The 72,089-nt window shown below is 37.1% G+C and overlaps 3 protein-coding genes across 6 annotated transcripts in view; 2 read left to right on the forward strand and 1 right to left on the reverse strand.

Moving 5' to 3' along the window:
- The window catches only part of LOC132631442 (protein FAR1-RELATED SEQUENCE 5-like), a 15,123-nt gene extending 1,821 nt beyond the window's left edge, over positions 1-13,302 (reverse strand). Inside the window, exons 1-3 of one of the 4 annotated variants that reach the window (XM_060347018.1) lie at positions 13,004-13,302; positions 11,873-11,989; positions 11,177-11,637 (exon numbers count right to left, since the gene is read on the reverse strand). In XM_060347018.1, the coding sequence (XP_060203001.1) occupies positions 11,177-11,637; positions 11,873-11,989; position 13,004 (579 nt within the window). In that variant the 5' untranslated portion in view covers positions 13,005-13,302. Of the gene's footprint in view, positions 1-11,176; positions 11,721-11,872; positions 11,990-12,837; positions 12,963-13,003 lie in introns of those variants that run through there. The other 3 variants (XM_060347016.1, XM_060347019.1, XM_060347020.1) reach the window with 3 other exon arrangements.
- A 29,445-nt stretch (positions 13,303-42,747) lies between these two features.
- LOC132631445 (uncharacterized) lies at positions 42,748-57,646 on the forward strand. Its single transcript, XM_060347022.1, has 5 exons — positions 42,748-42,947; positions 43,057-43,187; positions 43,690-44,114; positions 56,583-56,796; positions 57,112-57,646. The coding sequence occupies exons 1-4, from the start codon at positions 42,763-42,765 to the stop codon at positions 56,784-56,786; spliced, it is 945 nt and encodes a 314-aa protein (XP_060203005.1). The 5' UTR covers positions 42,748-42,762; the 3' UTR covers positions 56,787-56,796; positions 57,112-57,646.
- A 12,112-nt stretch (positions 57,647-69,758) lies between these two features.
- On the forward strand, positions 69,759-71,494 carry LOC132633894 (uncharacterized). Its single transcript, XM_060350289.1, has 2 exons — positions 69,759-70,310; positions 70,688-71,494. The coding sequence occupies exons 1-2, from the start codon at positions 69,972-69,974 to the stop codon at positions 70,946-70,948; spliced, it is 600 nt and encodes a 199-aa protein (XP_060206272.1). The 5' UTR covers positions 69,759-69,971; the 3' UTR covers positions 70,949-71,494.
- The last annotated feature ends 595 nt before the right edge of the window (positions 71,495-72,089 follow it).

Here is a 72,089-nt window from a genome sequence, read left to right on the forward strand (position 1 = left end):
GTAAGCCAGAAACTCCTTCAAATAGCACCAGGATTAATCTCAATATCTTTAGATGATCTTCATCAGCATCACAAAAAATTAAGGTATCATCTGCATATTGGAGATTTGTGACTTCCATGTTGGCAACTGAATTTGAATTTGTGGCCACCTCAAAACCTCTGATCCATTCATTGTTTCTTGCCACGTTAATCATATTGTTCAGGCCCTCCATGACTAGAATGAACAGGAAAGGAGACAAAGGATTACCCTGTCTCAATCCTCTTTGAGCTGAGAAAAAACCTTCAGGTGAGCCATTGATTAGGATGGAAAACTTGACAGTTGAGATGCAAAATCTTATCCACTTTTTCCATTTTTCTCCAAAGCCCATACATGACAGTATCTTCAATAGAAAACCCCAATTGACATGATCATATGCTTTTTCAATGTCTAATTTGCAAAGAATTCCTGGCTTTCCTTGTTTGATTCTAGAATCCACAGCTTCATTAGCAATTAAAATAGCATCCATTATTTGTCTCGCTTTAATGAAAGCCATCTGTTGGACATCCACCACCAGCTTGCTTATTACGCTTTTCAACCTCTCTGTTAACACCTTTGAGATCAACTTGTAGACACGGCCTATAAGGCTAATGGGTCTAAAGTCTTCCAACTCCTTGGCTCCATTCTTTTTTGGTATCAAGGCTGAAGAAAGTTTACAAAGGATAAACCAGAGTTATTGTTCTCTGTTTCTTGTCTTTTGTACGTTCACTATGGGGTGAATATATACATTGTAGGAATAGCTAAGAGTCCTACTCATAATGTTATTCTAATGCATAATCCCTTTCTAATCCTTACTCTTACACATATAGTATACGATAGTTTAGGAGTCCTAGAGTCCTAAGTATATTGTCTAACATCCCCCCTCAAGCTTGGAGGTGGGGAGCTCCACAACTCCAAGCTCCCCACCTCCAAGCTTGGACCGCAGGAACCGAAACTGGGACTTGACGAGAGCCTTGGTGAAGATGTCAGCAACTTGGTGGAGCGACGAAACAAACTTGGTGAGCATGGCACCCTGAACTACCTTCTCGCGCACAAAGTGATAGTCGAGTTCAACATGTTTGGTACGAGCATGGAGGACGGGATTAGATGTGAGATGAAGTGCACTAATATTGTCAGTAAAGAGGACGGGCGGAGAGTGTAGAGGAACAGCAGTATCTCTCAAAATGTATGTAACCCAAGTGATTTCAGCTGCCAAAGAAGCTAAGGCTCGGTATTCTGCTTCGGCACTCGACTTTGCAACTGTATGTTGCTTCTTTGACGACCAAGAAATGCAATTTGATCCGAGAAAGACACAAACACCTGTAGTGGATCGACGAGTGATGGGGCAGCCTCCCCAGTCAGCATCGGAGAAGCCGACAAGGCGAAGAGAAGACCTGGCGGTGATGCGAAGTCCAAATGACATAGTACCAGCAATACAGCGTAAAATCCTTTTAACAACAAGCCAATGGTGTTCCATAGGATGCTGCATAAATTGGCAAAGAAGATTGACAGCATGTGCTATTTCAGGACGTGTGAGTGTCAAGTACTGGAGAGCTCCAACAACACTTCGATATTCGGAGGGATCAACTGATGTGGAAGAGGCTGGAACGTCATGCAGGCCATGCTTTTGAGGGAGCGGTGTAGGAACAACACGCGAACTGAGCATGTTGGTTCGGTCCAGAACCTCACGAGCATATTTTTGCTGATTGAGAACTAATCCATCTTTGTCTTGTGTAACCTCGACACCTAAGAAGTAGTGAAGATTTCCGAGATCTTTCATGGCAAAGGTCGACTTCAGCTTGTGAATGAGATCATAGAGCAGTTGTGGATTGCTTCCAGTAAGTATAATATCATCCACGTAAAGCAGTAGCAAAATGGAGCCTTTAGAGGAGTGTCAAACAAATAACGAAGGGTCGGCTGTGCTACAGAAAAAACCAAGATGCATTAGATAAGTGCTGAACTTATGGAACCAAGCTTTAGAGGCTTGCTTTAAGCTGTATAGAGCTTTCTAAAGAAGACAAACATGGTTGGGAAACATCGGATCCGAGAATCCAGGAGGTTGCTCCATGAACACAGTTTCCTTCAAGTCACTATGAAGAAATGCATTCTTTACATCCAATTGTTTAATCTGCCAGTGGCGAGTCGTGGCAACAGAGAGTACAATGCGTATAGTTGTTGCTTTGACAACAGGACTGAATGTGTCGTCAAAATCGACTCCTTCAATTTGATTGAACCCTTTCCCCACTAGACGAGCTTTGAAGCGATCAACAGTTCCATCAGCTTTCAACTTGGTCTTAAAGACCCAACGGGAACCAACAATATTCATGTATGATTGACGAGGGACTAACCTCCATGTTTTGTTCGAATTCAGAGCTTGTAACTCGTCATGCATCGCAGCGACCCAATGAGGTTTAGCAAGTGCTTCCTTAATATTCCGAGGTTCAGCGTTGTGATGAACAGCAAGATGAAGGGAATGAAAGGTGGGTTGGTCGATGGATCGAGTCTTGGTTCGGGTTAATATGTGATGAGTGTTGAGGGAATCATCAGATTGGATGGGTGGAAGATCGACAAAGAGATTGATGCCCTCGAAGGATGACGGGTTGATGGATGGAGAAACTAAACCAGCAACTGTAGAAGAGGTGCTCGGTGTAGTTAGAGTATTTGTGAAGCTCGGTTCAGGCAAGGAGCTTTGTATGATACATTGTGGTGATACATTCTTTTTGTCTTGGCAGTTGGTTTCTCATGAGCAATGGGATGGTTTGATTGTATCGGATCAATATGCCGGTTTGGTTGAATATTATCAAGAGAGGCAGTAGGCATGTCATCTTGAATATGATCAAGAGAGGCAGTAGGCAAGTCATCTAGATACGGTAAAGGCACTGATCGTTCATCAGGTGTATTAGCAGCTTCCGCTTCTCGTGTATGTTGTGCCAAAAACTCCTCATACGTAGTGAGATTGTAAGAGTTCGATTCTGCATTCAAAGTAGAACTAGAAGAGACATATGGTAAGTTGTGTTCATCAAAAACAACATGTCTCGAAATGTACACCTTTCTAGATTGAGGGTGGTAACATTTGTATCCTTTGTGAAGAAGGCTATAGCCAATAAAAATACATGGAAATGTCTTGGGCTGAAATTTATCCCTATTGTAGCCTTTCAAATAGGGAAAACATCTACACCCAAAAACTTTCATAGTGTTGTAGTTGGGTTCTTGTCCATATAGCTTAGCGAAAGGAGATGTCATATGCAAATTCGAAGTAGGCATTCGATTGATCAAGAAAACGGCAGTAATAAAAGCTTCAACCCAAAGGAACATAGGTAAATTAGCATTGAAAAGTAGTGTAAGACCAGTCTCAACAACATGTCTATGTTTTCTCTCTGCTACTCCGTTTTGTTCAGGTGTATGAGGACAAGAGACTTGTCTTCGAATACCATTCCGATTTAGATAGGTGATAAACTCCAAGCTATTAAACTCTCCTCCACCATCACTTTGAAACACTTTTAGTTTCTGGGAAAATTGAGTTTCTACTAATTTGTGAAAGTTCACAAAATTAGGGAAAAAATCAGATTTCTTCTTTAACGGATAAATCCATGTAAATCGGGTGCAATCATCAACGAAAATCACATAATATTTTATTCCTTGTGAAGATATAATTGGGGCTGGCCCCCATAAATCACTATGTATTTTTGCCAAAGGAATAACTTCTCTTTTATTTGATACTTGGAAAGGTAACTTACAACTTTTTCCCATTTGACAACTAGTACACACTGAGATACTTTTATTCCAAGAACTAACATCAATAAACTTATTCTTGTGCAAATAATTAAGAGTCCTCGAGTGTGGGTGTCCTAGACGTTGATGCCAAATTGTGTCTGAATTCTTGTCTGCCTTCGAAACTGCTAATGCTTCATGGGGGTTCCCTTCCAAAGTATACAACTTATCTCTTCTATTTCCTTTGGCCAAGATGGCCCTTGTTTTCTTGTCCTTAACAATAAAACCCATGTCAGTAAACTTCAAAGAACATTCATTATCGTCAACAAGTTTACTCACAGAGACAAGATTTTTCTTAAGATCAGGCACGACAAAGACACCTTTTAATTCCAAGTTCTTTCCAATATGCCTATCTCCTATGTGTGTGATGGGAAGTTTATCACCGTTTCCTATCATAACAGAATCAGTTCCTTTAAAAGGAGATGGATTTTCAAGAATACCTGCTGATTGCACCATATGATTAGTAGCTCTTGAATCCAGGTAGAGGCTGTTGTCACTTTGGTCATTAAAGGACATTGCTGCTAAGGCCTTTGGAACCTCTTGTTGTGTTTGGTACGAATAGTCCCATCTGTAGAAGCAAGTCAAAGCTGTGTGGTTATTCCTTCCACATATTTGGCAAGGGTTAGACCGTGTGCTCTCCTTTGGTTGGTTAATCGGGTTGGTTAGACCTTCAAGTTGCCTCTGAGAGTTGTTTCGTCCAAACCCTCTTCCTCGCTGTTGTTGTCGTCCTCTATTATAGTAACCACGACCCCTACTTTGAGTCTTTTGTGCCACAAAAGCCATGCTAGAGTCAAGGTGAATTTGTTCAACTTGCTCATCAGTATCTTCTCTCATGTCGACCCCTCTAAGAGAGTTCACAAATTGTGTGAATGTAGGGTATGGTGGTTTCCCTAACATCACAGTACGGAGAGTTTTGTACTTGCTTCCAAGACCTCTAGCAAAATTGATGACCTTGTCATCTTCATCCAATGGTTTGTGTATAGCCATAAGACTATCACAAATTCCTTTGAATTCCTTGATATATTCATCTATTGACTTGGAGCCCAATTTTATAGTTTGAAGTTGTTGCTTCAACTGGAATTCCTTGTCTTTGCTTGCTTGTAGGTATGTATCCTCAAGACAGGACCACATCTGCTTAGCCGTCGAACAACCTATGATAAGGAACATTGACTCTTCTGACATAGTTCCTGATAGCCAACTCCTAACAAGAACATCACGTTCTTCCCATTCAGTGAACTTCGGGTTAGGAATAGCCTCGTCTTTCTCTCCTTCAATTGTATCGGCTGGAGCCTCATCTTTGATAATAGTCGTGACTTTCAGTGTTTGCATTAGTTGGAGAATTTGTGTTCTCCAAACTAGGTAATTGGTAGGTTTCAGTTTGATGGGACAAATAGCCACAAGTTGGTGAAGGGAGGAAGGCAAAAGATTGAGTCCGGTGTTAGAGTTTGACGTCATGGTGGTGAGCATGAACTTCAGAATCGATTATTAATTTGAACAGATTGGCTATGATACCATGAAGAAAGTTTACAAAGGATAAACCAGAGTTATTGTTCTCTGTTTCTTGTCTTCTGTACGTTCACTATGGTGTGAATATATACATTGTAGGAATAGCTAAGAGTCCTACTCATAATGTTATTCTAATGCACACTACAGATACAATTATAATCCCTTTCTAATCTTACTCTTAGACATATAGTATACGATAGTTTAGGAGTCCTAGAGTCCTAAGTATATTGTCTAACAAAGGCTATATAGGTTGCATTATAGCTTTTCTCAAAAACTCCATGAGTGTGAAAGTTTTTGAAAGTTTCCATGATATCATGCTTCAAAACATCCCAACATTTGATGAGGAAGCCCATTGTGTAGCCATCTGGGCCAGGGGCTTTGTCCATGGCACACATCTTTAGACATGACAACACCTCTTCACTAAATTCACCTTGCAAAGTAGCATTTTCCTCTCCTGTGATGACAGGACAATTGATCAAATTAAATGATGGCCTCCATTCATAAGTCTCAGAGTATAGTTTCCGATAGAAATCAACAAATTCCCCCTTGATTCTTACTGGACCTCTCACAACTTCATCTTGGATCACAACCTGGTCAATATTGTTACTTCTCTTATGTGCATTGGCCACTTTGTGGAAGAAACTGGTATTCTTGTCCCCCTCTTTGAGCCATAAAGCCCTAGATCGTTGTATCCATGAGATTTCTTCATTTTTAATGTGTTCATCATGTTCCATCAAAAGAGAAGCTGTCAAAACTGATTCCTCTTCTGATAACACTCTATTCTCCTATATTGCATCAAAGGTAGCCAACTGACTCAAAAGTTGAGCCTTTTGCATTCCCAGATTTCCTTGACAAGTTTTACTCCATTCTTTTAGCTTGACTTTTAATGCTTTGACTTTGCAAGCTAAAATATAGTCAGGTTTGCCTGTGAAAATAAAAGAATTCCACCCGTATCTGATTCTTTCCACAAATCCTTCTGTATTCAGCCACCAAGTTCAAATTTAAAATATGACCTGTTATGTTCCCAGATTCCGCATTGTAGTGAGATAGGGAAATGATCAGACTCCAGTCTCTGCAATACAGACTGCTTAATATTCCTAAACCTATCATCCCACTCTTGAGAGATTAGAATCCTGTCAATTCTAGAAGCAATTCTACTATTATCTCCCTTTAGCAAAGTAAAACATCCTCCTTCTAGTTGAAGATCCAAAAGTTCCATGTCTTCTATAAGATCTGAGAATTCCTCCATTGCAGGGTTCTTCTTCTGCAATTCCTTTTCTCAGATGGAAATCTTGTGACATTGAAGTCACCACAGACAGCCCATGGAACATCAAACATACCCCCAACAGCTCCTACTTCCTCCCATACATGCTCCCTCTCAAATCTGCAATTTGGAGCATATACTCCAGTTATGTGGCGCTCAAAATCTTGAAGAAGTGCCACAAACTTGCAGGTTAGAGTATATGATCCAATTTCCAAAATATCCCCTCTCCAAGCTCTACTATCCCACAACATCAGAATTCCCCCTCTAGTGCCACTGGCTTGTAAACATGCAAATTTCGCCCATCACCCTCCCTATAATTCTTTGATAATCTCTTATACATCCCCCTCCAATTTAGCCTCCTGAAGACATATGATATCAGCATTCCAATTGTACATAAGACTCTTCACAATTCTTCTTTTATCCCTGTTGTTTAATCCCCTTACGTTCCATGATACGAGTTTGATATTCATTTTAAAAGATTTCCATCTTTTCCCCTGACTCTCTTCCCATCACTTCTGAACTTGACATCAAAAGAGGTGAGCACCTTGAGTTCTTGTATCCCTTTGTATCTAAGTCTCTTGATAGATGTCTCTGTCTCCATTAGCCTTGCTTGTCTGCAACTATCTATTTGCATTAGTAATTCCAGTGCTTCCTCCTCATGCCCCTGGAAGTCGGCCCCTAAAAAATTTCCCATTTTTAGTCATGTTTTGTCGCACCTATGTTGATGTAACCCTCTCTTTTTGAAGAATTAAACTCTGATCATGTTGGATTGGTTCTGCATCTTCCCCCACCCATTCTTCAATTCCTACTACATCTTGATCAATCACCGTGATGTGCTGCTCCTCAGAATTTTGTGCCCCTTCTGCTGAATTCTCTTCAGTCAAGGATGTAGACATGTTATTTTGCATTTTTCGCCTTCGACTGTGATGCTCTTTCCCAATAATTATTGATTCCTGCATGTGTCAAGTCCCTCGTCTCTGTCATCGTCACTGGAAAAACCTCCTGTATATTGAGCTTTTGCGGTTCTACTGCCATAGGATCAAAAAAACCTTCTATACATGTAGCAGTTAAGTCATTAAAAATGACTTGGGCTGCTCTATCTATTCCAGACCATTTTTTAATCACATTAGGCCTATTGTCATGGCCCAATAGTCAAATTAAACCCTTAATAACCTCCATCTCCTTTGCACGTGCCTTTAAATCCCAATTAAAATTAAAATTTTGAACAGCTGTCTCTGAGCATCCCACGTGCTCTTTAGGTACTTCATCTGATAAAGACCTGCTCCCCTGTCCTTTTTCTTCATCATGTAAAGCTTTTACCCTAAGGTCTGAAGAATTCTCAAGTCCAGCAGTTTCTTCAATAAGGTTCACCATCTCCGGCGCCACTGTTTCAAAACGAACCTTCTTTTCAGCCCAAATAGAGATGTAGAACTTGACCCCTTCTCTTTCTATTGTCACCTCATTGAGGCAATTCCGACCATCACCGGAAACTTGAATTCTTGCCCACTTTAGATGGTTTTTCAGCTCTGTTTCTTCCTCGGTGGAGACCCATCCACTACAAAGATTCCCAATTTCAATGAAAATCTTCTGTGACCAAAGCTGAAGAGGGATACCCTATGCTCGAATAAGTGGTGGTCGTGTTCAGCGATAATGGTGCACATCCGACAATGGGGTTCCACCATCGAAGATGAAACTTGCACATCAGCTTACTGCATCTGTTCAACGACAGTACCTATTTTTATGTTTTGAGCTGAGAAAGGAGACAGATAACTCATATTATACAGTACAGGACTTGTTATAGAGATTTGAGCTATGTAAAGTGAAAGTTTTGAAAGTCATTTTAATGATATCATTATAATAAATAAAACAAACACGGCACTGCCGTGAAACATAATGAAATTTGGCGCTGCAAGATATTGACCGTGAATCTATGAGGAATAACTAAACTTAAAAACATGCGTCCTGCCAGCTTGACTAGATCGCTAACGAAGACTAATGATATATGACGCTGGTTTGGCAAAGTTGGAATGCTGACTTGACGAGTGAGTTGATGAGAACTACTGACTGGACAAAAATTGATTGTTGACTTTGACTTTTCGACTACCATATATTGCTAAGTTGATAGGTAGCATATCTAAATCAAAAAAGGGCAGCCCGGTGCACAAACATCCTGCGTTAGCAGGGTCCGGGAAGGGCAGCACCTCAAGGGGTGTGATGTAGACAGCCTACCCTAATGCAAGCATTAGTGGCTGCTTCCATGGGTCGAACCTGTGACCTATAGGTCACATGGAGACAACTCTACTGTTGTTCCAAGGCTCCCCTTCAGCATATGTAAATCAATGATAGACAAATGCAGAATTTTGACTTGAACTGTCAGCTGACAGTTGATGGTGTGTGGGACAGACAGATCATTGGAGCAGAGACTTCAAGCCTGATGTACAAACAACTTCGACAGGGGATCTTCACTGTTGTGCTCGTCTTGAGGACTTATAATCAGAATTGGGTGGAACGAGGAAAGAGAACAAAGATAGACACTAAAGAGATGCAAAGCCGCTCTAAGTCACCAAAAACAGACAAGAATAGTAAGACTATTTGAAATACGGAAAAGGGCCAAATATACCCCTGCACTACTGGAAAAGGGCCAAATATACCCCTCGTTATACTTTGGGTCTAAATATACCCCTGCCATTATACTATCAGTTCAAATATACCCCTCCTCCGTTAAGTTTGTCCAAAATGGACATCCAATCCTATTTGGCACTAACATTTGATGACGTGGCATGCCACCTCACCATCCTAACCTATTTTACCTCTCCCCTCTATTTATTCTTTCACCACTAAAATTTCCTTCCCCTCCACAACAATTGCCACCATTGCTTCAAACTTCAAAGCAACAACAACAAAACAACTGTGGATTCCAATTTGTTGTTTCAAATGGAGATTACTTCTTCTTTTTTTCCTTTCCAATTGTCCTATTTCCTAAAGCTACCAAGTACTACTAGCAGATATATACTCCAGTTTAATTCAAAGTCTAATTTATGCCTGATATATAGGATCAACAGCTTTTTCAAATGATCGCCAAAAAATGAAATAGGATTTAAATTTTTAGAAGAAGGGAGCGTACTTAATTTCAGAGAGAATTACATAATTTCGATATATCCCAACTAGCCTCCATCAAAATAAAAAGTGAACTAGTTAGTTGGAATGACAATTGTCATCACTACTGAATGTTGTAAAAAAAAAAATTCATCCATATTCGACCTGCATTTTAACAAATCAGATGGGCACGTTAGTCAAATACGTTAAAACTTTTATCCAGTTTGCGGGCAGGAGTTCTAGTCCACCATATGCGAGTAGAGAAAATTTTAGTGGTGGTAATGGTGGCAATGGTGGTGGAGGGGAAGAAAATTTTAACGGTGGAAGAACAAATAGAGGGGAGGGGTAAAATGGGTTAGGGGTGGTGAGGTGGCATGCCACGTCATCAAATGTTAGTGTCACGTAGGATTGGATGTCCACCTTGGACAAACTTAACGGAGGAGGGGTATAATTAGACCCAAAGTATAACGAGGGGCATATTTGGCCCCGGTGATTAACACAACATAATAGGACTCCTTGTACAATAGATTTGAAGAAAGTTTCCTAATTTTTTGTGAATCTCTAGAAGTATGGAGAGAAATGTGATCTGACCTTTTGAGCCATGAATCCATAGCCAAAGGAAGAAATATCGAAGTTCATGTTCACCTAAAAATTTTCTGACAAAATTCGTGAAGTTTGTGTTTGCCACCTCAAGATCAATGCAGATTCCCCAGTCTAAACAGTCAATCGATCCTAAGAATTGAGTCTCATACATTCTTCATCTCTTGCCTCTGGTTCTTGATTCAGAAGCCTTAGATCACATGCCCAGTAACAGACATCTATTCTGTTTGACTCTAAAGTCTAAACAATAACGAATTTCTGGTTCTCCTGTAGTTTAGTCTTTTCCTATGATAAGAGAAAAGACTCCACAATGTCATTGCAATTGAGCAATATCTCCTTCACTGACAAGCACTTCATGCTCCATTACAAGGAAGCCACTAGCAGGACATACATTTTGGACTAGAAGTTTCTTTAAATTCCTAAAGCTAGAAATATTTATTGACAAAGAAAATCCCACAAATCGTTCTTTGAATAGCTTTACTAAATTGGTGCAAATATGAATATCTAGTAAGGAAAGGCTAACAATGGATGCATTTCAAGAACGAGCTTATTTCCATGTAGAAGGTCATGCCACACTACCAGGCATCCCTAAATTGCAGTGAAGTTGAACTAATATTTGTAGATGAGGACCATTAGCGGCATCAGCTAAGAACTCAAAGACGAAAGACTTGGAGGGGGTTATTATCGTTTTAGCAACAAAGCAAACAAGAAAATAGAAGTTGTCAACCTCAACCAGTAGAGCAAACTGTCGGCTTCTGCTCTTATAAATGTAAGAAAAAATGAAGGAATGGTGACAATAAAGAGAAATGCATTTGATACAACACACAGTCTAGTAAACTTGAGAAATAGCTGTGAAGAGAGAAATTTCTTTATATATGTCAGCAATCTGATTTCAAATTTCATCAATTAGTTTGAAGTACTTACCGGTGTTTGACAAAAGATTGCACCTTTACAGGTATTAACAGGTTTGACAACCAGTGGATGATTGTGTTCCTTCACTAATTTAGCAACAACCCATTTTCCAGATTGTTCTTTCTTCACAATTATCATCGCCTTACATCCTTCCCTAATTGCTCTGCACTTCCTATTTCCATTCTGACTTTGTCTAGTTTTACTGAAACCCTCTTTATTACACACAAGCCGACGCCACACCAACTCTCCATTACGCATAGATCGTCGAAATGCATCTACTCGCATGATAAACCCGATATGCGTTGCATATGTGCTATAGTATGCTTTAGCAGCTTCTTCTGATTCAAATTCCATACCCACATAAGGTTCCATATTCGAACGCCCTTCAGCTTCAACACCATTTGTGGTGAACTCCTTTCTACTTGAACTCTCTACCATCCCCACATCATCTGTTGCATTATTGATTTCATCCACTGCCATGACACCAGGGCAAAATACAGAGAACAGAATAAGTTTGTGAAACAAATATGAGATGATATCCGTACTCCGTAGCTACCTACAATATCACAACTTTAATAAAAATTAACTCATTTATTGATCTGCATTTGCAACATAGTAAAGAAAGCGGCACAAGGAAGAAAAGGGGAAAACACTTCTTTTTTCTGTTTCTGTAAATTTGGTTAAGGGGTTCTGATTCAAATTCCTTACCCACACAAGGTTCCACATTCAACCGCCCTTCAGCTCCAACACCATTTGTGGCCAACTCCTTTCCACTTGAACTCTCTACCATCTCCCCATCATCTATTGCATTACTATTTTCATCCACTGCCATGGGGAAAGAACATAGAGCAGAATAAGTTTGTGAAACAAATATGAGACACTATACTCAGCTACCTACAATAGCACAACTTTAAAGGGGTCATTTGGTGGGATGTATCAGAGAAAATAATACATGTATCAGCTTTGATATTATTAATCTCTTGTTTGGTAGTGTTTTTCAACCTATGTATAACTAATAGCTGTATTAATTATACACCCCAGCTATGTATAACTAATACTCCCTCCGTCCCAATTTATGTGATTTAGTTTGACTAGGCACGGAGTTTAAGAAAGAAATGAAGACTTGAAATTTGTGGTCTAAAACAAGCCATAGATATTTGTGTGGTTGTAAATCATTTCATTAAGGATAAAAGAGGAAGTTTTAATTTAAATTATTTCTAAATATAGAAATGTATCATTATTTTGGGACAGACTAAAAAGGAAAGTGTATCACATAAATTGGGACAGAGGGAGTTCAGTATTATTCCTATTCTAATACACCCTATTTAGTACTATTCCTATTCTAATACACCCTATTCATTCAATACGACAAACCAATCAGTCGAATAAAAATAATGTCAACACAATCCCAGCATTTCTAATACACCCTATTCCGTACTATGCTTATAAACCGTACCAAAAGAACCCCCGTTAACTCGTTTTATGATCAGTATTTGCAAAAAGAAAAGGGAAAAAACTTATTTCCTTTCCTTTACAGTAAACTTGATCAAGGGGTTCTGAAACTGAAACTTTAATCCCTAAATCTGCGAGCCCATTTCAACAAATTCCTAACAGTAACTTAATATCTGTGCCAATTGAGTTACTTAAATCCAATCTCCAGATTATGTACGAACCACATAACACAAAAGCCCACCAATGACCACAATTTTACCGCTGCAGCTACATAAACAATCCTTACAACTAGCGAAACGCTATTAAGTACTATTAGCTCCTTCCGGTGAAATTAGTTATTTGTATGAAATTACTAAAATTATTACGGAGAGAAATGCGGCTACTTACTGCTATATGTGTGCCTGGCTGAAAGGGGACGTGTCTTGTCCAAATTTTTGCCGACACCACTCCAAGCTACAAACTTATTTTAAAGGGTTTTCCTTTCTGCTACTCTATCTATTACATTGGTTGGGGGAAGAAAAAGGGAAAGGCAGAATCAAACATGACATACCCCCATCTGAGAATATTTTAATCATCTTGATTAATACTTGACCTTTATCAAATAGGATTCATTCTGAAAATCCAAAACTTAATTTCGAAATTTTAGTATTTCATTGCACTCTTTGATATTACTTGGAAACTACTGATAGGCTGTAACTATTGATAAAGAAAAAAATTCTTATTATAATTTTTTATATTAGTAATAAATAGGTTGAAATAATTATTACAAATAGATAAAAATAAGGGACCTAAGAATAAATTGTAAATCACGAGAGAATGTAGAGTTTTGAAGGTAAATCCAAGAAGAAATCTCTGAGATTATCTTTATATATTACTACTATTATTATTATAGGGGTTCTATTAATATTTTGAAACTAGTACAACAATAACAACATACCCGTTGTGATCTCATAAATAGGGTTCGGAGAGGATAGAGTGTAGCAGACCTTACTTTTACCTCGTGAGTAGAGAGGTTGTTTCCGAGAAATACTCAGCTCAAGTGCAGCAAATCAAAACAGTTATGAAAAAAGAAAATATGACAGTGAAGAAAACTTGGCAATTAACAAGGAAAGCATTACAAAACATACAGAAAAAGAACGATAACACAACGAAATAATGTGATAGCAAAAATAAAATAAACAAATATCAAATGGCAACAAACTATCGGAGTACGGCTAATACTACGACAGACATGGTGCGCTAGACTACCACTACGCCTATCCCTCATAAAAGCAATACAACGCTTAACTACCTACTAACTTTCTACCCTAATCTGCAATCTCTATACCACCTATCTAAGATCATCTCCTCGGTAAGCTGAAATTGCGCCATGTCCTGTCTAATTACTTTTTCGGCCTGCCCCTACCTCTCCTCATACCCACCATATCCAACCTCTCGTAACTCCTCACTAGTGTAGCTACGCTTCTCATTTTCACATGTTCAAACCACCTCAGTCTCGTTTCCCGCATCTTGTCCACCACAGAGGCCACTCCTACTTTGTCCCGAATATGCTCATTTCTAATCCTATCCCTCATAGTATGTCCACACATCCACCTCAGCATCCTCAGTTCCACAACTTGCATCTTCTAAACATGAGAGTTCTTGAGTGGCCAACTCTTCACCTCATACAACAAGGTCGATCTAACCATCACTCTGTAAAGCTTAACTTTAAGTTTTTGTGGTACCTTTTTATCACACAAGACTCCGGAGGCGAGCCTCCATTTCATCCAACCCACACCAACACGATATGTGATATCATCGTCGATCGCTCTATTTCTTTAGATTACAGACCCAAGGTACTTGAAACTTTCTCTTTTACAAATGGCCCGTGAATCAAGCCTCACTAACGTGCCTGCCTCATACGATGCATCACTGAACTTGCACTCCAAATATTCTATTTTGGTCCTGCTCAACACAAACATTTTAGACTCTAGTGCTTGTCTCCAAACCTCCAACCTAGTGTTAATTCCGACGCGAGTCTCATCAGTCAGTACTATGTCATTGATACGCTCAAATTACACCTATTAGTGGTGTAAAGCGGACATTGTCAAATATAGTAACCCAATCAAGGTTGGGGTCGAATCCCACAGCGAATATGGAGAGAACAGGTTACTAATTGTATGTGATACTGGTCTTCAAAGGCTTTAATTCTATTCCGAATAGTTTGGAATAATTGTTTTGTAATAAAACTTATCAGTGTGACTTGAATTGTAATTAACGCGAGAGAGAGGCTAAGGTTGTGTTCCCCGTTTTGATTAGACATTATACTTCAGGTTTTAATGTGATATACTTCTAATGGTTATTCTAAGGATTTGCACTTGATCTCTTAAAGACTTCCTAACGTTTCCTAACAGTTAGGCCGTATTTCCTCTTTATGATTTTCCCAAATATAAAAGAGTTGATATCGACAAACGATAAATAATGCCAATTAGACTTGTTCTTATCCCTAAGTTAGTCTATTAAACGAGGGTTAACGCCCCGAGTTATTGTTATTCAATCTTATCAATTCTAACCCACTTTCCCAAGAAAAGTTAGAATAATGGCTTAGGCTAATGCTTGCAATCATTACCCAACACTAAAATACAAATATTGAATAAACACCAACAACCATTATGCATATATCAATAATAGAAACCCATTCACATAATACCCATCATAGGGTCCACAACCTTAGAATTAAAAGTACCTACTCATACTTTTGTTTAACAAGGAAAGCTTAAAAGAAGACATAATGTACTTACAATGGTAATAAATGTGAACTAAGGATGAAGTTGAGGCCTTAAATGCTCCAACAACTTCACAAATATCAAATGCTAAGAGTTAATGCTCTACAACGAGTGAATCATGGCTGAAAAACCTAGAAGAAACTATTTATAGGACCCAAAAACGCGCCACAGTTCTGGACAAAAACACCCTTTGCGGCATCGTTACGGACGGTAACACGTGTTACGGTCCGTCCTTTGATAGCTTGATATTAGGTCAACCGTTACTGCTTCCTTCGATGGACCGTAACACAAGTTACAGTCCGTATATCCCAGTGGATATCAGCCTTAAGTCTTCAGTGGATATCATCTTGACATGCATTACGCCCCGTAACGATGCGTTACAGACCGTCCTTCTGAGTCGTAACGTTGACAATCCTTGAGCATTTTACTGGAATTTCCTCTCAGGTTACGGTCCGTAACACGAGTTACGGACCGTCCTTCTGAGCCGTAACGTTGACAATCCTTCGGCGCTTTAATCTCATGTTCCGGATCACGTTACGGTCCGTAACACGAGTTACGAACCGTCCTTTAGCTCCAAAGTTGTCTGTTTTTCAGCAATTTTCTTCAATTTTCGTTCCTTAGTCAACCAACCCTACAAAACATCAAAATAACATAAGAAACGACATAAAAACACTTAAAAACAAGTAAACCTTCTAGTAAAAAGACATCAAATGTGCCGTAATTGTTGACACCCAATTTTGTCCCGCCTCTCCTCCGAAATACCTATTTACGCTTCTAATATTTTTGGAAAATTAAAAAATATATATATTATATCTTACTATAATTACTAGCCTCTTATCAATACCGGCGTTTCACTATTCTATTACCGCACTGATTATTATTATTATTATTATTATTATCATTTTCGGCATTTTACCAGCTTAAGCACACGCATCACATTTATCTTTGCATAATTAAATAATAGTGTTTATTTACTGTGGATTTTCGAAATATTATTACACGGCTATTACAACGCCATTTTTTATCTGAGCACTAATAATTGCATATTTTATATTAAGTAATATTTTAACACAAGTTATTTAAATAGGTCTTTTATTTAAATGTAGTAGCCCAATCAACTCATATTAATTTCAGACCAATTCACAAAATCAGTCCACATTTTAATTTACCAACCCATTTTAATTCAGCCCAACCCATTTTAATGCCCAATCCACATTCAAATACCAGCCCAATATTTCAAAACGGACCAGTCCAACCCAAATTATTACCCGACCCGGACGGCCCATTTCCCATTTAACAAGGGAACTAGGGTTTCCCTCATTTTTTCCCATCCCTCCGCCGCTTCCCCTCCCCGCTTCCTTCTCTCTCCTTCTCTCCCTCTCTTCTCATCCACCTTCCCACGCCACGCCTCTGTCCTCCACCTTCTTCTGTCCCCCCACGCTTCTGCCACCCCCACGCCTTCCTGTTCCCCACTTCGACCGTGTCCCCCCGCTCCTCTCTCTCTCTTTCTTCGTCACAAACCCTAAACCCACCCTATAAATGGTCCTTTCTCGAGTCATTAAAGGAGGACGGAAAAACCTCCCCCCTTCCCCCGAAAATACGAAGTCTCTGGAACCTCATAAAATTCTTTGAACAAGAGCCTGTTTAGCCGTGAAATTTCTAATAAAAAAAGAGTTCCTCCATGGCCTGACACCCCCTGAAAATAGAGCTCTCCGAGTCGTCCAAAATCCCCCCTAAAAATAACAAGTTTGCAGTGGTTGTGACAATTCGAAATATCGAGTCAAAAAAATATTAACACAATTGTTTATCCGTTTATTCGTTTGTTCGTTGCTGTGAATCCGAGCCTTTCGAGCTCCGTTTGGTAGTCGTCGAGGTAAATCTGAAACCCCCGTACCCACTTCGCTGCACTCGAAGAAGGTAAAAAAAAGCTTCCTTCGTTGAATTCATAGTGTCTTAGTATGTTTATGTGTGTCGACGATTGTTAAGGTTGGATTAATTGTTAGTTTGGCATATTAGTGAGTTTAGTATTAGAAGTTTGTGTAATTTCGTATGAAAATTCTTAAGTGTCTGCAGGTTAGTTAACGATTATTATGTGATCATTATGGTTTCATTTAAGTTAATTTAGCTTAGCATCTGTCGATATGGGTAATTTTGATTAGTTATTAGCTTCTTGATTAGATCTTATGTAGCAATATTTGTCATGGATCGTGCTTAATGGTCACTCGCACCTCTAAAGTAGTTGATTAGTAGTAACCTGAGTCATTTGTACCTGTATGAAGCTACTTTGCTGTTAGCTGTCCTTCATAACTAGTATGATTTTCCCCTTTAGTTCAGTTTGCCATGAGCCGGTCCAGCTGAATATTAATACCAGTACATTCATCCATTGGCATAGTTAAATAATTTCATGCTAATATAAATTATATATATGGTTGGCTTGCTATTTCTTAGAATGATGTTTGCTTTAGGCCAAGGTCAGTAACCTTTGTTTATCTTCCAGTTCTGGTGCGAGTCTGTTTTCTGTACTTAATCAGCTGTTTAGTTCAACTGTCGTTAGGATGCGCTCAAATGCTTATATGACATAGTTTGTTGTTTCATCTGGTTGTTTGTTGTTATTAGTTCACCTCTGTTCTATTTTAGTTCAGTTTAAGACGTGTCGAATGTTTCTAATTAGTGTTTAATTTGTCTTATACTTCTATTATGCCTGTTATAGTTTAAATTTATTCATGCTTCATCCTATTTCCTAGAACTTGTCTTGGTTTCATGTTTGGACAATTGGACGAATGATTTAAGTATGAGACCGATTGGACATTGCTGATTGCTTATAGGTTCAATCATTTCAATTTGGTTTAGGCAGTTTGCTACTTTGACTAACTGTATGATAGTTTAAGTTAAGCATTAGTTTGTCTCCTGTCGTCATTGTTGTAATCCAAATCTAGTCAAGTTGTTAGCATGTGAGGCAACTCTAATGTGATTTAGTCCATGATTTATTGGTAAGTCATAAGTTGGTTGAAATATGTAGAAAATTTCTAGCCATTACATGCCTGTTGTAACTTTAATTGTATATTCGGTTCATTATGTGTTTTTTTTCTTAACTTTTGTTTAAAACCTGAAATGATTCAATTTCGACGCTTGATTGCCTTACATATTCAACCTGTTAGTGTATAACATTTATGAAAACAACTTTCTGTTCGAATTATGGGGATTTTCCAATTTTCCTCTTGACTGCTCTCTGGATGGTTCAGCATGCTTTCTTCTATGGTTATTGACTTCATCTAGAATGTTAGTTTTACCCGAGGAAGGATGGAATTACATATCTTCATTTTGTTGTGTGTTCTTGATTTGAAGAAGTAGGAATAAGATAGTTTCGATATCATATTTCATTCACATCAAATGGACCAATCAGACATCAAATGAATATTTGTGGCTTTATAAACTATTGAAATTTTCTTTAAAATCAGTTGTGTTCCTTTAATACTGCGTTGGTGATTCCATTGAGATTAAAATAAGTGTTGAAACTCTGAATAAGTGAAATATGCTTTAGCTCACTTAAATCCTACTGCTTGTCTTGTTGAGTTTAAACTAGATACTGAACTGCTTAGGACCCCCTTAAGTATTAACAAACAAGCATGAACTTGGTAACCATTCATCTGCCTATATGCCTTAGTCGAGCTTGTCCTATCTTGAACTGTGCAAAGGATTTCTCTGCCCTTGTAATGCGTTAATATGAATGAAGGAAATATATATTCTATTGTCCTGCAAGTTACAGTAATCATCAGGGCCTAAGTTTATTCAATGAGATGGAATAAATCACATGGGCTGCAGTTTCCTTATTGTTATCTTATTTGGGTTTGAACATTTTCTCTAAGCGTCCTTTTATTGTGTTATGTGTTTAGTTGTATACTTAGTTTCTTTATTTTGTTATATACTAATCATTCTCCTTTCATTTTATGCATGACCACCGCATACGAGTCCCTCGGGCTCATCTTCTTCCACATTTGGTGTTGGGCTAAAAGCCCAACATGATTCCTCTCGTGTCCAGCTCTGTCCGTGGCAGCAATATAAAGAAAATTCATTGAGCCTAAGCCCGATAACGTGAACAGTTCCAGCAGTCAGGCTTTAAAATGGGCCAGATCCATTTCATCTTTTCTTCCCCTCTACTTTATTTTATTGTTGCATATTTTGATTGGCTTTGTATGACTAACTTTATCTTATTTTATTTTATTAACTTAGATGAATCCTAATGAATTAGTAGATTTAGTTTTAGTAATGGGTAGTTAGTTTAAGAGAGACTAACAATCAATTCCATAAATTCCATTTTCTTCTTTTTATATTAAAGTTATTTATAGTATCCATAATATTTACTTCTAGAATAGTTGATAGTATAAAATTCATATTTTTCGAATTAAAGGAGTCATATTTTTATTATCTTAATTTCAAAACATCATTAATATGCAAACATAAATTCAAACATATTATAAATAACTCTTCAAGTTTGAATCCATCACGTCTATTTTTAGCCGAGTATAATTAAATAAATCAGTAAAAAAGAGAAAGAAATTCATCATCTTTGCATTCTTACACTATTATACTGATATAATGTCATATTGGCTAGGTCCTCTTAAAAGTTTCTATCTATATACAAATCATTATATTTTGCCAGTCCCATTTTTACCATAAAATTATTATTTTAAGCTTAACAATATTTCTAAGTTTTATTTTCAAGTGGACTACTATGGATTTCTTCAAGTCAGTTTAAATAACATCATTATGTTTTCCTTTAAACCTCAATAATATTTACAACCTATTTTTCTTAAGATTTAAGCATTATAATTAATCGTAATTAATTAACCTAAGTTTGATCGGATAACCGAAAGTTAACGGATTCTAAAGGATGCCTAACCCCTTCCCTTTAGGATAATATAGAGCCCTTTACCTAGAATCACACTGGTTAAACAGACTACTAACGGAGGTTTAGTTTTAACTTTACCTTAGTTAACATTTAAATGTCCTAATTCATCGTTAAATTAATTAGGTGGCGACTCCTCAAAACAAAATAAATAGGAATCACCAAAATGTTGTACTCGAATTTAACCCGGTTAAAATGGGGTATAACAGTAATTTCACGGCACATCAGTCATCTACAAATAACATATACCATGGAACCTAGCCTTGAATATTCCGCACTAAAGCAAATAGAAACAGGCTAAGAGCTGAATCGTGGTACAACCCCATCTCGATTGAGATGTGCTCCAAGTCTCCTCCCACTGTTCTTACCTGGGTATTGACTCCATTGTACATGTCTTTCATCGCCCTAATATATAACACCGGTACACCTATAGCCTCTAAGTATCTCAATATGATTGCCCTTGAGACTTTATCGTAGGCCTTTTCTAGGTCAATAAACACTTCATCTCCCTCTCCCTATATGTCACGACCCACACCGGTGAATCATGACGAGTGCATGACCTCTACTGACCAGACACCCTTACACTTGCTTAGCTATCACAGAAAAACAGGGTGGCCCATATCTGACTCATAACTGAACTATGCTGACTCTGAAAGAACAACATCAAGAACTCCCAACCACCTGTATATATATATATATGCATATATTGAAATAACAATGCAAGCCGACTAGGAAGCTACATATGCTGTACACAAAAGAATAGGAGCCGACAAGGCTACATAACATGCCAACTATATATAACTGTCTACAGACCTTTACTGGAATACAAAGCTGTAGAAAGGACGGGATAGGGCCCCGTCATACCCATATGTACATATCAAAATATCATTACCAAAATGAACTGCCGCTCTAGAATGAGTGGAGCGCACCGACTATTGCTGAGTGGAAGTCCTACTAAGCTGGACCGCCTGTCTGTCTACCTGGACCTGTGGGCGTGAATGCAGCCCCCCGAGCAATAGAGGAGTCAAGACGGATAATGTACCGAGTATGTAAGGCATAAGAACAACAAGTACATAAGAATCATGATAGACATCTGAAACATGAAAGTTAATCTCAGTATCTGAATGTACCTATAACTAAACATCTAGGAGTATATGCATAACTTTGTATAAATGAAAGTGCCTCTGAGGGCGTATGGTATGCATAGGTCAAAATATAATAGTTAGTGCTGAGGAACGTACAACTCGATCTATAAATGTTAGTGTTGTGGAACGTACAACTCGATCCATATATCATATCTTATCGGCCTCTCTGCGGCCATCATCATCATCACTGTGCACCAGCTGATCAGGTGGTAATGCGTATATAACACCTATCCCTTTCCCCATACCCCATATACATATAATATACTTGTATATAACGCCTTCTGTTCATAGGTCAATATGTATATGTATAATGAATGCAATGCATAAGTACAATGAGTAACTAGAACACTCGGAATGACATAAGGTCGTACTACCTCCGATAGACACCTTTTAAGCTAACATCATCAATGTAAGAGATTTCAAGACCCAAGAACAGAAGGAACAATAATAAGAGAGGTATAGGAATATCAAAGAATATGGTACTCCTAATGCTTCTAAGAGTAGAGTAATATGGAAACTCATTCATTCGTTTGTTCGCCCATATCATAAGGATCATGCCAAACTGAAAAAAAGGACAGCCTTAACATACCTTGGAGCGTATCTAATCGTCCAACGTCTACTTCTCGAACTCGCAAGTCTACAATCAAGACAACATATGCCACAATTAGACCATTTATATCACTTACTATCCAATTCAAGTACGAAAGGAACTTAACGAATTTCGAACATCATCTCCTTTGTAAACTTAATAATCCCTCAATTTCCAATTCAAACCAACAACAACAACTTCAATGACACCAATAACATCAATAAAATCATATGACAACATAAACAAGCAAGAATCTCTCCAGAAATCTAATCAAAATCATCCCACAAGAAAACCATATCAACAAACTAGTTTATGCCTTCTATGCCTTCACAACCTCATCTGCTTCAACTTAAATCACTAAAACTCATGATAATTAACTCAAAAACAAAATAAGAATCATATACATACGTTGAAGGAGATAGAATTCCAAGAATCCAACTTCAACTCCAACTCCTAAGCTCAACAACTCCAATGGAACCTTAGAAACAACTTTCCCTTCACTAGCTCGGGTTCACGGGGTCGAATCTTGCTAAAACTTCCTTTAATATGATGGGAAATGTTGAGAGGAAAATATCTTAGGGTTTTCTATGATTTTGGGATGAAAATAATGAATTAAAACATAAGGTTGCATATATATATATATATATATATATATATATATATATATATATATATATATATATATATAGGTGGAACTAGAAAGTTCCAGCGATGCTAGTTGACGGATGGGTCGACGGCTCGTCGACGTGCTCCGTCGACCTGCCACCTGAAAGTTCATCGACGGCGGATCATCGATGGCGTACAATGACGGCTCGTCGACAGCATACAACGACGGCTCATCGACATGTCGACGGCTCGTCAAGACGGACTGGTTTCTACAGGTTTTCCTGAGTCGTTCCAACTCGCGTCGATTCGATTCGTTTAACTTCTAATCCTATCGTATTGCAAAGAACATATACTTGTACTTCGGTATACGCGAGGTAAGGTACTTAATATCTTGAAAACTCGGGTGTGGATCTCCGTACTAAGGGTATAAACTACTAATAAGCCAAGGACTTTCTTGCAACGAAAGCGTGAGGTGTGACACCCCCCCCCCCTAGAAACATTCATCCTCGAATGTTCATACAAGTCATGAGTCATAAAAATTTTGGCAGAGTCTTCCCTGTAATATACCAATCCAACCTGTACACAGCAACCCAAAATAATGCCACACAGGGCTACAAAAGTAATAACAGTCAAGGCCTTACACGACCCAAAATAAAATAGTCATAAGTATATCACATACCTGAAGTCTAAACCTCCTCGGAAGATGAGCATAGATGCGGATATCTGATCTTCATATCATTTTCTGCTTCCCATGTCACTTCTTAACATTATTATTTCTCTAAAGCGCTTTAGCGGAAGCCACATCCTTAGTCCGCAATCGACGAACTTGTCTATCCAATATAGCCACTGGGTTTTCCTCATATGATAATTGTTCAGTCACCTGGATATCATCTATTGGCACAACTCTCGAAGGATCTCCTATACACTTATGGAGCATGGACACATGAAATACCTGATGCACAGACTCTAAGGCAGAAGGTAGTTCTAATTCATATGCTACTTTACCCACTGTTCGAATGATTCTATATGGCCCAATGTATCGAGGGCTTAACTTACCTTTCTTGCCAAATCTCATCACTCCCTTCATAGGCGAGATCTTCAGAAAGACCCAATCGCTTACCTCAAACTCCAACTTGCGCCACCTATTATCTGCATAGGATTTCTGTCGACTCTGTGCTGCTAGCAACCTTTCTTGAATCACTTTCACTTTGTCAACCGCTTGCTGTATTAAGTCTGATTAAGTCTGGGCCTAATAATTGATTCTCTCCAACCTCAAACAATCCTATAGGCGATCTACATCTCTACCCATATAAAGCCTCGTAAGGAGCCATCTGAATACTAGAATGATAACTATTATTATAAGCAAATTCAAGAAGAGGCAAATGATCATTCCAGCTATCTCGAAAATCAATCACGCACGCTCTCAACATATCCTCAGGTGTCTGTATAGTACGCTCAGCTTGTCCATTTGTCTGCTGATGGAATGCAGTACTAAAACTCACCTGAGTCCCCAACCCATTCTGAAAAGATCTCCAAAAGTTAGTCGTGAATTGCTCCCCTCTGTCTGAAATAATAGCTTTAGGAACACCATGAAGTTGTACAATCTCTCTAAGGTAGACCTTCGCATAATCCTCAGTTGCATAAGTAGTTCTGACAGGCAGAAAATAGGCTGACTTTGTAAGCCTATCAACTATGACCCATATTGAATCATACTTCCGTTGAGTATGGGGAAAACTTGTAATGAAATCCATATTAATTACCTCCCATTTCCACGTCGGAATCTTCATAGCCTGCAATAAACCTCCGGGCTTCTGGTGCTCTATCTTAACTTGCTGGCAATTCGAACACTGAGCAACAAACTCCGCTATGTCTTTCTTCATACGATCCCACCAATAAACTTCCTTGAGATCGTGGTACATTTTTGCTATGCCCAGATGAATAGAATAGCGAGAATAATGGGCTTCCTCCATAACCTGCCGACGAAGCTCTGCAACATTGGGAATGCATAATCTACCTCGATACCTGAGTACTCCATCCCTCCGTAATCACAAAAGGGTGTCTTTTATTTCTGAGGAGCCGTATCTCGGTATTGGGCTAAAATAGGGTCTTCATACTGACGTTCCTTTATCTCAGCTACCAAAGATGACATCGCTGTGTCCTGGACAGTAACTCTTGTATCACTTGAGTCTATCAATCGAATTTTAAGGCTAGCTAACTGATGAACGTCACAGACAATCTTTCTTTCTCTGGCTATACATATGACAGGCTGCCCATGGATTTACGACTAAGAGCATCGGCTACTACATTAGCCTTTCCAGGATGGTACAGAATATCAACGTCATAATCCTTTAACAACTCTAACCATCGCCTCTGACGTAAGTTCAAGTCCCTCTGCTTAAAGATGTACTGGAGGCTCTTATGATCAGTATGAATATCAACATGAACACTATTTAGATAGTGCCTCCACATTTTCAAAGCATGGATCACTATAGCTAACTCAAGATCATGGGTTAGATAATTCTTCTCGTGCTTCTTCAACTATCTAGAGGCATAAGCAACAACCTTGCTATATTACATCAACACACATCCCAACCCAATACTTGAAGCATCACAATACATCACATAGCCATTTGTTCCCTCTAGAAGAGTCAAGACGGGTGCTGAGGTCAACTTGTCCTTCAATATCTGAAAACTCCGCTCACATGCATCCGTACACTGGAACTTAGCTGATTTCTAAGTCAGCTTGATCAACGAGGCTGAAAGAGAAGAAAATCCTTCTACAAACCTTCTATAATATTCTGCCAGACCCAAGAAACTACGTATCTCTGTTGGTGTCGTGGGCCTTTGTCAATTCCTCACAGTCTCAATCTTTTGAGTATCCACCCTAATGCCTTTACTTGAAATAATATGGCCAAGAAAAGCCACAGAGTTCAACCAGAACTCACACTTAGAAAACTTCGCATATAACTATCTATTTCGAAGAACTCTAAGCACCGCACGTAGATGATCTGCATGCTCAGCTTCTGACGACGAATAAATCAAAATATCATCTATGAACAAAGATCTAGAAAGGGTCTGAATACACGGTTCATCAAGTCCATGAATACAGCTAGAGTATTAGTTAGCCCAAATGACATAACACGGAGTTCATAATGCCCGTATCTAGTCCTGAATGTCATTTTCGGAATGTCGTCCTCCTTCACCCTAACCTGATGATACCCTAATCTCAAGTCTATCTTTGAAAAATATTTGGCACCCTGTAGCTGATCAAACAAATCATCAATCCTCAAAAGCGAATACTTATTCTTTACAGTCACTTTATTCAATTTCTTGTAGTCAATATACATTCGCAAAGAGCCATCCTTCTTTTTTACAAATAAAATCGGCGCTCCATACGGTGATGTACTGGGTCTAATAAAGCCCTTTTCAAGTAAATCTCTCAATTGCTCCTTCAATTCTCTCAACTCTGTAGGTGCCATTTTATAAGGAGGAATGGATATTGGCTGAGTATCTGATAATAGATCAATAGTAAAATCAATCTCCCGCTCCAGCGGAATGCCTTGAAGCTCATCTGGAAACACCTCTTGAAATTCATTAACCACGGGAACAGACTGAAGGGTCGGTGACTCTGCTTGCGTATTCCGTACCCTAACCAAGTGATAGATATACTCTTTTTTGATCATCTTACTTGCCTTAAGGTAAGAAATAAACCTACCCCTCAGTGAAGCAGCATTACCCTTCCACTCTAGAACTGGCTCGTCTGGAAACTGGAACTGAACCACTTTCGTTCTACAATTAACATTAGCATAGAAAGAAGCCAACCAATCCATACCTATAATAACATCAAAGTCGATCATGTCTAGATCAATCAAATCTTCTATGGTGCGGCGATTGCAAACTATGACTACACTGCCTCGATATACTTGTTGACACCCAATTTTGTCCCGCCTTTCCTCCGAAATACCTATTTACGCTTCTAATATTTTTGGCAAATTAAAAAAATATATTTATATTTTACTATAATTATTAGCCTCTTATCAATACCGGCGTTTCATTATTCTATTACAGTTACTAGCTATTATTATTATTATTATTATTATTATTAGTATTATTATTATTATTATTATTATTATTAATATTATTAATATTAATATTATTATTATTATGTTACCAGTACTATTATAATTCACATTTTTATCATTTCAACACTCTTTTACCAGCTTACGCACACGCATCGCATTTATCTTCGCATAATTAAATAATAGTGTTTATTTACTGTGGACTTTCAAAGTATTATTGCACGGCTATTACGATGGCATATAATTTTATTATCTGAGCACTAATAATTGCATATTTTATATTTTAACACACTTTAGTATAGAGTTATTTAAATAGGTCTTTTATTTAAATGTAGTAGCCCAATCAACTTATAATTATTTTCGGACCAGGCCCTAAATGCCCAGCCCATGTTTTAATTTATCAACCCAATATTTTTGGACCAAACCACCAGCCCAATCCGTATGAGGACATTTTAATACCCAGCCCACATTTTAATGTCCACAACCCAGTCCAAAATTCGACCCAGCCCACACATCTGACCCGACCCGGGTCAATAAACAAAGAACCACTAGGGTTCATCTTTTTCCTCAGATCGCACTCACCCCCCCTTCCTCTCTCTTCTCTCCTCTCCACCACGCCGCTCCCCCCCCTCCCCCCCCCCCCCCCCCTCCCACTTTCGTTTGTCTCTCCCACGCCACGTCACCCCCACTTCGTCTTGTCCCCCCGCTCCTCTCTCTCTTCGTCACAAGAAACCCTAAATCGCCTTATAAATAGTCATCTCCAAATCAGTTGAGGAGGGAGTTTTTTTTTTCGATTCATGAAATTCCTTAAGAATCAAGACTCGAAATCGCAGAAATCCCCTGAAAAGAAACACAAGTTCTGGTCAAGCCGCCTAAAATTTCCTCGAAATTGAGCCTTCAGCAGTTTTAAAGATTTCTGGAGATTTGTTCGAAAAATAGAAAATCCCCTTTGTTTTACTTTTATACTTCGCTACTGTTTCGGATCCGAGTGGGTACTAACTTGGAGAATTTGAAGTGTTCGAGTGTAGATCGAAGATTCGCACCCACTTCGCTGCACCCGAAGAAGGTAAAACCTCCTCCTTATTGTTTAGTTTTCAGTAGTTTTAAGGGTGTTCGTGGATTTATGGGCATTTGTGTGAAATTAGTTTGTAAATTAATTATTGGTTCAGCCTGTTATTAGTTTTCGCAATAGAAATCTGCTTGGTTTAATCTGATATAGTGTCATTTAAATTTTTTATGTGTTGGCTAAGGGTTGTGTTATGTGATCAGTTTGATTTAGTTCGATTAATGTAATGTCAGTTTAAGTATATACCGAAATGGGTTATGGGAAATAATTTTCCTAGTTAGTAAACATGCTAATCAGGTCGGTAAACATCTCTTCTTTTATGAATTTATCAGTAAATTAAATGCTTTCTGTTTGTCTTATGTGTTTAGGGTAGCTTAAAACCATGTCGGCTTGCTTAGATATTGATACATAGCTGGTCTAATCTTGAACCACCGCCAAATGTTTTAAATAATGAGGTTACTGATTACTGGCTTCTCTTTAGTATAATCATAATTTTAGTTCAGCAACCTCTTTATTCATGTCGAGTGTTTCTTTTCTGTTTATGGCTTTATTTAGGTCCTTTAGAACATTATTGTGCTCCAAAGTTATGTGTTGAATTCTTGGAAGTAAATCGACATGAGTATTAAACAGTTGATTGTTTGTTGAACTAAACCTGTTTAAACCTTTGCATGCCTATTTGGTCTTTATTGGTTTTTATCATTATAAGTCTCGGATGGTATTTTAAAAGAGCTAAAGGCATTTTAAACTTAATCTAGCATCTGCGAATTTGTACTAATGTTTTGTTGAGTCCTGTAATGGTGCTTCAGGTCCCCTGTTGATAGAATCTGTTAGTCATGTGTTGTATGACCCTGTATGTGACTCTGTACGCTTGCTTTCATTAATTGTATGTTTGCTTGCTTCTGTTTGTGTCTGTTAAACTAGGAATTGATGATAAAACATGGACTTAAGGGTAGTCTAAAGTTAGATAAGTACTGAAAGACTGGTTTGAAAGGAGGATGGCATTTAATATATGGATGAATAAGAGTGTGATGTTTTTACTCAAGTAAGATATAGGTTGCAAATGTTGGTTAAAATGATTAGCTGTTAATGGGAATTTCACACCAGCAGTCTACAAATAGATCTGCATATACTCCTTGTTTCTCCATGTATTATTCTGGTGTTTCATAAACACCTCCAGCCACAGAGCAACCTTCAAACTTCTTACTTCTACAGCAACCAGCTGTGGTTCCTGACTGCTGTAGACAACAGTGTTGTGCCCTAGTAACACTCTACAAACTAAGCTGTAATCTAAGTTGCACTGGTCATGCAGTTGCACATCATTTAGTGACCAACCTCTTGATCATCTTGGCCACCCTAAGTTATTCATATCACCAGGAGCTTCCCCATGCTGTTCCTCTGATTTTGGCATATCAGTAGCACTTCCCCTTTTTTCTTACCATTCTGCTAAAGGATTCTAGTAATGGATTAGCATATTCTCCTCTGAGAATTATCTCCGTGCTGAGAATGTTAATTGCTTCTAAATTGTTGATTTGATTAGTTTAAGGCAGATCACCAGTTTAGTTTAAATTAAAAATGAATAGATCACATGTGTGCTTGTATGCTTTCCCTTTTTTTTTTTTTTTTTTGCATCAGTTTGATCTGTCCTCCTTTGACTTTAACTTTGGTTTTTAGTATGATCACAACCTTTCAACTTCGCGGTCTGTATAAACTGTTCTTATCTTCTTCTCCTCTATTTGGCTCACTTAATGTGTCATAAAGGAAAGATTCTATAGTTATCGTAGTAATTGCAGTTCAAAGTCAGTCGCCATCTCATACACTTAAAATGAAAAGAGAAAATGTTACTCCTACTTTCTTGTTCCCCCCTTTGTCATCATCTTATCCCTGCTTTGAATTACCAGGTTTGGTATGAAGTCTTTTATTTATTTAGCATGTTATGTCAATGCTCGAATGAATTCCCTTTTGACCTCGAGTTTGGAAATCCTTGCCCAATGTGAAATTTTCATGAATGATGTTTCATTAAGTGTATGAAATTTTGAAACAAAAAGGGGCCCTTCTGGTTTAATGTGTAAAAGGTTTAGTTCAACTGTGATTAGGCTTAGTGCTTGACTTAGTTGGTCTTATTTGTTGTCTGAATATGCCCTTTGGCAAAAGCCTTAAAATTTCTTTTGGGAACTAATGTAGAAACAATTCCTTTTGTAAGCATGTTGAAAGCTGCAGTAAAAGGGCATTGCTATGCCTGATTATTTTAAAAGCTAACTCCTCTTTGAAAGTCTTATATTAGAGGAAGTGTGTTCACTTGGGATGATTAGAGGAAGTCTTATATCAGTATTTAGCTTCGATAATAGGAAAGGTATAAGTAGAAAATATACCCGAGTATTATAGGCATCCTTCCTGTTTAGGCTTGATATGCGTTGTACGTTGCCAGTATGCTTAATCTATATTCCGAGCATCTTCATGTGAATGAACATGTACTAGCAGGTCATGTACGTAATGTTATCAATTTCAGTTTGGGTTGTTTAGATTTCGTGCGTTTCGTCGCAAGTGTATTTCAGTTGAAGTATGTATATGAATGTATATTTGAAGTATGTTCATGAAAATATATATCCCTACGAATGTGTAATACATGAGGTAGACATTAAATATACATAGTATATGTGTAATCCGTTGGTCTGTTCTTTTAATTTGCATTATACATTTTAACTTTATTTGTTGATCACATATTAATCCTTTTCTTTCGTTTTATGCATGACCATCGCATACGAGTCCGAGAGACTCGTTCTTCTTCCGCATTCGGTGTTGGGCTCAAAGCCCAACGAAATCTTCTCTCGGTCCATCCCTGTCCATAGCAAAAAAAAATGGAAGACATAAATACTGGGCCAATGCCCAATAGGCATGAACAGTGCGCAGCAGTTTACAAATGGGCTGAGCCCATTCTCCCCAACTGCAGCTACGGATCACAGTGGCCCAAAACGAGCAGGCCCATTTGATATTAGTTGGCCCCCTTTTATTTTATTTTGTGCCTTTAACTTGTATTATGTGACTAACTTTTTATTTTGTTTTTATTTTCTTAATTTAGGTGAATCTTAGCAAATTTAGTGGGTTAGCTTTAGTATAATGGGTAGTAAATTTAAGAGAGAAACTCAATTAATACCATAAGTTTCGTTTTCCTCTCTTTAGATTAAAGTTATTTATAGTATCTTAATACTTACTTTCAGAACAATTGATTTTTAAAATAGAATATTTTGAATCAAAGGAATTATGTTTTGTTTATTACTATATTAGAAAATTAAACGTCACTAATAGAAAAAATATTAATCCGAATATATTTTATAAACAGTTTAGATTAATTTGATTATACATATTTTGAGCCGAACATAGTTAAATAAAGTTAATAAGGAAGAAAAAGAAAACCCATCACCTTTTGCATTCTATTTATAAAATAGTTTAGATTAAGTAAGCATATCTAACCAATTGAATTTTAAGGCTTCATTTACATTATTTTGAACCTTTTGCATTCTATTCATATCAAGTCTAGATTTCCTACATCACTATACTCATATAATGTCATTTTATTCCAAGTCAAATTGGCTAGGTTTTCTCTTAAAAGCTTCTATTTATATACAAGTCATTATATTTTGCAAGTCTTATTTTTAAAATAAATTATTATTTTAAGCTTAACAACATTTATAAGTTTTATTTTTAAGTGGACTACTATGTATTTCTTCAAGTTAGTTTAAATAGCATTATTATGTTTCCTTTAAAACCTCAATAACATTTACAACCTATTTTTCTTAAGATTTAAGCATTATATTTAACCTAAATTAATTAACCTAAGTTTGGTCGGATAACCGTAGTTAGCGGATTCTAAAGGATGCCTAACCCCTTCCCTTTAGGATAATATAGAGCCCTTACCTAGAATCACATTGGTTAAGCAGACTATTAACGGAGGTTTAGTTTTAACTTTACCTTAGTTAACATCGAGGTGTCCTAATTCACCGTTAAATTAATTAGGTGGCGACTCCTTAAAATAAAATAAATAGGAATCACCAAAATGTTGTACTTCTACTTTAACCCGGTTAAAATGGGGTACGACAATACTCACCTAGCTATAACTGGGTCACTAACTGGCGTAGATACCTCAAAAGGTTTAATGGATTCAGGCTCTATCCCAAACTTGCATGCAACAAATGGAGTAACATATGATAAGGTAGAACCTGGATCAATCAATGTGTATACATCATAGGAGGAAACTGATAGTATACTTGTAACAACATCAGGAGACGACTCACGATCCTGTCTACCAGCTAATGCATAGAGGCGGTTCTGAGGACCGCTCGAACTAGATGCTCCACTCCTTCCTCTATCACATCCTGCTGGTGTCTGAGAACTTTGCCCTGAAGAGCGTACAGATAAAGAAGAACCAGCTTCGGACCCTGTAGACTGAACAATACATGCGCTACCCCTCGTCGGACACTCCCTCATCTTGTGACCTGGCTGGCCACAAGCATAACAAGCATCTCATCCCAATCGACACTGTCCAGCGTGTAACTTACGTCACTGGGCACACCGTGGAAAAGTTGGACTCACCTGACCTGACTCCAGTTTGTACAGAGAACCCGAAGCTCTAAAACTCTGACCCGCTCCAGAATAAGAAGACCGATCAAACCTCTGGACTGGAAACCGCAGAGGTGCATTCGCGGCTGAATGGGATGGATACCGAGAATACTGTTGTCTTTGTTCCCCTCTGAACTCACCAATAAAATATAAAGATTTAGCCCTCTTACCATGACCCCGGTCACGCTCACACTCTGTCCTCCGCTGACGCTTACGATCTTCCAGATTCTATGTGTATGCCTATATACGGGAAATATCCATACCCGGCTGTAACGCAGCTGTCGTGCACTCATCAATCAAATGTGGCCCTAAAACAGCCATGAAACGATGAACTCGGTCCTCCATCTTTGCCACCATAGCTGGGGAATATCTAGCCAATGAATCAAAGTATACACTGCACTCCTGAACACTCATACTGCCCTGCTGGATATGCAAAAATCTGTCTGCTCGGGCCCGCCGAACCTCTGGCGGCAAATAATGACGAATAAAGGCAACTGAAAACTCTCGCCAAACGGTTGGAGGGGCATCCTCTCCCCTAGATAGCTCTCATGTCTAATACCACTGTGCTGCAATATCACAGAGTCTATAAGAAGCCAACTCCACTGATTCAACCTCATCAGCATGCATGACCCTCAGAGTCCTTTGCATACTATCAATAAAGTCTTGAGGGTCCATATTCTGCCTCAACACGAAGAATTGTGGGGGATCTAAACCAAGAATATTCTTAACCCTCGCACTACTAGCCCCCTGATCAACACCAACTCCCTGACGCTGAGCCTGAGCGGCTACCAAACTAGTCAACAACTGTATAGCATCCCGCATATCCTGGCCTGGTGCATCTGGCTGGGGGACTGGAGGTACTGGGGAAGGTGCTGGAGCTGGGGCTGGCTCCCATCTAAGCTCCTTAAGTACGGGTGGGGTATCATTCTGAGACTCGCCCTGAGCGCTGGTAGTCCGCTGAATATGGTTAGTAGCCTCACCAGCCACTCTCTTGCCCTTCTGGGCAGCTGTAGCTTTCTTCGGAGGCATCGTTGAAATCAGAACAAATTATCAGAAAGTGAACTCTTAACGCACGGCTCTATCGTACGATCTAAGAGAGAAAGAATGACAACATCCTAAATGTCCTGCAGCCTCCTGTCTATAAGTGTGGTGCACAACACACCTATAAACAATACTCTACTAGACACGATCTATAGATAACCCTAGGACGAAACTGCTCTGATACCACTTCTATCACGACCCACACCGGTGAGTCATGACGAGTGCCTGACCTCTACTGACCAGACACCCTTACACTTGCTTAGCTATCACAGAAAAACAGGGTGGCCCATATCTGACTCATAACTGAACTATGCTGACTCTGAAAGAACAACATCAAGAACTCCCAACCACCTGTGTATATATATATATATATGCATCTATTGAAATAACAGTGCAAGCCAACTAGGCCGCTACATACGCTGTACACAAAAGAATAGGAGCTACAAGGCTACGTAACATGCCAACTATATATAACTGTCTACAGACCTCTACTAGAATACAAAGCTGTAGAAAGGACGGGACAGGGCCCCGTCATACCCATATGTACATATCAAAATATCATACCAAAATAAACTACTGCTCCGGAATGAGTGGAGCTCACCTACTACAATTAAGTGGAAGTCTTACTAAGCTGGACCGCCTGTCTGTCTACCTGGACCTGCGGGCATGAATGCAGCCCCCCGAGCAATAGGGGAGTCAGTGCGGATAATATACCGAGTATGTAAGGCATAAAAACAACAAGTACATAAGAATCATGAAAGACATCTGAAACATGAAAGCTAATCTCAGTATCTGAATGCATCTGTAACTAAACACCTGGGAGTATCTGCATAACTTTGTATAAATGAAAGTGCCTCTGAGGGCGTATGGTATGCATAGGTCATAATATAATAATTAGTGCTAAGGAACGTACAACCCAATCCATAAATGTTAGTGCTGTGGAACGTACAACTCGATCCATATATCATATCCCATCGGCCTCTCTGCGGCCATCATCATCATCATTGTGCACCAGCTGATCAGGTGGTAATGCGTATATAACGCTTATCCCTTTCCCCATACCCCATATACATATAATATACACGTATATAACGCCTTCTGGTCATGGGTCAATATGCATATGTATAATGAATGCAATGCATAAGTACAATGAGTAACTAGAACTCTCAGAATGACATAAGGTCGTACTACCTCCGATAGACACCTTTTAAGCTAACATCATCAATATAAGAGATCTCAAGACCCAAGAACAGAAGGAACAATAATAAGAGAGGTATAGGAATATCAAATACTACGGTACTCCTAATGCTTTTAAGAGTAGAGTAATATGGAAGTTTATTCATTCGTTTGTTCGCCCATATCATAAGGATCATGCCAAACTGAAAGAAAGGACAGCCTTAACATATCTTGGAGCGTATCTAATCGTCCAACGTCTACTTCTCGAACTCACAAGTCTACAATCAAGACAACATATGCCATAATTAGACCATTTACGTCACTTACTATCCAATTCAAGTACGAAAGGAACTTAACGAATTTCGGACAACATCTCCTTTGTAAACTTAACAATCCCTCAATTTCCAATGCAACCCAAACACCAACAACAACTTCAACGACATCAATAACATTATATGACAACATAAACAAGCAAGAATCTCTCCAAAAATCTAATCAAAATCAGCCCACAAGGGAACCACATCAACAAACTAGTTTATGCCTTCACAACCTCTTGTCCTTCACCTTAAATCACTAAAACTCTTGATAATTAACTCAAAAACAAAATAAGAATCATATGCATACCTTGAAGGAACTATAATTCCAAGAATCCAACTTCAACTCCAACTCCTAAGCTCAACAACTCGAATGGAACCCTAGAAATAACTTTCCCTTCACTAGCTCGGGTTTACGGGGCTCAGATCTTGCTAAAACTTGCTCTAATATGATGGGAAATGTTGAGAGGAAAATATCTTAGGGTTTTCTCTGATTTTGGGATGAAAATAATGAATTAAAACGTGAGTTTGCATATATATAGGTGGAACTAGAAAGTTCCAGCGAGGCGGGTTGACGGATGGATCGACGGTTTGTTGACGTGTCGACGGCTCGTCGACGTGCTCCGTCGACCTGCCACCTGAAAGTTCAAAGACGGAGGCTCGTCGACGGCGTACAACGACGACTCGTCGACGTGTCGACGGCCCGTCAAGGGGGATTGGTTTCTGCAGGTTTTCCTGAGTCGTTCCAACTCGCGTCTATTCGATTCGTTTAACTTCTAATCTTATCGTATTGCAAAGAACATATACTTGTACTTCAGTATACGCGAGTTAAGGTACTTAATATCTCGAAAAGTTGGGTGCGGATCTCCGTACTAAGGGAATAAACCACCAATAAGCCAAGGACTTTCTTGCGACGAAAGCGAGAGGTGTAACACTATACTTCTCTACCAGTCTCCTTACAAGATGAATGACTTATGTCGTCGATCGCCTGACATGAATCCAACCCAATTCATTTGAAATTATTACATTATTAATTTTAATATAGACACATTCTTTTGTAATATTATTCTATAATATCTTTATAAGTTCAGCTAATCATTCAAGATTTTAAAATTTTGATATTTACTCTAATATTTATTTACTATCATGATGTATTTCTATATTAAAGTAGGGATTAATTATACTAAACACCCCTACATTATGACTCAATTTCAAATTACCCCCTGTATTTTAAACCATATACTGACACAATTCATAAACTTACACTCTCACGAGGTGCATCTGTAATTAATTATATTAAAATATAATTATTAAAGCCAAATTAAAATATTATGCATTTATTTTTATGAAATGTAAAAAGAGAACAAATACTTTTATTGAAAATCTTTATTTACGCCTTTGATTAAAAAAGAGAATAGATATTTTTGAAATATGTATCTGTTGAAATTCTTAAATAGGCAGCATACACAGATTAATAACTAGAATCTTTAGGTATTTAGCAAAAAAAAAAAAATTGTTTGAACCTCTTCAATATAATTACATTAGTCCTATTTTACTAAAAATATTTAAACTTCTTATACAATGGAAAATACACACAATTGAAACTTCACCTAACTAAGTAAATATAAGATAATTTAGAAGCGGCAGTAAAAATAAAGAAACTGAAACAAAAATGATAGGGGTGTATGATATTTTTTTTTAAACATATACATGGTATATTTAAAATTGAGGGTGTTTACTGTAATTAATTTATTATTTTAATTTGCGGTTATAAGAGTTAAATTTTCTAATTTGATAGTTAGTATAGTATAAACATTACGTACACGGTATTAACTGGATATCCCAGCACTAACTGTGAGATTAATTTTGTACCTTATTTGGTAGAAGGTATAAATTTATCCTGCTTGTACCAAACAAAGTATAAAGTGCATCTCAAACTTAAAGATGGGATATTCCATCTTATCCCATTAATCCTGGAATTATTTTATCCCATCTCCTAGATGGGATAAATTAGTCTCAAAAAATGAGATAAATTAAATCCTGGGATAACTTTGTCTACGTACCAAACGACCACTAGGTACTTTCCAAATAAGTATTATTGTTATAAAATAATAAAGTAAGCAAGAACAATATTGTAGACAAAGAGAGAAGAAAGGAATTCTTTTATTTCTCTTGTTTGGGATTCTTTTAACTTGGTGTCAAAGTCACAAACCCTAAAGTTTCTCCTAAAGATAGACATCCATATTTAAATAATATTTATAACACTCCCCCTTGGATGTCTATTTGGTAGATAATGTGTCTCGTTAAAACTTTACTAGAAAAAACCCAGCGGGAAAAAATCTAGTGAAGGAAAAAGAGTACACATTTTTAATAATACGCTATTTGGTTTCCTCATTAAAAACCTTACAAGGAAAAACCCAGTGGGACAAAAACCTTGAAAGGAAAAAAGAGTACAACGTGTATTAACTCCCCCTGATGAGAACTTCAATCCAAAAACTTGAATCTTCACATCTCAATCTTGAGCACCATCTTCTCGAAAGTTTCAATTGGTAGAGACTTGGTGAATAAATCAGTCATATTATCGCTTGAGCAAATCTCTTGCACGTTGATATCACCATTCTTCTAGAGCTCGTGTGTGAGGAACAACATTGGTGAAACCCGCCTTGTGCTTTTATGAATCCTCTTTTTAGTTGGGCTATGTATGTTGCTGCATCTTCAGTCTTTGGATAGAGTTGCATTGGTATATAATATTATTGAAATCACTCCAAGTGCATTTCTGACTTGCTTTATAAACAGATGTTACCTTTATATGACTTGACTGTCATGTAAAACAACATCGTATGACTATAATCCCTCATAGTCATAGCAAAATATATAAATGCATTAATTGCATAAAGATATGACACTTAGGACAAAAAATTCTGCAAGTTTCTCATTTCAACTTCTTTCAACAGATAATAAATTGCTTTTGGGAACTCTTTAAGAGTTTCAATAATATTCAAGTAATCAACTTGCACCAATAATATGACATATTTTGATTTTCACAAAGTCATAAGGATAAATAGAGTTATTTGTGCCCTTAGTCAGTAAATATTCATTAAGGTGATAAAATTGCATTCACCTTGCTTCACTTAATTCATATGAGAATTATGAACAAATTTCTACAACTTGTATATGCTTCAGGCATTTAAAATTCTTCAGGAATTTTCATATAATTTTGTCAAGTAATTCACATAGGTTGTGACAACATCTATTTCTATTTAACTATGTGACATCTTCTGGTGTCTGAACAACATGTCCAATAAGCTTTACACTTACCAAGATGCGTCATTTCACTTGATAATAATTTCTACGTTAGCATGCTTTAATAGACGTAGAATTTAGATCCTCACAATCTTTTACAATATTGCGCTATATTGTACCAAAGATATCGTCGACTCTATATATTATTTGTATCGGTTCGCAATGTGACATAACTTATTGAGATCTCATCACTTCCATTATTTTTATAGGTACCTAAACCTCTCATGAGATTTCATGAAGTGTTATGTCGTAGGCTCTTCAAGAGCACATTGCCTCCTTATAATGATCATTGATCATTTGCTCCTCTTTCTTTTCAATGATTATTGCGTTTGGAACCGATTAGTCTACCACACTTCATGCATGTTGTAGATTCTGTCCTTCAGGGACATGAATTTAATAGGAGCATTTTGCAGCTAAAATTAGAAATTAATTTTGGGTCAGCAAATGCTTCTAGCATTTGAGTTGAATTATCTTTTGAATGAGGATCATACTAATGATAATTCATAACATATTCATTAGTTGCTTATTCTCTCCCCCTTATGTTAGAAAAAACTAACATATATCCCATCTTCTTTGGGGGAATCCATCTTTGTGCATCATGGTAGATTAATTAATCGTATACCACACATAAAAACTGTTAGATTGAAATATCTGGTTCCTAAACCTGGACCAATTGTGAGGGTGGAATTTATCATAATTTATTGGTCTGAAGCATACAAGTGATGTTGTATACAATATATAATATCTCAGACCTGCACATAAAGCTTTGTTCTCATAAGCAATGGTTTAGCTATTTATCGGAGGCATTCAACGCCAAACTGGCTTGGTATAAACTAGCATTAACAAGATTAATTATCTTGATTACATAATCCGAAAATTGTGCTCTCAACTCAATTATTTTGAGCAAGTAACTTTTCATATATCAAACTGCGGGCGGGTTGACAATTAACGCACATGTGACTGTCTTATCGATGCATCTATTTAAAACATCACATAATAAGTGAACGAGCCCATATTCACCTTTTATATTTTTCCAGAATTTAGGGAATTCAATCCCAACATTAGCCAGTATAATCAACTTATCATGAGAACAAGCAACAAAAATAATTCTTTAAAGAATCTTCTAGTTCTTCAATATATGTCAAATACTCAATTTGCACATCATATTTGAATCGGGATAGCCAAACTGCTCATGCCGACTAATAAAATTATTTATAATAGTAAACTTCAAGTTTACCATGTCATGTGCTATTTGTTTTAGTAAACTTCTGGTTTACTATGACATGAATTATTTTTGTACCAATAAACTTCTGGTTTATTGTGACATGCAATTCATTATGCTTATATTTGTAGTACAAATCGGGTAACCTTTCATATTCATATTTCTTTTCCACCATGATATTTTGAAGATATTTAGTCCTCCAATCATTTAAATCTTCAATATGATAGTCATTTACTTTAGTAAACTTCGGGTTTACTAGAACTTGTGTTTCGATCATCACACCTTCAAATATTACAATCTAGAATGAATGACATAATAGTATATAAGCACTTCAGGAGCCTTTAGTTTATTCTCCATAATCACATATTGTTCGGACACTACTGGTGTCATGATACTTGTAGACAAATGATTAGGCTCTTCTGGACCTTGATCATTAATTTTGTACTACCAAATATTGCTTAGATACTGCTGGTATCATAAAAGAGTTTTAGTTAGACACTGCTGGTGTCATGAAATGGACAGTAATTAAATGGACATCTAAAAACAATACAATTTATAAATGATTAAACATTAAGTTCTAAACTTCAGTATTTCAAACATCTCCTTCAGCGAGATTTGCTATTAACGTCTGCATATTTTGTATCTTAGCGGTGACCACAGAAATATTACATCCTTGATCAAGAAAAATACATGAATTTGTTATTTCCTTCAGGGAAATCAATAACAACTAATCATGCTATCAATGTGGTTATAATAGAAAATATTCTATAAAATCTTTTTCATTTGCCTTGAAATGATATATAATAAAAGTATCCAAGATAATTTGACGTACGACAGGTACGTGCAGCAATGACCTTCATACCACAAAATAACATCTATATCTTTTGCTATTTTATCTCTTCAGGAGGTATGTTGTGGTATTTCTTCATTCACTTCGGGGAATGAAACTTGACTTATTTAGATGAACTTTTTCCATAATTTTCAATAGCTCATTATTTCTCTCAACCACAAGAAAATATCGCTCAATATATTTCTCAAACCTTTTTCAGCTTGTCAAAAGTCATACCAAATACTTCTAGATTTATTACTTTAGGTATCCACAAAAACCTATCACAAAGTATATATTCAATTTAATACGCTCAAGCATATTTTGATTGACAAAAAAAAAAAAATGTCTCAGTTAACTAGGCATGACTTTTGCTATCAGGACACCAAAAGGTATATGATTTTAAATTTATCATTAGTAGTTCATGTAGTTGGGTGATATTATAAATTGATGGCAGACAAAAAAAAAAAAAAAACATCAGAGTAGTTTTGATTTAACACTGTTCTACTCAAACACATAAATATGTGTGTAAAACATAAGCCAGGTAGACAGATGAGATATGAGCACAACCAATAAACTAAACATAAGAGAATTAATTCAGCAAAATATAGTCATGTGTATTTGTATAAGGTATAATTTGAACTAATTGAAGAATTGAAAGTATCCAGCAAGTCACGTCATTATTCTTGCACAGGAAAAACCGTTCATACTTGATAGTGAAAGGTTATTTTTTTTTCTTTTTTTTTTCATCTCTGCTGGAGATGGGTCGTTATAACTTCGCAACCAAAACGCACGTCTGTAGTTATAAACCTTACTACATGCTCTCATTCACTTCAGTGAATGAATCTGTATTTGTACGGTTCATCAAAAGCGTCTGTTCTTCGAGAAGGAAACATATATAATCATGTGAACGTGCCTTAATCATATAAAATTATGATCTCTTATAATCTCTTTTAAAATATTGTTACTTCTGAAACAAATCGGGACATATAATATAGAGAATCCTTCTCAAACATATCTTCAATCATAATCACAAGCCTTTAGAAATATTGCCACTTCTGGTGGTTATTTATTTCTTCCAAATTCTCATTTAGCCATTAAGAAATATGAAATTAACATCATAATTCCTCTTAACATTATTGTTCTTCGGGAACAAATTTGAGGCATAAATAATTCAGAACCAATTAGGTTCTCTCAAATAGGATAAACCAAACAAAGTGGATACCATTAGTAGCAGAAGACAAAGACATCCAATATAAAAGCAATACCAACTACAATTCATTCTTTGATTTATCGCTACATATTTTTATTTGTTCAATTCAACTAATAATTAGTGTTGAAAATATCTGAAAGTGCAAAACTTTAGAATTCTCATATCCTTTGCTTAGTTTCAGCCAATAATGGAATCATGCTACTTTGTTAACTTAGAAAGGAAACAGTATGCTAGAAACGAATACCAAGCCACTGTACAATATGATTTATTAAGGATACATACCTCATGAAGTGCAAACAGACTCCAAACCATACACTGGGAACTGTACGTTCTCCTCTAGGGGTGGGCATAAATATCGAAAATCGAAAAACCGAACCGAACCGAATGAATTCGGTTTTTTGGTTTTCGGTGTTTCGATTCGATTCCGGTTTTTTTAAATAGCAAATTCGGTGTTCGGTTTTGGAATTTCATTTTTTCGGTTTAACCGAATATTTAATATAATATTTTTTTATATCAATATATAATATATATCAATATCAATTTAAAAGTATCTCAAGGCACTGAGATGAATAATACTGTCTGAAATTTAAGATTCTGATTTGTCTGAGAGAAAAAACTTCCTTGTCTATCAATTTCTTCCTCCAAGTTTCAGCTGCTGCAGTTGCTGCGGCTGCTGCTGGCTAGTGCTGGCTGCTACTGCCTGCTGCTGTTGCTAGCTAGTGCTGGTACTAAAGACATTCTTGATATGTTGATCATGAATCATTTGGAAACAGGTGACTATTGCTTAACCAATGCCAAAAAGCCGAATTAGAAAATCGAAACCGAACTTCAAAACACTGTACCGAACCGAACTAATTCGGTGCGGTGTTCGGTTTCCACTTAAAAAAAATCGAAACCGAAATATCGAACCGAACCGAATAATCGAACGCCCACCCCTATTCTCCTCCAGTGAGTAATATGTTAATACAACAGATCTCTGCCCGTGACAAATATAGCATCAATTTAATTTTCCTAGATTTCGCTTAAGTTTCCTGAGAAGGTAGTATTGATGCGGAACTAAACTTCAATAAAAAAATTAGTGACTCGTGCTGATAACGTGTTATAAAATAATAAAGTAAGCAAGAATAATATTGTAGACAAAGAGAGAAGAGAGAAATTCTTTTATTTCTCTTATTCGAGATTCTATACAATGAAGAGAACATCTGTATTTACGGGAGAAAATTAACTTGATGTACCTTAGAGAACTAAGACATGGATATTTAAATAATATTTATAACAATTATGAAATTCTTTGGGTTTTCCGTTTGCCTAAATAGGAGAAATTTTGTTTTTGACGCGCCAATGAGCAATGTATGTTTGACGAAGAAGAAACGTCCGAAATCCGAATTGAATGAAGCTTCAATAAACCCTGAACATCATCATCGTCTGTTTTGTTCATCAAAAGCGATCTCCCTTTGTCCATACCAGTAAGTTCCTTTTTTGGCGACTCTTTTTGAATTCCCTTGTTAATTTAAGCTTTGAAGTAGCTAACAAGGTACTTTAGTTGTTTAGACCTTTTAAATTGTTGTTATGTAGATGTTCAATGCCAGAAGGTGTTAAAGTGAAAGCTCTTAGTTATCTGGTTGAAAAATTTCTGGGAAATACTCAAGGGTTATGCGGGAATGGAATTGTGCAACCAACATGCAAATTAAGTGCCTTCTTTAACGGTTCGGTTAAAAGAGTGCTTTTTGAACCTTCAAATATATATTGTCCTTCACATATCTCTTCTTTCTATCTTTTTAACACATGGACACGTACATATACATAAATAAACTGTGTTGCATTTTGTGATTGGATTCTGCGTACAGTAGACTGTTTTTGGCCAGCAGTTTTGCGCAATGGGGGCATATACGTGGGCGGGTTGATCAATGATTTTAACTGTGTATGTAGGAAGTATTACTAAGACCTACTACTTTATGGCAATGGGTGTGAACTTAGTACCCAAATAAACGTCCTTTTTTTTTTTTAAGTTGTTCAACTCTTTATATATAGTTAAATTACAGATAGTATGTGGGGGAGCCCCTGTGGCTGATAAAGTGCATCTGATCCTGTGCCGGAGAAACATTTTTGATCATTTATCTTACTTGTTTGTGATTTTTATTGTTTGATTTATGAATAGAGATGTCTTGACGGTCTTATTGGATAATATGCATCATTTTTGTGTGGCAGTGGACTTAGAGGCTGGAGTTGCTACAATAGATTGTTCTGCTGAAAGCCAGGTCGTGGCATGTGAAGATAATGTGGTTCGTGAACCATTTATTGGGATGGAGTTCGAGTCAGAAGATGCTGCCAAGGAATTTTATGATGACTATGCTAGGCGTGTTGGGTTTATCATGCGCATTGATCAGTGCCGGCGTTCAGAAGTCGACAAGAGAATCCTTTCACGGCGTCTTTCATGTAACAAGCAGGGCTATTATGTGAAAGTGAAAAACCATTATGGACCACCTAGAAAAACACGCACTAGCACACGAGAAGGGTGCAAGGCTATGATGTTGGTAAAGGTTAACAAGTCTGATAAGTGGGTTGTAACGAGATTTGTGAAGGAGCATACCCACCCATTGGTTTCTTCTGTCTGTTCTTCTGGTAATCCAATGGTAAGCAAAGCTTGTGTAGTTCATTTAAGCTTACTTGTTTTTTGGTTTCAGTTCAATCTTTCAAGTCAATTTACTATGTGTCATCTCATGAAATATGTTTAGTGCACAAATTCTTGGGTGAAAATTTTATGTGCATCCCGCTTTCCTTTCTTGGGTCTTCTCTTGTTTGAGATAGAATAACTCATCTAATCTAACTGCTACCAGGCCTTCCTAAATTCATATGGATTAGGAGAAAAGGGGGCTGGGTGATTGAATATCAATTAGCTTTACCAGTTACTCATCTTTTTATCCTCCATCTGCGTTATTCTGTCCATCACGTCCTCTGTGTAATCACCGATTTCCATTCAGATACATACAGCTTAGGAGCAGTATGAAAACAAAACATAGCAGCCTGGCTATTTATCTTATTGCAGTTTTTCTTGCTAAGTGGTCCACGAATTTTCTGTCCTCAATTTGTGTTTGATTCTGAGCACGCTTGTAAGAATGCGTAATTGGATTTCAGACACATCTTAATGATGATCAGAAGATGCAGCTCTCTGTTGATAAGATTTGATTGGCATCGTAAAGATGGAAATCTTTGCAGACCACAAAATGGCAAGATTGTTGCTTAACCTCTGCAATCTATACTTTCAAACACCAGATACAGTTTCTTTCATTTTGTAATCTTAAGATCTAGAATAGGTAATTTCCCAACGACTCTGATCCGGTCAATCTGAAATCCTAGAACATCTTTTATTGGTGAATGTATTTTTCCTGATATAGTTGGCCATTCATGTTGCATTTTATGGCAGTTAGGTGGATACTTTGATTAGCAATCTCAGTAAAGCATCTTTTTATCATCTAGCTTGGCTGTAGGGGCAAAACAAAAAACAAAAAAGAGGGGGAGAAGAGGAATCCTTTTCATGGGTGAGCCATAGTTGGCCAAGAACATAATCCAAGTAGCTTCATTGCTTTTAAGTTTTAATTAGTTCTGCTGAGTTCAAACTTCAAAGTTGAGTTGCTTTTTACATGCTTTTTAACAAAGTTTGACAATTAACCACTGTCACTTGACTGACTTGGGAGTTGAGATCGATAATATTTGCAAGACCATATGTTGTGCTTTTGAGTTTGTGTGCATTCTTCGTATAAGACCTAGTGTAAGTAGATTCAAGAAGCCTCTCAATCAAGTTAGTTTCTCTACTATGAATATATGATTGCAGCTGTTACATTTATGTGGAAAAAGTTTCAGAACTCAAATATTTAGGTAACCTGTGAGGAGATTAGTTATTATGCTGAGTTAATCACCTATTGGTATAGATCATGAGGACATGATTCATATTTATCTAGTAGTTCGAAATAAAATAAAATAATATTATCTTTGAGATGAGCATTTCTCTTTAAATTACAGATATAGTTTATTCGCTTTAGGAGTTCTGACTGTTACGAAGTCCTTTTCTATAAATAGGACCCCTGTGTACTTGTTGAAGAGGAGTTGAACAAAATGATTTAATTCAGTATCACAATCCTTCTTTCAGTCTGTCTCCCTGTTTTCATTCTTTTCTCTCTTCCTCTCTGTTTTCCCATTCTTTGTTTCTGTCTCTATTTCTCATTCATTCTTCTCTTCTTTCTCTGTCTATGTTTTCTCCGTTCTTTTATTTCTCTGTTCTTTTCCCTTCTTGTGCTCCACCACCTTTCTGATACATTTTGCCTAAGTAGATTTTTTTTTTTTGAAAACAGTAGTAATAATTTATTGAAATGATTGGGCACAAAAACACCCACATACAACAACAACAACAACAAGCCCAGTATAATCCCACCATGTGGGGTCTGGGGAGGGTAGAGTGTACGCAGACCTAAACCCCACCTTGAAAGGTAGGGCGGCTGTTTCCGAAAGACCCTCGGCTCAAGAGAGGAAAACAAGACAAAACGTCAGATAGGACCAAACATATCGAAAACAATATGAAAACAAGGAATAACAAAAGCGAGAAAGTCATGGTAGAACAGTCCGGAAAGAAAGGAGCATTAACTACTATAGATAAATAAGATAACCAAAGTACAACGACCCAACAAATAGAAGCAGCAATCAAATGCAAAAATCAAATGGCAATAAACAAATGAGCAAAACTACAACTACTATGGTGAAAGGATAAGCCACCTAGCCTTCTATCCTAATCTGAGTCCTCCACAACCTCCTATCTAAGGTCATGTCCTCGGTGAGCTGAAACTGTGCCATATCCTGTCTAATCACCTCTCCCCAATACTTCTTCGGCCTCCCTTTACCTCTCCTGAAACCGTCCATAGCCAACCTCTCACACCTCCGCACTGGATCATCTGTGTCTCTCCTCTTCACATGCCCAAACCATCTCAGCCTCGCTTCCCGCATCTTGTCCTCCACCGATGCCACTCCCACCTTGTCTCGGATATCTTCATTCCTAATTCTATCCCTCCTAGTGTGCCCACACAAAAACACCCACATACAAGAATTATACTAAAAAGTAGAAAACCAACATAAAGATATGGTTTTATATGAATGACACAACTTCACAATTACCATTTCAAAAAGAAAAAAAGGAAATAAGAGATGAGAGACTATTCCTCAATTGTACAAAGTTCCGCTCTACACTTTCAAAAGATCTATTTCTTTCTCTCCAAACGACTCACGTAAGTGCTTGTGGAGCAGCGGTCCATCTGTTGCGTCTCCCCTTCCACCTACCACAATTCCAACTGAACAATAGGTCTTTCAAGGTGTGTGGAATCACCCGACTAGCCTAAGCGGAATATTTTGAAAAGAAAGAAAATGGCTTCATCAGCATTAAAGTTCACCTTCTGAATTTCTCTAAATGTACATTAGTAAAGCGTGAAAAAGCAGTTACACTCTTTCGTTTTTGCTCTTAAGTATTTTCACTTGATTCATATGCTCCAGTGGCCACTACACTCTCACTTTTGACGACATCCCGACTGCACTCTTTTTTCTAATCTTTTTTTGGGCACCAATACGCCCATCTATATTTTCTAAAAGGTTGACTCCTGTCCTTCAATCAGTTTCTGGTGAAGGATTTAGTAAAACAGAGGGAAATTTTTGGAACTTAAAATGTCAACACTATTTCTTCACATATCTTTATCCTTTATTACACACCAGATTAATCTGCAGCTTCCAGTCCTCTGTTATTATAGCTGCAAGTTTTTCTCTAAATGCTCAACCCAGCTGTTTTCTGTTCTTTTTTAATTTTTTAATTTTATACTACTTTGGATGTAATAGGTGAAAGAGAAGAGTTAATGAAGATAAGATCAAATTCAAAACTAGAGAAAGAAGCTACACTTCATGTAGAACGAATTACTGGGATTAATGCAGGAACAGTAACAGTAACGAGAAGAAAGAGATAGCTGAAGATTGAAAGAAGCATTAGGAACATAAACAATACGTAGAAAGTTAAGGGAAAAAAAGAGAGAAACAAATAGAATGACAATTTTCTGCCTGATTATTATCTCACGTTATGCTAAAGCTGGTTATCTTGTTCATGCTTTGGGGTGGGATAAGTCAATAACTCTTCTAACAAGCATATATATATTGATTAATTGAATGCTGTAGTTATCAAAAGATTACAAAAGCTACAGGGAGGTCTGCTACAGTCCTTTCTTCCCACAGAATATTATGTTATGCACATGACTACAGCCTAATTATTAATATTAACTAGGAGCAAAAGAAGGAAAATAGAGCTGCAAAACAAGTAAATAAGAGAGAAAAGCGAAGAGGAATTTGATAGCTAGAAGAAGCATTGGCAGGGCAAGAAGAAATGAAATAAGTAATGTAAGTAATAGAACACTAGAGAAAGGCTTCATGGGAATGAGTTTCTATATACCTTGCGCTTCTATCCATTTTATATACATGTCTTTACAATGAGAACTTTACACGATGTGGGACACTAATATGTACAGCTATATTGATCTATCTAATACTCCCCCTCCAGCCACCATACACATCGTTTATGCGAGTTTGTTACGTATATGACTAACTCGAGGATCTGCCAGAAATTCGGTAAATATGTCTGCAAGTTGATCATTGGACTTTGCCAATCTCGTGACAATATCTCCATAGAGTATCTTTTCTCTCACAAAGTGACAATTAATCTCTATTTGCTTGGTCTTCTCATGGAATACTGGATCTGAAGCAATATGAAGCAAAACTTGTTTTTTTTTTTTTTGAGACTTGTAACAGTTAATCTATATATCCACAGGTGTACTACATCAAAATATGTAGTCCCCCTCCAAAAGGTTACATTCACAGCATTGATCTCTACTGTTTTCCATTCTTACAAGAGATCTAACACATCAAAAATATCTTCTGTCTGACCTAAAATTTCCTGTTTACACCAAAAGTAAAAAAGAGCTAGACAATTCATCTTTAACTTCTGTAAATTGTTCTGCTTGTTCTCAAAACATCTCAGGTTCCTTTCTTTCCAAACAGTCCACCAGATACATGATGGGACAATCTTCCATCTCTCCTCTTTTCTTGTTACATTCCCATCCTTGTTCCAACACTTTAACACTCCTTCTATGCTCCCAGGCTTCACCCATCTGATCTTTCCTCAGGTTGATAAACATCTTCCACAGCTGGTATGTCCATTTGCAGTGCAAGAAAAGATGACTGATTGTCTTATTATGATCCCCACACAAAAAACATCTAGAATATAAGTGAAAACCTCTTTTGTTCAGGTTTTCATGAGTCAGCACTGCCTCTTTTGCCAACAGCCAATTTGAACAGTTCACTTTATAAGGTACTTTTGTCTTCCATATCATCTTCCATGGCCATCCCTCTTCTTGAAAATTTGGGACATTCAGGTCTTTGTATGCTGAGTTTACAGTGAAAATTCCTTTGCTATCCTTCTTCTACTCCAGAGTATCCCTTTCCCCTGTTAAGTTCATGAATGCTGCCATTGTATTGTGGAATTCTGCTACCATCTCCATTTCCCAATCATCCAAGTGTCTTCTCGGTCCAGATCCCACCCTTGTCCAGTCCACATATCAGCAACAGTAGCATGTTGCTTTTGACTAAGAATGAACATATCAGGGAATTTCACCTTCAGAGCTGTGTCACCCAACCATATATCATTCCAAAAGGATACTTTTACCCCATTACCAACTTTGCATCTAATCCTTGCAAGCATTATCGGCCAGTGATTCCTGATTTCCCTCCACACAGTGCATCCATATGGAATATTAACCATGTTTGTTATCCACTTGTCCTCCAAACCATATTTAGCAGTAATGACTTCCTTCCATAGCATGTCTTCCTTTGTAGCAAATTTCCATAGCCACTTCATCATCAAACTTTGGTTTTGCAATTTCAAATCTCTGATAGCAATCCCCCTGTCTTCTTGCTCACAGTCAGTTCTTCCCACTTGACTAAGTGAAATTTCTTCTTATCTTCATTGCCCTGCCACAGAAAGTTCCTTCTAAGGGTGTAAATTCTCTTGATTACATTGAGAAGGGATTGGAAATATGGACATCATATAAGATGTTAAGGCATCTAGTACACTATTGACCATGGTCAATCTTCCCCCAAGGGAAAGATATTGGCTTTTCCAGTTTATCAGCTTCTTCTCACATTTTTCTAGAACTCCATTCCATATTCCTTTTGACTTGCTCTTGGCTCCCAAAGGCATGCCCAAATATGTAGTTGGAAGCAAAGGCGAATCTAGGATTTTTAGAGCATGGGTTCACCACAAAAAAAAAAAAAAAAAAAAGGAAAAAAGTGTGTTTAGTGGGATTTTTTTTTTTTTTGGAGAAACTGGTACTGTTGTATTCCTCAGCATTAAGGGTATGCTGGCGACCTCCAAAAACAGACTGTAAAGAAAAAGATTTTAAAGATAAAGATAAACTTACAGTGCTCCTAGTAAATCTACAAGGTCATCTACATTCTCTATACATTGTTCTTTACACCAAAAATAGAAAGATACAATACAATTTTCCTTCACTTTCTGAATATAATTTAATGTATCTTCAAAACATCTCCCATTTCTTTCTTTCCATACTGTCCACCAAATGCATGCGGGGATTACCCTCCACCATTTTTTCTGTCTCTTGCTTCCCCCTCTTCTGATCCAACAGGTCAGTAAATCAGCAGTATGTTCAGGCATTGTCCATTTTACTTCTGTGAGACCTAAGAACATTGACCATAATTGTGCTGTAAATCTATAATGAAGAAAGAGATGGCTGTTTGTTTCTCTTGTCTGCATACGTAGAAAACATCTGGCACAACGGGTCGGCCTTTTCTCTGAAGCACCTCTTGAGTTAGGCATGCCCTTCTTACAACCAACCAAGTGAAGCATCTTACCTTTGTAGGTGCTATACTTTCCCAAACATTCTTCCATAAACCTGGTCTCCCTTCACTAGCAACCATGTTTCTTTTCCTGTACAACCTCTTAACTTAAAAGGCTCCATCAGAGTTGTGTCTCCATCTAATAGCATCAGGTATATTGGTTGTACCAGTGAACAAACCACTATCCTTCAAAAGTTCTGCCACTCTTTCCACCTCCCAATCATTCAGATGTCTCCTGAAAAGCAGGTTCCAACCTTGAGGTGTCCAGCAATCACCAATTGTAGCATTCGGATTTGAACAAATGGAGAACAGATCAGGGAAAACATCCTTAAGTGAAGTTCCTTTTATCCAAACGTCATTCCAGAACAGTACCTTAGAGCCATTGCCCACTCTAAGACATGTATCTTCTTTCAGCATGTTCCACAAAGCTCTGATAGTTTTCCAAACTCCTACACCATAAGTGTTGTTGACTTCATCTGTACACCAATGATTGTGTTGTTCATATTTACTTTGAACAACCTCTCTCTATAGTGAATGTTCTTCCTCATTAAACCTCCATAACCACTTTATCATAAGACAATTGTTGTGTAGCCTTAAGTTCCTAATGCCCATCCCCCCCCCACCAAGACATGTATCTTCTTTCAGCATGTTCCACAAAGCTCTGATAGTTTTCCAAACTCCCACACCATAAGTGTTGTTGACTTCATCTGTACACCAATGATTGTGTTGTTCATATTTACTTTGAACAACCTCTCTCTATAGTGAATGTTCTTCCTCATTAAACCTCCATAACCACTTCATCATAAGACAATTGTTGTGTAGCCTTAAGTTCCTAATGCCCATCCCCCCCCCCGTTTCTTGCTTTTTTGGACTACCTTCCATTTAACCAGATTATAGCCTTTTCCTTCTTTGTTACCGTGCCGCAAGAACTCTCTTCTCAGTTTGTTTAGTGGGAATTGATCTCTAGTTCTCTGGGTAAATAACTCAACCTTCAACCAAGTGCACCATTTAGCCTTATTGTAGTATGTATTCCTGCAGGTAATATTATACCAATTTTAAAAAATATATACATAAAATACCTAGTTTTACGGAGATACCATGTGTTCACGTGCCCCAAATTTAGTTACTAAATTCGCCCCTGGTTGGAAGCTCCCCTACTTTACCTCCTAAGTTTTCTGCCTCTGCAACCTCATTAATTGGATAAATGAAGCTTTTACCCCAATTAATGTGTAATCCTGAAACTGCTTCAAAGATGATGAAGATAGTTTTTAGGATTAAAATGTTCTCTTGCATTGCTTCACAAAAAACAAGAGCATCATTTGCATATTGCAGATGGGTGATCTCCAAGTTTCCTGCACCAACTTGAAATCCCCTTATCCAGCCATTCACCTTAGCTATCTGAAACATATTAGAGCCTGTTTGGATGGGCTTAAAAAAAGCAGCTTATCCAGCTTATAAGCTGCTTTAGATAAGCTAAGCCAAACGGGCCCAATTAATTTTTTTGGGCTTATTTTAAGCACAAAATGGCTTTAAACTGGCCAGCCAAACACTCAAAAAAGCTGAAAACAGCTTATAAGCAACTTATAAGACAATCCAAACGGGCTCTTACTCATGCCCTCTATTGCCAGGATAAATAAGAAAGGGGACAAAGGGTCACCCTGTCTCAATCCCCTTTGAGAAGGAAAAAAACCACAAGGAGTTTTGTTGACCAAAACTGAGAATTTACCAGAGCTAATGTAATGTTTTGTCCATTTGATCCATCTAGTTCCAAACCCCATTCTCTCCAGCATATTGATTAGAAAGCTCCAGTTCAGGTGGTCATGTGCTTTTTAAATGTCTAGCTTGCATAGAATACCAGGTTTCTTACACCTCTGTCTGGACTCCACACACTCATTAGCTATAAGAATGGCATCCATGATCTGTCTTTCTTTAATAAAAGCCATTTGTTGCCTGTCCACTAGTTTATGTATTACCTTTTTCAACCTCTCTGCCAATAGTTTAGCAATGATCTTATAGATACCCCAATCAAGCTACAACAACAACAACAACAATAACAACCCAGTGTAATCCCACCACGTGGGGTCTAGGGAGGATAGAGTGTACGCAGACCTGACTCCTACCAAGGTAGGACGGCTGTTTCCGAAAGACCCTCGGCTCACCCCAATCAAGCTAATAGGCCTAAAATCATTAAGCTCTATAGCTCCAGCTTTCTTTGGAATTAGAGCCACAAAAGTGGCATTCAAACTTTTTTCAAAAGAACCTTCAAAGTAGAAGTTCGGTATAGCAGCTACAAGCTCTGTCCCTATGATATCCCAACACTGATTGAAAAAAGCCATAGAGTATCCATCAGGACCTGGAGCTTTGTCCCCTGCACATGCCCTGATGGAGTCCAGTATCTCTTGAGATTCAAAAGGGGCCATAAGAGTTGCATTGTCTTCAGTGTCCAACCTAGGACAATTCCTCATATTTAATTGTGGTCTCCAGTTTTCTGTCTCTGAATACAGCTTCTCATAACATGACACAATTTCTTCCTTCACTTCTCCAGGATCCTCCAGTATTTCTCCATTTACTCTTAACTTGTCTATAGTGTTTTCCCTTCTGTGTGCATCAGCCTTGATTATCACAAACAGGTTCGATTAGAATGCTTTCTTCAAACATCAATATGTTGGTAGTTGTTTGATCATATGAGTTCACAAGTCGCGCCCCTTCCATGGCTTCTATATTCAGCTTCCAACACTGGATCACGCAGCCACACCTTGTTTCTTGCTCTTTCAAGATACTAGATTGCCTCCAAATAGAGTCTAGAACACACTACCCAGAGGTCGGATAAAGAAGCATCTGTATACCCGTCGATCTTCTCATCTCCTTGATCCTCATAAAGTAGATCTTTTCCTGGAGCAAATTTAATACACCAAAGAGTAGAAACTACTACATCCCAATGAGCTTCACATGGTGAATCTAGAAACTGCCTGATGATACTCATTGAAAAGGCGATAGCAAGGCGTGTTACGGTGAGATAATTCAGCTTTCCAACTAATATCCTATATCTCCTGGGCTCACTAAGAGACTCCTCATGACCTGGCAGAAGCTTGACATTATGATCCATATGAGTATCAACAGGTCTACAATTTTTCTTTCCTATTTTCTCAAGTATGTCGAAAGCATACTTTTGCTGTGAAATGACAAGGCATGTTCTGGACTGAGCTACTCCAATACCAGGAAGTACGGTATTTACCCATGTCCTTGGTACGGAAATGCTAGAAGAGATGTCGCTTCAATTTGTCACTGCCTTCTTGATCATTGCAGTAATAACTATATCATCAACATACACTACCAAATAGATATACAGATTGGAGTCTAAGCATCGCTAAAATACAAAATGATTAGCTTTGCTAAGTATCATGTCAAACTCTTGTATAACTGCGCTGACTTAGTTAAACCATGCTCAAGAAGACTGTTTTAGGTCGAGATTAATGACCACCTTGATTCTTCACCGTCTGAGATACTAGAACAGAAGAATCCACTTATAGTGAGGGGACTACTGTGTGACTAGGAGCAGTAAGATATAGTAACCCAGGAGAACGCTTCATTCACTATAGGAACAATTGGACTAGCCAAAAGCTAATCTTGCACTGAGTCAAGATCACTTGGAAGCCTACTAAGTGTGAAAAACTAAGAATATTTTCCGTCGTTGTTACAACTGTTTCTCAGTACTGGCAGTAGCTGTCATCAGACTTGCTAAATTCCTCCATGATTGCCTGAACTTGTTCCAAATACATAGACATGTCTGATTAACGCCTTTTCAAGTTAGTCATTCTGGAAAAAGCATCATTAAAGTGGGAACATCGTTAGTATATAAAGCACGAGTATTTTTCCAAATGAATAACAATTTTGTTATGGCCGGAATAAGTCTATCAGCTTAGGATCAATAGAGTGCCACAATAACTTGCATAACTGAGCATCAACCTTCTCCTAATGTGCTCGGACCTCTCATCAACATTTGTAGCCTTTTTAGTGCGGCGACATGGATACGTTGACTTTTACACCTAACTCGACAGAAAAGCCCCAACTAAATAGTTAGAACCTCAACTAGAGGTTCTGAAATAATCACGGGACTTGAATTTCCGAATCCACTTGTTTTTGGAACCAAAAACATAAAAACTACGCGAAATAGCGTTGGATTGAAGAGAGATCTAACAAAAAAAGTTAGCAAATATCCACAAGATAGAGCCAAGAAAGCTAACCAGAGATATTCTTCAAAGTAAAATATCCGATTTACGGAAGAATTTGCCAGAAAGTGAATAAAGGACTGCTGGTTGTCTGAAGGTGGCTGGAAATTTACTGAAAACAAAATGGAATGCACAGGTTCAGATGGCCCCACAATGTAAGAGAAAGGCAGAGATGTCGCCAGAAAAGGGAGATATTTTCAGAAAAGTAACTGGAATTTTGGAAACCTACTTTTAGTGGTCGGAAGTTGCAGAAAATAGTATGTATGGCCTCGATCTGGTTTGGCGGTCGACCACCAAGGACCAAAGGTACAAGTTTGAAAGTGGCTGTAAAATGGCATAGATAGATGTCGCTGACATCTGCTTCTGTTTGGTGCGTGGGAGCGCATGAGGACTCCTTTTCCGGTGGGACTGTCTGGGCTTTGCTCGCTAGAAGATGCTTGGCTTGTTGGTGGTGTTGGTTCATGCACGACACTCATGACCGTTGGAAAATTGCACAACAACGATCTTTCTTTCTCCCAGAAGTCACTGGTAACTGGGCAAAGGCTATTCCTTGACCATGTTGTAATCTATGTTGCTCGGACTCTTCAAAGAGGTCGACGGGTGTGCGTCAGATACTCCAAAAGTAGTGCATTTTGAAGAATCCGACACGGGTGCAGCAATAGTTTTGGAAAGTCCGAGCAACATAGGTTCTAATACCATTTAAGAAATAGAACGCGGTAGAGAGACTTTACGGAAATGCGTGACTTTCATACTTTACGCTTCTATCTATTCACATAACATGTCTTTACGATGAGTACTTTAACTTGTCTATTGTGGGACACTAATATGTGCAACTATACTAGCCTTTCTAGCAAGGAAGAAGAAGTCATGCCTCCTCCCGTGAGGGGGGGTGGGGGGGAGAAGATCTTCCAAAATTTACTCCTAAAAATCTAACCAGAGGGGCAACTCACTATGTTTTGTATTTGGAAAGAAAAGCAGAAAAAAAGAAAAGAAAAAAGGATGTTGTCACAGAAAAAGGTTCAATGGGTGAGTTGAAAACGGAAGTGTTTGATCGCTGCTAGAGCAGGCTACTCTTTTCTTAATTACTTATCAAAAGAAAAAGGTACTCTTCTTAATTACTCTTTTACATTGTTCATTTGTTCGTTCTTGCTATAGTGTCAGTTAACAATGTAGGATTTCGCTCTTCTAGTATATTTCATGCGTCGATTGTTGCCCCAGCCTCATGAACTCCATCATTAGGTAGCTAAACACTGTTATGAGATTCTTCACATTACTAACAGAAAAATATCGGAAGAAGCTTCAAGAACTGATTAGTGTTGGGAACACACATAGGCAACAGGTGGCCAGGGCTATGTTGCTCGGACCCTTCACTTTTGCTGCCGCACCCGTGTCCGACACGACACGACACCGACACCGGATTCGTGTCGGATCTGGTCAAACGACATTGGATACTTTGACCAAATCCATGGACCAATCTGAGAAAAAATTTGAGGCCAAATTGAAGAAATGGAGAGCTCTTGAAGAGTGGACACTTATTGTATCTAGAAGAGTTTCAAGTTAATTAAAAATTAATATTTAATTATAAATGAAACATAACTATAAAAAATTATTTTTGTTTTTTATTTCTAGGCATAGATTTAGTTATTTTTCTTATAATTTTGAATTATTTTAGCCGAATCCCCGCACCCGTATCCGCACTTGGATCCGTATCCCCGAATCTTAAAATTTAGATTATGCCGAATCCGACCTCTAGATCCGTACCCATATCTGACACTTGACACCGAGTCCGAGCAACATAGGGCCAGGGTGAGGCTTCTCTAAGGATCTTAAAGCCTTGTTAATTAATGATATTTGGAAGTGTGTGTCTGTCTTCATGTGGACAAAACTGTGCCTGCAATTCCTAATGATCTCTGAAATGACCGCCTTTATGTTCTCTTGTAGGATAAAAAGGACAGGAGAATCCAAGAACTGTCTATGGAGTTGGAGCGTCAGGATAAATTATGTGACCTTTACAGAGAGCAGCTAATTACTTTTTTGGAAAATGTTGAGCAGCAGATGGAGCTTTTGTCGAAGACAATTCAAGTTGCTGTTAACAATGTAAAAGAAATAGAAGCAGAAGTTCAAAAGCCACCAAGTACCCTGTAGCCATGTCCAAGTAAGTATTTAGACAACATATGTTATCTTTTCCTAGCTTGACAAACATTTGACTTAGCCTAATTTGCCTATATTGGTAAAGTAGGAAAGTGAGAAGGAGAAAGACAAGTTCTGTTGGAATCTTAAGTCACATTTTATTCATCTAGTATCACTGCCATTTATTTCACAAAAAAATATTGTGTAGCTTCTTGCTTGTCAGTTCAAATTTATTTTGTATAAACTCAAAACGCTTTGATGGAAGCTGGTTTGTATTGTTTTATCTATCTTCTACTAGTCCCTAGAATGTTAACTTCTCTTTATTTGCTCAAAAATGCAGCTGAAGCAGCCACTTAGTTTTTCTCTGACGAGCAGCAATTGTAGGACAGTGCGTCAAGCATACAATGGGAGATTGTTGCCGCATAGTTCCATATTTACAGTGCATCGGGCAGCTTTGGAGATTGTTGACGCGGAAAAAACTTACTCACACATGGTGTTGATACCAAACAATATAGTTTACCATGGTTGATGATAAAAATGAGGTGACAATATGTAAACACCGAGTGTGATTTTTTTTTTTTATTAGTCATTTAATGGGTTAACAGATGTAGTTTGTAGCCTTCTCTGTAAATAGCTTGACGTACATATTTGTATGCTATGAGTGTACGGTAATCATGTATCAGAGTGGATATGAGCAGTTACAGTTTCTTGCATATTTTTTGTATGTTTATTTTGGCTACAGACGGTTTCAAACTCGGACTCACAAAAGAAGAGCAAGAGAAATCCCAGTTCACAGAAGGTTCAATCTTTTTATGGGAGCTAGAGTTGAATAAACTCAATATTTCATCGATGTTATTTGATTTGTAGTCCAAAAAGATTGTCTTCTAGTTTTCTTTTTAGTTTCTTTCTGTTTTGTGTCAAAATTGGCTAAGGTAAATGTCGATCTAGCTGGTAAATCTTTCTCGATGGCCTTTTCTCTCTAGGTGCACGTTAGCCTAACCTGCGCCTGCCCTGGGTATGAGGGTTCGAGTGCCATCTCAGAAGGCTCTAATGGCGTAGGAAGCTCAAACCTCGCATGTAGCAGCTCAGCGAGGGAAAAAGGGAACCCCAACAACAACCAGAGGCACCAGATCTGTAGCAATTGAAGATCCAATAAATGAAACAGTACCGGAAACAATAATCGCAGTTCCATCCAATGGAATAATAGTGGTGACAGAAGCAGTTGTCCCACCCAAAGGAAAAGCAGCTGAAACTCCATCAATTGGAGCTGGAGCAACTAAAGTTGATACAAAAACTCAACTAAAGGAGGCTTAACAACAGTGGACAGATGTGGTCCTGTCTACAAACAATGAGACTTTGGATGTACCTAGCAGCCGCAAGAACTTCTGGGCAGATGAGGTTGAGGAGGAATTTGAGATGCCGGAGACGAAGGGTTCCATATGAGACAACTTTGACATTAGTAAGGTTGTGAGAACTGGATTCAAACTCGAGTATGTGGCTCCTACTACTCAAGTTGAGTCCTCTTTTGTTGAAACTGATATGGAAGACATGAGCTCAGAGGTAGAGTATTGGAAGCAGTCTCTGGTTTGCTATGTTCTGGGTGCCCATCCTCCATGCAGAGATTGTGGGTAAAACATGGTATCAATAATCTTAATGTTGAAGAATGGGTTCATACTGGTAAGTGGTAAGGTTCGGCACTGCGGTGGGCAAAAATGAAGTAATACAGGGTGAAATCTATCACTTTGATAGCAAGCCTTCAATTTTTTTTTTTGACTTGGAACCCGGATATGGACTTTTATTATGGGGGAACTCTACACAGTTCCCATACGAATAAAACTGTCGGGACTGGATTTTAAGTACAATAGTTAAAAAGGCTCAAGTATGATTGGGAGCTTGGTGGGAAAATCATTGATGGTAGACCATAATACTGAGAGGAAAGTTGGTCTGAACTATGTCAGATTACTGATTGAGGTGGAAATGAAGACTAGCCTTCCAGAAACTATCATGTCATGAATGAAAGAAGACATCTGATTGAGCAAAAAGTGAGCTATGAATGGAAGCCCACTCTATGTAAACATTGTGATAAATATGGTCAAAACTTAGTACTAAGTCGCCTAATTGACAGGAGGCACAAACAGAGGAGGAGGTGCTAGAACAACCTGAAGAAGAGAGAACAGTCCCAAAAACAGGCATAGTTTCACAGCCTACTATAGTTCCACAGACAGTCACAGTTCCACATATAAAACAGAAAGCAGCAAGCATTCAACCACAGAAACGCTAGGTTGATGTCACTGGTTGGGTTACACCAATAAGATCTGTTAAGAGTCCACAGCAGCAGCCTCAACAAATTGTGAATAAAACACTTTCCAGGCACTGAGTAAGCCTGCTAATTCATCAAGTACTCGGGTGAATCATGGAGTAGTTGAGAAAGGGAGGAGGAGGAACATTCCTGTGTAAGGGAATGGTTAGCCTTCTAAGTTGGAATGGTAGGGGGCTGAATGATGCACAAATTGAGTGCAATCGAGTGATTAACAATGAATTAACATACCTAGGAGTTAATCGAAGGATTTGTATAGCAGTTCAGGGATTAAGAACCCGAGAATTAGCCAAATTGAGAATAGAATGAGTAGAAAGAAGAAGAGTAAATTTGTATTATCATAGATGATTCAATTCAACACTTTGACATTATATTTATGGAACTAATTGTGATTAACTAACTAACTAAGTAACTGAATTACAATCCACTACACTATGTAACTAACTTGTGGGACAACTAACTAACTTTTGGAAATGAGCAGTTAACTAACTTGCCACCTCAACTGTATATCACGCGTAAATCACGTATATCAAGAAGTATATCAAGCCAACTAACTTCTAGAAATGAGCAGTTAACTAACACCTGCCACATCAGCTGTATATCACGCGTATACCCCGTATATTGAACCATATATAACTCAGACTCAGGCTTCCTAGACAAGGCATCTGCAGCCTTATTCTCAGACCTTTTTTTGTACTCAATAATGAAATCAAAAGCCACGAGTTTAGAAATACCAGCAACTTGGAAATCAGTATGAATGTGTTGCTCTAATAAGTGTTTCAAAGCTTTCTGGCCTGTTTTGACAATAAATGGTTTACCAAGCAAGTAATGAGACCATTTAGTAACATAAAAATAAGTGCTAGCAGTTCTATATGCTAGCAGTTCTATATCATAAACAGACATAGCTTGATGTCTAGGTGCCAAAGACTTATTTATATAAGCAATTGGATGCCCTTGCTGCATCAAGACAACACCAATTCCCTTACCACTTGCATCAATCTCTACCAAGAAGGTTTTTGAATAATCAGGCATAACTAAAACTAGAGCAGAAATCAGTGCCTGCTTCAGCTCGTCAAAGGCTGCAGTAGCCTCATCAGTCCAATTATAACCCTCTTTCTTGAGAAGATCATGTAATGGCCTACATATAGAACCATACCCTTGAACAAATCTTCTATAGTATCCAACAAGGCCCAAGAATCCTCTAAACTATTTAATATTTGTAGGTACATGCCACTGTTCAACTACTAAAATTTTCCTTGGATCAGTGGCGACTCCCTCTTTGCTAATGAAATGACCTAAGTATTCAACCTTAGGCACTCTAAATACACATTTAGACATCTTGGCATATAGCTGAAATCTTTGCATCAGGTCAAGAACCACTTTGAGATGCACAATATGGTCTTCCATACACTTGCTGTATATCAGAATATCATCAAAGAAAACCAGCACTATTTTCCTTAATAAGGGTCTAAATACTGAATTCATGAGACTTTGAAATGCTGATGGAGCATTAGTTAAGCCATAAGGCATGACCAAAAACTCATAGTGACCCTCATGAGTTTTAAAGATTGTCTTGTGAGTATCCCCTTCATGCATTCTCAATTGATGGTAACCAACTCTAAGGTCAATCTTAGAGAACACCACTGCTCCCCCAAACTCATCCAATAAGTCTTCAATCATTGGAATTGGGAATTAGTCCTTTATAGTTAACTGGTTCAACTCTTTATAGTCAACACATAGTCTCCAACTGCCATCCTTTTTCCCCACTAACACCACTGGAGAAGCATAAGGACCTGTGTTGTGCTATATAACCCCTTGATCTAGCATTTCTTTCACAAGCTTCTCTATAATATCCTTCTTAACACCAGGATGCCTGTAAGGCCTCGTACTAACAGGATTAGCAGATTTTATCAATGGTATTCTATGATCAAAAGCTCCTCTATGGGGTGGAAGAATTGTAGGAGTTCAAATATACTTGCATATTGATCATTTAAGGCAGATAATGCAGGTGGAATAGGATCACCTTGATTTGCTTGAATTTTGTGGAAATGTAAGTCATCTAAGTTGCCAGGAGTTAAGGTCATCATAATGAACTGAGATTCACCTTCCTCAATCTTGTTTACTGCCTTAGCCTTGGTTGATTTCAATTGGATACTTGCTCCCCTCAACACATGTTTCTTGCCTTGATACTTGAATTTTATGGTCTTATTCTGGATGTCAAAAAGTATCCTTCCTAATGTGTTTAACCATTACCCCAAGACAATATCAACATTACCCAATGGTAACAACAGAAAATCAAAACTGAATGTAGTACCTTGCAGAAGCCATTGAAGATTTCTGCATACTGAAGCAGTTTGCACCTTTTGACCATCTGCAACACTAACTGCTTGTGCTGTGATGTTACTAGCTTGACATCCTAACTTCTTTGCTACATCTTGATCAATGAAATTGTGTGTACTACCAGTATCTATCAGAACTTGTAAAGGCCTCTTTTCATGATAACCAGTGACTCTAATAGTTTGGTACTAGTGACAACAGTGAAAGCCTGCACAAAAAATTTCATGAACTCCTATCCACCCCCTCAATGAATTCATTCATTGGTTCTTCCTCATCTAAAACTGCTTCTACTTCTTTAACATCCACCAAGAAGAGTTGTTTATTTGAATTGCATTTATGGCCAGGCACATGCTTTTCATCACAGAAAAACAAAGGCCTTTAGATCTCTTATCATCCATTTCTGCAGAAGTAAGCCTTCTGCCTGGAACTCTATTAGTTTTAGCAGGTTGTGGATCAAAAGATTTGTTGAAAGTGGAGATTGGTATAGTTGTTATTTGGAAATTTTGTGGTTTATAGTGACTTGGAGTCGGTAATAGACCATTTTGGTTTGGTTTAGACACAGGTTTCAAACGCCATGTCCTTGCTTGGGTTTCAAACATCTTTTCTTGTAATCTTGCAATCTTATTAGCCTGCATCAATGTCTTTGGTGCTTATATTTTAATAGCTTTATTCAATTCTGGTTTTAATCCACCCAAGAAATAACTACTGGTGTTTTCCTTAGACAAAGTCACAACTGTCAACAATCTATCAAACTTAGCCTGGTACTCTTTGACATTTGTAGTTTGAGTGTGATTTTTCAAAGATTCCATGTGATCTTTAAATTCTTCACCAAACCTTTCATTTAAAGCTAAGACATATTCAGTCCAAGTTGGATCAACTACATAATTTCTAGCCTTCATATAAGATCTATGCTAAACAATTGCCTCTCCTTCTAAATGCATTGAAGTTACCTTGACCCTTTGATCAAATGGAACTTCATCCATAGCAAAAAAACTGATCCACCTTATACAACCAAGTCCTTGAATCTTATCTAGAAAATATAGGAAATTTCAACCTAGAATATCGAGTAAAGAAGTTACCAGAATGTGTTTGAATTCCATGATTTTCTTTGGTTCTAATTTTTTGTACAACTTCAACTGAGCAGTTCCTATCACCAGAAGAAGATTATGCTTTTCTCACTTCTTGTTCCTTCCCTTTGCCATTAATGTTGTTGATGGTGTTTCACATTTCCAGCATCTCCTTATAAGCCATTAAATTGCGTTCATTCATGCTGTTCGTTCCCTCCATCAACTTCAACAGTTGCTCCTGAATTTTTAATAGTTTATCATCCATCTCATCTGGTGGTTGATCTTGACTTTTACTTTGAGTCACAATTTCATTACTTTGAGTTGTAATTGCTGCTGAAATCGTGTTGCTCTGATACCAATTGATGCACAAATTGAGTGCAATCGAGTGATTAACTGTTACACCCCAGAAAATTTCGCGTTACTTAGGCTGCAGACGGCTTAATGTGAGCTCAAGGAGGAGCAAATATTACAAGTATAAAGGATGAAATTCTACTGTATTAGCATGAGGATAGCATGAGTATGATATTTGGAATTCGTACAATATGATTGGAATGATACGTTAAAAGATATATAGCCCTCGTAACCGTAAGCTGAGGTGGGGCCCACATGATGGGATTTTTATAAAGGACATATGACAAGTTATATGGATAATATATGTGAAGTTAAACACAACTCAAGAAGGACCCTTGAGCTAAATCCAAGTGTAAGCCCTCCAAAAAGATGTTTTTAAGTTACGTTTTCAGGTGATCTGAATTCGGGAGGCCATAACCCCATCATTATTTGGGCATTTGAGAAAACTCCAAATATGAAAGTTGTAGATAATTGAATTAGCTTTCCAACCATAGGTCGTGGGAATTTATTCGGTATCGGAATCAAGAGATATGACTGTTTTACTAAACAAAGGCGCTGACCGCGAGTAGAGAGCCTAACACGTGGCAGGACCACTCCACCGCCCTTGGTCACTATAAATAGACTAAAAACATGTCATAAACAGAATGATAATATGATATAAGGTTCAGCAAGCTTATGGAAGGTTAGAGAGAGAGAGAGGGAGGAGAGGTTAGAGAGAGAAAGTGACGGTTTGATCAAGTTCGAGGCCCCAAATCTTGAGGCTCGTGAAGAGTGAAGTGAAGAACAAGTTGTTGTCGTCATTTTGAACCAAAAATTGGATTTGGAGGGTGTTGATTTCGTGGTTATGGACTACATAAGGTATGTTTAAGTTGTCTATGATGTTATTTACATGTTTATTGATAAATTTGGCGGATTAGAATGTTGGAAATGTTGATGTAATTGTTGTATATGTTGTATTAAGGTGTTGGGGCTTAGGTGTTGATTTGGATGGATTCTTTGGTGGATTTAGTTAGATTATTGTGGATAATTGTTGGGTATTGTTGTTAATGTTGATATTGATGGTTTGTTAGCTGAATTGCGGTATTGGGATTGTTCAGAATAGAAAGGAAATGCTGTCTAAATGTCGATAAAATATCAATTAGTTAAGAACTAAGTTATAAAGTATGGTATGAGTTAATAGTCTGTATATTTGGTATTGATAACATATTGATGATGTTCGAGGCTCGAATAATGGTTAGCTGGAAAGCGACAAAGGTATGTAAGGCAAACCTTTCTTCCTTTGGCATGATTCTTGTTATTATTCATTCTATATGTACTCCATATGATTCCATTCTTAGACGAGTAAGGTCTAAATGTTTCTTGTGATGACTTATTGATATTGTACTCCTATTCTGTTCCGAAGGGAACACCCATAAGGTGCCAAGTTGAGTTGTGTATATGGTTTTACTAATGATTTCGAGGAAATGTGTTTTATATAAAAGGAAACATAAAGTTTGATTTTCAAAACCACTCCGAAGGGGGTGCGAGATTTTACTACTTCGTTTCATTTACGATTTCTGTTTACATTCCATAGTATCATCCCTTTGTATTGATATGATCATTTATTCTTTGGGTAGGGAAATAAGATGAAATTGAGTAGAATCTAAGTAGTAATAATTTCATAACAATTCTACCCTCAAACCTGGAAGTATGTCCTCCTAAGTCTGGTAAGATACAAAATTGATAACTTCTTATGAAAGACTAAGGCTAATAACTGGATTGTGATGAATTGATTAGTGACTTATGATATGAATTGAAATTGATATTTGTGGATTGAGTTTGTGTTGATATGATTATGCCGGAAGCGACCGTCCGAAGGGACTATTGTGATACTAGCCGGAAGCGGCTGTCCGAAGGGACCATTTTGTTAGCATGTTGGAAGCGGCATGTGTGTTGGATTGCATTATTTACTTAAAGATTGTTTGAGACTTCGTGTGCACATTTATGTTTCTTCCAGCAAAGGCTGCAGGTATTGAGTTAGATTGTGATTTCTTCTCTCCTAAGTCAAATTATGATTATGATTTGATACCACCTTACATACTCAGTACATTGTCCGCAGCCCCAGATTGTTTGGCAGGTTAAGTGTATAGCTAGGATGCTTGGACGTCAGCTGGGATTGGCAGGTTTCACCTCATTCTGGAGCTGTGCTGAGTCATGTATAGATATGTATGATTATGGGTATGTCAGGGCCTTGCCCTGACTCATATTGTTCAGTTTACCTCTTAGAGACTTCTGCAGACAGTGTCCTATGGTATGTTTGTTGAGATGTCGACAAAGTGATATCAGTTGAGTCATTTGTGGATTTTAAAAGAGTATGTATTTTAGATGATTTCAATTGGTTTAAAGTACTTATTTGATTGAAAGTTTTCATAATCGTTATAAAGATAATGATTTCTCTTTGGAAAAGTTTTATGTTCTTAAAAGTTTTTGAAATGACAGGTTTTGATAGAACGAATGCCTAAGGGTTCGCTCGACTCTGATGAGAGTCGGGTGCCCGTCATGACCTATCACTGTTAGGGTGTGACATTCACAATGAATTAACAGACCTAGGAGTTAATCGAAGGATCTGTATGTTTAGGGATTAAGAACCCAAGAATTAACCAAATTGAGAATAGAATGAGTAGAAAGAGTAAATTTGTATTATCATAGGTGATTCAATTCAACACTATTACATTATATTTAAGGAACTAATTGTGATTAAGCAACTAACTAACTGAATTACAATCCACTACACGTGTAACTAACTTGTGGAACTGTCTAACTAACTTTGGGACAACTAACTAACTTCTGGAAATGAGCAGTTAACTAACTTGCCACCTCGACTGTATATCACGCGGATATCAAGAAGTATATCAAGCCAACTAACTTATGAAAATGAGCAGTTAACTAACACCTGCCATATCAGCTGTATATCACGCGAATACCCAGTATTTCGAACCATATACTTGCATCACTGAATGCCCCTAATAAGCAGAAGGTTAAGCTCCTTTGCAATGAGGAAAGGATTGGATTGGTTGGACTATTAGAAATCAAAATAAAGAAGAATAGGCTGGACGAAATAGCTATAAAGTTGTTTGGAGGATGGAAATATATCTCAAATTTGGAGCACCGCTACAATGGTAGGATCTGGCTCACTTGGAGAGCCCACTACTATCAGGTGGAGAATGATTTGAAAATGAGTAATTAATGTTAAGAATAATACAAGAAAAAAAAAATTATTTTTCTCTTAATATGCGAAAGTGGACAAGTAAAATAAAAATTTATTTTTAGTATAGTTAACAAATAAAATTAACGGAGGGAGTAAGAAAACATAAATTTAAAACATCCATGGAATCTGCATTTGAAAAGATAAATAAAGTAAGCCATAGCAGCCGATCCTAAAATGTTAGGGGGTCATAACAGTCCTCCTAATATATTTTATAATTACTTGGCCCACTAAATAATCAATTCTTTAATATTATTACATGTATGGGTGTTCATGGTTCGGTTTGGGTCGGTTATTGATTAAAACCATAATCAAACCAATTTAGTCGGTTTTTAAATGTCTAAAACCATAACCAAACCAAATAAAATAATAACCACCGGTTTGGTTATTGTCGGTTTGGTTGGATTTTTTGGTTTATGACTAGCAGTCATGAGACTTATCAGTAAAACATTAAAAAGTTGAAAAAGACATGTCTTTTTTTTTTGTTCAAACGATAACTTTTATTTATCGTTTAAGGTGGAACATACATCATAGAAATATTTTCACTATTAGTGATAGTGTCATACTCAAGTTACCCAAAGTTGCTAAACTATTACATATAGAGCTAAAAACTAACTAAGTAGTGGCTGCACCATTTTTGTCATCTTAATACACATACCTAGAAATAAAGTAGAGCATAAGAGCTTTTAGTTGTTGTTACAAATATACATATTAATTAAACATAAAGACTACCTAAAATTAAAATGAAAATATATGAAATAAAAAAACTTTGTGTAATGATCCCAAACTTTGGGGGAATACTTGCATTTTGTCCTCAATTCTCCCATTTTATTAAAAACACTTTGTGTAATGATTCCAAACTTCAGATGTTTTTCTATCATTATCCCCAGGGCTAGGGTCTCGACTACAAAGAGTTGTTCTTTTCTGCCTTTTAGGAGGATTACCCACGGAAGAAGTATTAGGGCATTACCATGTGCTTGAGTTACAGCAAATGCTGATGTTATTGAAGTATCTTCTATAGGAACCTCCAAATCTACAACCTCTGTCCTTTTCACATGAAAACAATTAGAAGTTTAGGACCCATTCAGACAAGAAAAAAGAAAGGTATAAATTCGGGAAAAAAGAAGAAGAAACAACCTAAAATTAAATGGCTGACAAAGAAAGGCTAAAAATTTAAGTTAAAGACATTAGACTCTAACGTGAGCTTCTGTTAGTAGGTTTACATTTAACACTTAAAGAGTTAAAAGACTTAAAGACATGGGCTTGGACATATTCTTAAAAACATGGACCTTAAACAATCATGTGAAATAAGTAGACCAAAAATCAAATTAATGATTAAAAGGTATAAAATATTTATAATTATTTATGAAAAACTAATATTATACATATAAATAATTATAAAATTTATGTATATAATTTATCGGTTTGGTTCGGTTATTTATTCGGTTATTTTTTAATATAACCATAACCAAACCAAATATTATCGGTTTTTAAAATTTAAAACCAAATCAAACCAAACCAAACCAAATGTCGGTTTTTTTATTCGGTTTGGTTAAATTTTCGGTTTGGTTCTAGTTTTAACCAAAACCGTGAACAACCCTAATTACATGATATCGGAGGTCGAAATATTTTGATCAACACATAGTTTTAGCATTTTGTTAACTTCAAATACAAATCATATTTGTAAATTGTAGGTATACGTCGTAAAGTTAAAAGTTTTCGGTCATGCATGAAATCATTAAATCTCAATTAGCTACATTACTGCTATATAAGTGGGAATGAGGGGCTTTTGTAATCCTCACAAATTTTTTAATCCTATCATATTGCTACATGTGGCTTTGTTTTGTTTTTTGTCAAATTTTTGGACTCATTCTTTATCTTAAGTAAATATTTATGTGGGTTTATGTAATTGGTATATTACTTTACTTTGCTACTATATATAAGAGGGAATGAGGTGCTTTTGTAGTCCTCACAAAAATTTGAATCCTATAGTGTTGCTACTTGTGGCTTTTGTCTTTTGCCTAATCTCAGTTTTTGGATTTATTCTTTACCTTAAGTAAATTTTTATGTGCGCTTATGTAATTGGTGTATTACTTTACTTTACTACTATAATATAAAAGGGAATGAGGTGCTTTTGTAGTCCTCACAAAAGTTTTAATCCTATGGTGTTGCTACATGTGGATTTGTTTTGTCTTTTACCTAATTTCATTTTTTGGATTCATTCTTTATCTTAAATAAATTTTTATGTGGGCTTATGTAATTGTGGTATATTGAATTGTAACAACTTTTTGTGAATTTTTCTTGCTCTTTACTTCCTTCGATTCATATTATATGGCATTTTAGCTTTTATATTTAATTCGAATAAGTTTTTTACATATAATTGAGAAGGCATTAATAGTTTCTTTTACAAAATTTCCTATTATTTACATAACCAAAAAACCATATTAAGTTGGTACTATTTAACTAAGATAATTTAGTAAAACGCTTCTTACTGTCTAGCACAAGCTAAAACACCATATAATATGAATAAAAAGGATTATTAAATTACCCTTTACATTATTTGTTATCATACATATTATGTAGTAAAATTTAGACAATTATGGATCCATATTACCGAATTCAACCGGAGCATTTATTAGATCTTACCAATTACTCTTGCCTCGAGTTTAATTTATGTGACACTATTTATTTCACCAGAGTATTTGACTAAATTATGAAGCTAAATTGAATAGATCAACTATGTATTTTAAATTAAGTTTAGATATTAAAAAATACAATAAGTACTATAAATTTCAATATTAACTTAGAAGAAATAGCTTTAAACATAAACTTTTTTTTTTTTAAAACAAATTAGCCTCAAGGGGCTTGTTTTATTTAATCCGGAAAAACAAAGTTCAAAAAAATGCAGAAAAGTAAAGTGCAGGGATTTTAAGCATAAACTGTATATGAAGAACTAAATTGATTCTTGATGTTCATTAATGAATTTAATTTTTCCCCTTAATTTCGTCTAATACTAAGCTTAAATCACCACATTTAGCTAGCATAAACTCTTGTTACATGAAATATTATGAGCGAAATTAAAACTTAATAATACCAAAAAAAAAAAAGAATCTATTTCTATCTATAAATACAAAATTTATATGCTCACAAATTCATAAAAATGTCAATATTTTTCAATTTATGATTTCCACCGAGTTGTATTATTTTACATAATTTAAATTATGTTACCTTACAGAATGTCGAGTGGCTTGTCCCTTTGGTATTTGATGATTTTTCTGCTAAACTTCCTTCCTCATAATTAATTTTTTGTGTAAAAATTATCCAATTAGTTGACTAAAGAACATCAATAATAATGAAGACTTATCAATAAATATTTGACGTGCCAGTGAATTGTTAATTATGCAGTAAGAAATATATGACTATTTTTATATTGGAAAATTTACTGGACATAACTACCTCTAAGACTTATTTATTAATAATAGCTACCTTTTATTTTATTTATTTTTAGTAGCTTAAATTAATTTCAAAATTACCAGTTGTAACTGATCTACAAGGCGTCTGTACTTCCCCTAAACTTACGGCCCATGTTCCCCAATAACTCCCAATCTCTTCTCTTTTCAAATTAATTTCTCTCAATATTTTCAACCGTATCATACGCCCATTATCTATCATCATTATTAGCACGATTCCATCTTCCTTAATCGTTACCCACACAGTATAGGTAACGAATTTTGATAATTTATTAGAATTTTTTTACTTTCTTTGTTGTATTTCTCTATATTTATTCTTATATTTCATCGTTTTCTTTGTTTCTTTTCATTCTTTTTTTTCCTGTTTTCAGCCATTGTTAGAGTGTTTAAAACAAGATCTAATTCTCCATTTTAATGGCGGAAAGAGATACTCCAAGCAGGAATACTCGAGGTAGTCCTGATGTTTATGATTGTCCTAGTTTCTCTTTGGGATTTTCACAACAACAACTTGCAATTGCAGGAGAATCTGCTAAAATTGATGTTGAGAGAAGAAGCAAGAAGATTCATGACCCATCAAGGATGCGTCAACTTCAACCAACTGAAGTTGCAAAATCGAGCAAGCGAAAAGATGATGTACCAGTCAAAAGAGGTTCTAAAGTTGCTCAACAAAATAAGAGAAAAGTAACCAAGCCTTTTTCCGACGTTAAGGGTAAAAAGGTTGTTAAAGATGTAGATCTGGAAGAGGATGAACAGGTATTGATGAATTTTTTCGATTTTGTTGTTTTGTATTTCACTATATTTCTGTATATTTCAACATAATTGGATATGCAATTCAGTATATTTCTGTGTATTTAATAAAATGTATATGTGCATCAACTGTAGTTTATATCATATACAACATAACTGTGGTAGCTGTGTTCGTAGTTAACTGTATTTCATTATATTTCTATGTATTTTCACAAGAACGTATGTTTACTATTCTGTACTTATTTATTTTAAAAGCTGTGTTATGCAATTTTTTTTTTTTTTGTGTATATTTTTGTTGTATATATGTGTGTTAATTTTGTTGTCTGTGTCTATATTTTATACAATTGTTTCCGTCTTAACTTAGTGTTGCATTTTTATTTTAGGAAACTAAATTCTATGTTAAGAGTCATCCTGAAGAGGCTCCATCGATGCAACGGTACACGAATATTGAGGTGTTCAAAGATCTCAAGAGTAAGTTAACTGTTCCACAGTTAGAGATCTTTTCCAAGACAATATTTGGGAAATTCCTCAGAATGCAGCACCTGGAGGTTCAAGCACAAATTTTTAGGTGCTACATGGTAAGAGAGCTCAAGGAGAGCACTTCTGATTGCTTTACAATTGATATAAATGGTACTGTATTGTGATTTACCATGAGAGAATTTGCCCTTATGAGCGGGCTAAATTGTGTAGCCGATGAAGGTCAATTTACATACGATGAGGAAAAACCGAATAGGATTATGGATGATTATTTTGGTGGAACTAGGAGTAAAGTAAAAAGATTGGAGTTGATTGATTGCTTTAAGAATAAGTGTTGGGGAGATAATGATGAGGACGCTGTTAAGTTTGCAATTCTGTTTTTTATAAATACATACATCTTTTGCGGTGAGCCTAGGAAAACGAATATACCAAGGGTTCATTTTGAAGTGGTTGAGGATGGAAGGTATGTAGATTATCCATGGGGCAAAGAAGCTTTTACCGAGTTGATTAGAAGCATCATCAAGAAGTATTCTGCCACAACACAGTATTATAGGATCCATGGGATGCCACTGGCTATGCAAGTTTGGCTTTATGAGTGTTGTTCAAGAGTTCCATCGTATCTCGCTCTTAAATCCGGAAATTCCACTCCAAGAATGTTGAATTGGAGGTCCATTGACAGTCAGCCAAAATACAATATTTTGATGGAAGACATTTTTAGAGACGGCAAACAGTCGGTAATATTCGAACACTCTAACTTATTTTTATGTTTTTTCATAGCATTTTATTTTGCAATTATGCCTTACTGATTTTATTTGTACTCCATTGATCTACTTGTCGTATTTTTGCTTTTTGATGGTTTTTTTCCTGATTTTTGCATTTCACTATATTTCTGTGTATTTCCTTTATTTCTGTATATTTCTCTATATATCTCTACTTGTCGTTTTTTTGCTTTCTGGTGGTTTTTTCCTGATTTTTTGCATTTCACTATAGATTTCACTATATTTCTGTATATTTCAACATAATTGGATATGCAATTCAGTATATTTCGTTGGTGAGTTCACAAGTATTGGCACTGATGCAAATGTGTTTAAATGTTTAATTTTACTGTTTTTTTCCTTTTAGCTGAGGTCAGTTTACTGGGAACCAAATTGACCTGAAACCTATGTTGCTCGGACTCTCCAAAAATGTTACCATACCCCTGCCAGATTCTCAAAAAATTTACTATTTTTGGAGAATCCCACATGCACCCGTGGACATATCTGAAGCGTCCGAGCAACATAGCCTACAAAAAGTATAAAGATTGTCTGA

This window comes from Lycium barbarum, chromosome 3, assembly GCF_019175385.1.
Source record: "Lycium barbarum isolate Lr01 chromosome 3, ASM1917538v2, whole genome shotgun sequence".
NCBI lineage: Eukaryota > Viridiplantae > Streptophyta > Magnoliopsida > Solanales > Solanaceae > Lycium > Lycium barbarum.

Coding starts and splice junctions, on each gene's coding strand:
- LOC132631445 (XM_060347022.1), top strand. CDS start 42,763: ATGAAATTCTTTGGGTTTTCCGTTTGCCTAAATAGGAGAAATTTTGTT. Junction 42,948..43,056: donor ATCTCCCTTTGTCCATACCA/GTAAGTTCCTTT, acceptor GTTGTTATGTAG/ATGTTCAATGCCAGAAGGTG. Junction 44,115..56,582: donor GTTCTTCTGGTAATCCAATG/GTAAGCAAAGCT, acceptor GTTCTCTTGTAG/GATAAAAAGGACAGGAGAAT.
- LOC132633894 (XM_060350289.1), top strand. CDS start 69,972: ATGGCGGAAAGAGATACTCCAAGCAGGAATACTCGAGGTAGTCCTGAT. Junction 70,311..70,687: donor ATCTGGAAGAGGATGAACAG/GTATTGATGAAT, acceptor TTTTTATTTTAG/GAAACTAAATTCTATGTTAA.